This window comes from Lactuca serriola, chromosome 3 (genome assembly GCF_051521515.1).
Source record: "Lactuca serriola cultivar US96UC23 chromosome 3, Lser_US96UC23_V15, whole genome shotgun sequence".
NCBI classification, from domain to species: domain Eukaryota; kingdom Viridiplantae; phylum Streptophyta; class Magnoliopsida; order Asterales; family Asteraceae; genus Lactuca; species Lactuca serriola.
The window spans coordinates 5,821,941-5,894,029 of NC_136410.1; the positions used below are offsets into that span (position 1 = coordinate 5,821,941).

The following is a 72,089-nucleotide window of genomic DNA, read 5'->3' on the forward strand; positions in this document are numbered from 1 at the left end:
CTCAAGAACAAGATCGAGATTTACGAGATCCTCGCCTTCGTATTAGAACCGTAGTGACCCTCGACCGAGTGGTCAAGCAGACGTAGCAACATCGTCAGCCATTAGTGAAGGTTCGTTGGAATACCAACCAAGAACCCGATTTCACTTAGGAGCATGAGGAACAAATCGATTAGGAAGTTTCCACCTCATGACTCGATCATGCGTACCTACTTCCTTGCCTAAATTCTAATTTCGGGACGAAATTCCCTTTAACAGGGTGATGATGTGACAACCCGAAATTTCTAATTCTGAACAAACCATATCAAGCCAATACAAGTTAGAACAATTACAGAGAAATTCCAGACTTTGGGTATAAGTTTGAGTATTTCAGGTTTAACACATAAGGAGATATCAAGAGAGTGGATGCACTAGGATTTTGTGCAACACTGTTATTCCAATACTCTATGATATTAGAGTTCATTCCAGGAATAAAATATTTTCTGCCAAAAATCTCAGGACTATAAATAGAAATATGAGCCATATTCATTCATTAGTTACATTTCCAACTAGAGAAAAGCCATTTTCTCTCTCACGGAGCTTCGGGTTTTTATCCCAAATCGTGAGTACTTCAATCTGGTTGTATTAGATAGCTTAGATTGTGCTTAATAACATCAAAATCACGACAAAACAGCAAGATCTGTGAGTTTACCGCCCAAGAACATCTTGGGGAGTAAACTCCTTTTCAAGAGCCAAATGGTGTCTAGTCCTTCCTTAAGCCATGAAACCAGTTTGGACTTGTACACAAATGAGTTTAGGGACAGAAAACAACCTCAAAACACTAAGATCTGTGAGTTTACCGCCCAAGAACACCTTGGGGAGTAAACTCCTTTTTAAGGGCCAAAGTGTGTCCAACGTCCCTCCAAACCTTAGAAATGAACCTTGAGACTACCCATGACATGTTTAGACATCCAAAACAAATAGAATCAAGGGTTGAAAGTGAGTTCACGACCAAGGTAGTTCTTGGGCCGTGAACTCCATATTAGGGTGCCAAAATGCCCTAAAGACCTTCATTAATCCAAGAGACAAACATGGCACCTTACATTGATGTGTCTAGGACCCAAAACAATAAAAATATCAACACCCATGAGTGTTTACGGCCGAAACACATGACCAAATGGTCCATGGGCCGTGAACTCAAGTTAAGGGTGTTTTGATGCCACAAACACTTCCAAAGGCTTAGGCTTGAAATTAGAATGCTTCCTTATGACCTTTAGGACCCTCATAAACATAAATGGCCATGAGTTTATGGTAGTAAACTCATTTCGGCTGTGAACTCCTTAGAACTTCAAAGAAAGTGGGTTTTCTTCATCCTAAATTAGAGCTAATGTCCCTAAATCATTCCCTAGCCTTCAAACTTGCATTCCCACATGAGTAGCCATGATTTTACGGCCGTAAACTCCCTTGGGTCGTGAACTCATGGTAGTAAACTCATGTGAGTGCCTTTATACCTTCTTATGTTGAATCACATGTGATTCCAACACTTGGTCAAGGTGTTACCTAGTCCCGGAAGGTGTTTCCTTTCATATAGATGTTATAATCACTATATTCATGTCAATATGTGTCCTTATATGTCATTTAGGACTTATTTTGTCTCGGGACTTCATTTGTGGAACTTCTCATCCATACACGCGTACCCGCTAGAACCCTCACAACAGGTGAGTTCATACCCCTAAATCAATGTTTTAAATGATTTTAAATGCTTTAATGGGGGGGGGGGGGGAATACGAGTAGAAAACAACATGTTATTAAATCATTCATATGTACTTTATAACTGTGTTTTCATTCAGCAGATTTCACATACTACAAAATATGATGCATGAAATGGTTTTCTATCTTAAAAATACTTTGTTATCAAATGTATTACTTTTGAAATGTTTATTAAAATGACATCAAGTCATTGTTAATTATTGTTCAAAACTCTTAGATGTCTTACAAAACCATTTTTACCTTCTTGAACAAAACTATATTTATACACTTATGTTCTTACATATGTATTGATGTTATAGTTTTCATCCTTCATTCAGTATCCCACACTCTTGTGTTTTAAGGGTGTATAAACCTACTTGAACAACCAATTACCTTTCAGTTAATTATCATAGGGATAGTTAGAAGATACAAAACATTATTCCTATTACAAGGAATCACACAAGAGTCAGTTCATTCATTAGTCTATACCAGTACATTACATGATACATGAGTACACTTATATATGCTTACATGATACATGAGCACATTTACCTAGGCTTACATGATACATGAGTACGTTTACATAGATACATTTACCTGAATACGCTTACATGAATACCATACATGAGTTACGAGGAAGATTTATTAGTACCTTCTATGTAAATTTTCCTACCTATCCCAGTTCAACGGGATATCTAGGCGGGACTAACCATTCCGAATCCCAGCTGATTAGCACCAATGTTCGATGAACATCTACGGATACCTAAGGTTATTACTTATATTAGGAGTCAGCTACGGGACTAACCATTCCTCGAGCCTACTGTTCGCTACAGAGGTTGATGACCATCTACGGAGGTCTAAGGTTAATACTTATATTAGGATTCGTTTACGGGACTAACCCTTCCTCCACCCTGCTGCTGCTACAAAGGATAATTGGACAATCTTCAGATGTTCATTAGGTTATACATTTCGCTTTACGCGATGACGTGTTAGCCCTAGTACCTTGGGGTAACACTTACATTAGTACATTTTCCTATTTACTTTATTTTTTGATACATTCACATAAACGAAGAGTTCGACTAATTACTGTTTGTGATAGTCAAGAAGAAGGAAAAACTATCATTTTTATAATAGAACATTCAGGTCTTGGTAGAAGACGATCATATCTTTTTCCTATTTTACTTTATTTTTTGATACATTCACATAAACGATGAGTTAGACTAATTACTGTTTGTAATAGTCAAAAAGAAGGAAAAACTATCATTTTTATAACAGAACATTCAGGTCTTGGTAGAAGACTATCATATCTTTTTCCTATTTTACTTTATTTTGTGATACATTCACATAAACGATGAGTTAGACTAAGTACTGTTTGTAATAGTCAAAAAGAAGGAAAAACCATCATTTTCATAGCAAAACATTTGGGTCTTGGTAGAAGACTATCATATCTTTTTCCTATTTTACTTTATTTTGTGATACATTCACATAAACGATGAGTTAGACTAATTACTGTTTGTAATAGTCAAAAAGAAGGAAAAACTATCATTTTTACTTACAAAAACATTCGGGTCTTGGTAGAAGACTACATTTCATACTTATATCAACTGTTCCATTTAAAGATTTACATGACATTCATAACAACATTCCAAAACAGGACAATTACAATTAAATACTTATGAATTCACCAGGTTTAGGCTGATACTCGCTTTCAAAATAACTTGTATTCTCAGGTCATCAGTTAGACAGGTACGATGGCCAGGTTTTGAGAAGACGGAGCACAGACAAGACTCATCTTATTTTAATTATTCATTTTATTGTTGTACATTATGAAATAACACACATGTATTAAAACTTTACTTTTAATGCAATGGATGATGTTGTTGCTTGTTTACTACTTTACACTGTTATGATACTTCACATGACGTCCTCCACCTCGGAACGTTTTCGCCGTTCTTGGTTTTGGGGTGTGACATTTTAAAAGGAGGAATGGGAGGGGGATTACGTGTTTTTTGGAGATTTTAATGTTGTGAGGGAGGTGTCTGATAGAATAGGGTCGGTTTTTTGTTCTAGTTCGGCTTATGATTTTAATGATTTTATTGATGATATGGGTCTCATTGACGTGCCTATGATTGGTAAACAGTTTACTAGAATTGATGCTATTGGTTCCAAGTTAAGTAAGCTGGATAGGTTTCTGGTGGATGAAGCTTTTTATGATAGATTTGAAAATCTTCAAGTTTCGGTTCTTGATAGAAGGTGGTCTGATCATTGCCCTATTTTCTTACATGTGTCTTTGGTGGATTACGGTCCTTCATCTTTTAAATTCTTCAACTCTTTGTTAGAGCTTGATGTATTTAATGATATGGTGAAAGATGCTATCAAGGAGTTCGTGGTTGACATGTCTTGGAGTAAGTTTGTTTTGTTCAAAAATAAACTTAAATTCTTGAAAGACCAGATAAAAAATGGGTTGCGGGTTATAAAGAGGAATCTAGAGTTTCTAGTTACCATCTTTTATCTAGATTGGTTGATATTGATAAGATCTTCGATGATGGTGGCTCGAGTGATGATTTGGCTTGTGAGAGAAGGGTTATTCTCGGTGATGTGGCTTCCTTGGAAAAGTCTCGGTCTCTTGACTCAGACCAAAAAGCTTGATTTGAATGGGCTATCGAGGGGGACGAGAACTCAACTTTTTTTCATGCCATGTTGAAGCAGCAAAGATGTCAGAGACTTATTAGAGGCATATCTATTGACAGGGAGTGGGTTGCGGATCCCCCTCTTGTTAAAAAAGCCTTTTATGATTTTTACGCTTCTAAATTCCAAACGTTTAAGGGACTTCTGATGGGTCGTAAGAGTGATAGATTCAGATCTATTGATCCGGACACGGCTAATTCACTTGAGTCAGTGTTTTCTTCTGAAGAGATCAAGTGGGCGGTCTGGGATTATGGGTTGGACCTGGCGTCGGGTCCAAATGGATTCTCTTTCCGGTTTCTCAGACATTTTTGGGAGTTTTTGGGTGATGATGTGGTGGCTTTTGTGCAGGAATTTAGTGTCAATCCTAGGTTTCCCATTGAGAGTAATTCTTCTTTTATTACATTGCTTCCTAAGATTGACAATCATATTCGTATCAACGATTATCATCCTATTAGTCTCATTGGCTTGTATTTTAAGATTATTGCTAAATTGTTGGCTAATAGGTTAGCTCCGGTCTTGCATGATGTTATTGGGTTGGAGCAATCTGCTTTTCTCAAATCCAAGCAAATTCTTGATGGTCGTCTTCTTGTGAATGAAATGGTTCGGTGGTTCAAACACAAGAAGAAGAAATTGATGTTTTTAAAGTCGACTTTGAAAAAAAGTATGATTCAGTCAGTTGGGATTATATTGATAGGATTATGTTGTTTCTCGGTTTTGGGGAAAAATAGAGGGCTTGGATTAGGGGGATGTTTTCTAATGATTATTCCACGGTGCTTTTGAATGGTTGCCCTACGGATGAGTTTTAGTTGCTTAGAGGGTTGAGACAAGGTGACCCATTGTCGCCTTTTCTCTTCATTATTGCTATGGAGGGTCTTCATATTGATATGGAGGATGCGGTGTCGGAAGGTGTGTTTAGGGGGGCCCAACTTGAGCCACATGATTTAGCTATCTCTCATTTGTTTTATGTAGATGATGCTATTTTTCTTGGAGAATGGAATGAGAATAATGTCCACAATTTGATTCGGGTGTTGAGATGTTTTTATTTAGTCTCGGGTCTAAATCTCAATCTTTCTAAGTCTAGTCTATATGGTGTGGGGGTTAGTAGGTCTGAAATCTCCAACCTCGCTTCTTTTACAGGCTGCTCGGCTGGTTCTTTTCCATTTGTGTATCTTAGTGTTCCGGTTGGCGAATCTATGGTGTGTGTTAAAGGTTGGAAAATAATTGTAGATCGTTTCCAAAAAAGATTGGGATTTTGGAAAGCTAGATTGTTGTCTATTGGAGGTCGTTTAACTCTTGTTAAGTCAGTTCTGGGTAGCCTTGGTATTCATTACTTATCTATTTTTAGGCCTCCTGTTGCTGTCTTGTAGGCCTTGGAGAATATGAGGGCTCGTTTTTTTGGTATTTATTACCATCGAATGTGGTGCTTCTTCCAAATCAAAGACACTCTTTGGAATTAACTGTGCCCCAGAAACTGCACCCCACGCAACCAGAACTCATATTTAGAGAACTTCACATAGAATCTCTCCCTCCTCAAAGTCTCCAGTATGTCCCTTAAGTGGTCCTCATGTAGCTCTTGGGTCTTGGAAAAGACCAGTATGTCATCGATAAACACAATCATATACCGATCCAGCATCGACCAGCATATGCGGTTCATGAGGTCCATGAACGCGGCTAGAGAATTGGTGAGCCCAAAGGGCAAACTCGTAATGACCATAACGAGTCCATAAGGTCATCTTCTACACATCATCCTCTCTGAACCTCATCTAATGATAACTCGGACGTAGATCAATCTTAGAAAATCAAGATGCACCCTGAAGCTGGTTAAACAAATCATTAATCATCGGAAGCGGATCTCCCAAAACCGTAAACACCCCAAATGACGTGTAAAAGTCAATCACTTCGATTTATAGGTCAATTATATTATTACTTATTTTAGCAAAATTAAAGTTCTTTTGATTAATTTAATATTATTCTTTAAATGAACGGGTGAAAGAAAGTGCCGTATCGGGTTCTGAAATTTAAAAACCGCAAATACCTCGTGTCTTAGAAGTTCACGACCAAACTTTTATGTTTGGGTCGAAAAATCTTCCAAAAACTAGTCATTTCTGTTTACTCCCCATTTACCAAAAGAGTAAACTCCAAAAATCTTCTCAAGTATCATCCTAGAAATGATTCAAGATCTTCAATCTAGTAAGTGTTTCTAGCCCTTTCAATTTAGTATATCACTTAATCTAGTGATTGTACATCCTTTAATCCATCCATTTCTGTGCTTTGACTAGTTTTCCAAAAACACCAAGAACATACACTAGTGTTCTTGGACTTTAAGTTCATTTCAAGCTTCCACAATGTAAGTACTTCTATCCTAGAGTCATTTAAAGCTTGCTATACCTGTTTATATCAAAGAAAAGTCCCAAGAACACAAAGTTAAAGGTGTTCACGGTTTTGGGAGGTCCCAAAACCGTAAACACCAAGAATAGGGCCAAAGTGGTGTGTTAGGGTGCCTAGATACTTCACAATGCCTTAGGGACTTGTCTAGATTCATCCTTGATGAGGTTATCACACAAAAAGCACCAAAATCATACATTTTTATGTGTTTATGGTTTGAGGATCTCCCAAAACCGTAAACACCCCAAATGATGTGTAAAAGTCCCATAAATGTCCCACAGTTGTTCCTTATGTCTAAATCTAACCTAGACTATTGCCATGTTTGAGCTAAGGACTTGAAAACCGCCAAATACCAAACTTATGAGTTTAAGGTAGTAAAATCATGAGTTTAAGGTAGTAAACTCATGGAGAAATGGTCCTTAGACCGTAAACTCCATTTAGGAGTGTTTTGATCCCACACAACACTTCCTAAGGCTAAATCGTGAAGTAGGAATGCTTGGAATAGCTTAGAAGACTTCAAAACAACAAATGGTCAAAAGGTTAGGATTTTACGACCGTAAACTCAAGAGTTTACGACCGTAAACTCAAGGGGTGTTGGTCTTTAGGGAGTAAACTCATTTTAAGAGTGTTCCTTGAACCCCAATCATACTAGCCTTTCCCTACAACACTTAGATGCACTCTTGAACACTTATAACACTTATACAAAGTGTTTGTCATGTCCTAGAGTGTCTTGACTTGTTTATTAGTTGTTTAAAGACTAATTGTGTATATACATATGTCCTCATAAAACTCCTTATTAAACTGTACATTTTACTCTGTATATCTCATTTCAAACTCATTTATAATTGTGTTTCAAACAAATGTTTCTTGATACTTAAACTGTTTTATCAAACCCATGCCTTCAAACCGTTTTATAGATTGACATCAAGTCAATCTTTTCTTAGATAATAATTATGTTCAAAGGTTTTACAAAACTTATTTTATGCTTTTATATTATCAATTGCATGCCTATATATGTATAGTTATATAAGAAATGTTTAAAAGACTTAGGAAGGCTATCCACCCTATTTCCTTTTCGCGCTTGAGATGCGGTCTGGTGGGACAACGGGTATCCGTCCGAAGGTTGTTTAAATATTAGTTATATATATCATATGTGCATATATAGTCATAAAGGTCCTTCCAGTTCACCCAATGCCCTTGGGTAGCAAGGGTATACATCCATGTTCATACATACCAGTTAAATTACTAGTAAGCTACCATATGGGTAGTTTAGGAAGATACTAGAACTATTACTAGAACGCGATATCATACAATGAGTCAGTTCATTCATGAGTCAATACTTGCTAGATAGAGAGAACACACATTACAGCTAGCACACGTAGAACATTACAATACATTACTATACATGCTAGATAGAGAGAGAACACACATTACAGCTAGCACACGTAGAACATTACAATACATTACTATACTATTACATAAATATGTTTACATGATTACACTTACATGAGTACGTTTACATATACGATGATAGGACAAACATCACTAGGTGCTATAGCACAGAACGAGTTCAGGATCTAACTATACCGATGAATCGCAACGCATTGTGATAGTTATATCGGGTATACATGATCATAGTAATGTGGATGTTCACGGCATGCATATATGCATGGGCGTGTAAAGGTCTCAAAATCCCTTTGACAGAGGAGCATCTAGCCTGGGATCTAGCCATCACATTATACCTTATCCCTCAAATAAGGCAATAGGAGTATAAAAGTAGTTATTTATTACAAATACTACAGTACTTAGAATAATTACCCTAGACTTAAGGTAATTGGTACGGTTGTAGTTCGACACTACACCATAGTACTATTTCATTTTCCCATTACATTCACTTCGTTAACATTCACACGACGCACGGTAATGTAGAAACTATATTTTTGGTTAATGATAGTCAGACTTGGGAAAATACACACTCTTACAAGAGCCACACACACAAACACTAGATGCCTTGGTAGAAGGATACGATTAGTAGGAAACATAGGGCTTCATAGGATCATACAAAACATTTTAATACTTACAGTTCATATACATTTTCAATACTTACAATTCATATACATTTTCAATACTTACAGTTCATATACATACAAATACTTGCATACAAATTAAGACACTAAAATACTTATGATCTCACCAGCTTTAAAGCTGATACTCTCTTTCAAAATAACTTGTATCCTCAGGTCAACCATAGACAGGTACCGATGCAAGGTTTAGAGAAGATGAAGCTCGTTCAAGACTCATCTTTCATTTTGTTCATACTTTAGTGTCTATTATAATTTGACAGAACACTTGTATTAAAATTATATTATTAATGCAATGGATGATGTTGTTGCTTGTTTACTACTTTTCATTGTTGTGATACTGTACATGACGTCCTCCGCCCCAGAACGTTTCTGCCGTTCTTGGTTTTGGGGTGTGACAAACGCCTTCTCGTGGAACATAGCGGTGAACTCAGCCACTATATTAGTAATCTGGCGGAGATCGTGAAACTCTCGCACTAACTGCTGGACCTCAATCACAGGTGTGAACTCAGCCCGAAATCTCGTCACAAAATCCTCCCAAGTTATGGACTCAATCTCCTTGCCTCCCAAGGCATGTCCTACCTCCTCCCACCAGTATCGAGCTCTGTCTTTCAGAAGACAGGAAGCAAGTTTGACCTTTACCCCACCAGGACAACTGCTAGTGCGGAAGGCATTTGCGACACCCGCTAATCAACGTCTGCTTGCGATCGGTTCTTTCTTCCCGAAGAACTTTGGGCCCCACATGCCCAGAACTCACGAAAAGTCAAAGTGAGAGATCCTATAATCACTACCATCTCATAATGGAATGAGCCCAAGCGCTCCTCTAAAAAATCCGTAATACCCTCCTTGATCATACCAAAGATCACAAGAGTCTGCTCGAGTATGTTGCGGGTAATCTCTAATGAAATGAACTCCCGCAAATGATCATGCAACTAACTAGCTCCAAAACCCAAGCCTAAACCCTCACCAGCACCATAACCACTACCAGGTCTTCCTCAAGTGACCACCATACTAAAAATAGAGCATTCAAACCATCAGAACACATATATAAACATTGAGAGATTCCGTACTCTACATGCTTCTTGGTATCATCACAGATTTCCTTGACTCGAGTACAAATCCTTTGCTTTTAGTAGTACAGGCCCATACTACCTTCCACATCTATCCGTACTTTCATCAAGGATCACTTTGAATCCTCCAAGTCACTCCCTTATCCATACATGTAATCCTCAACTAGACAAGGCTCCTAGCACTAAATCTCTTCCTAGGTTTTCCTATGGCAACCACCACACTACTCCCCGCCATCAGTTGCAGAAGGAACTCCCCCTAACACCCTCTAAGTACCTCACAAATACAATTACATATCATCGACACCAACTAATTCTTCAAATGAAAGGTCTTACACTACAACGGTTGGACTCAAACAAAAGTTGCACAATAGAGTTAAAACCTAACCTTCTAAAATTATTTAATCTCAATAATATGTAACTTGGCATATTCGCTTACTAGTTAGCTGAAGTTAATAGGAACTCCTAAAAGCATAAAGCATGCAACATTCAAGCATCGAGTAATCGGAGCAAGCATAACCTAACTAGGACATCCTATCACTGACTAATTAGTACTAGCATTCAAGTCTACAAGCTCATACAGTAGGCATACAAAGGCATCTCTCCTATCATTCTATCATACAAACCCTAAGCAGATCCTTAACCCTAAACTAGCATGTATTATAGATTCACAAATCAAAGCTTATCATAAAACATGTATGGGTATTTTGGGAAAACTTACTTGAGCTCGGTCAATTGCATGCACCACACCCCTTTTCTTTTATTAGAAAACTCTTTTATAAAACATTTCCTTTTTTTAAAATCTACCAAACCCTCAGTTTGAGTTCAGACACACCGAGAGTATGCATGAATCCTTCAAACGAAGACTCTGATACCAACTTGTAACTAATGGGTTTTGAGCATTCTAGCACTCCTATGGTGTACATGCAACCCTATAAACCTTGGATCTATGTTTTCTCTAATATACATGCAAATAATCAATATTCCAAGGTTTTACCCTAACTAGCATAATATGAAGCAACTATACTACAAAAGCCTAGTTAGATAACATACCTTTTGATGAAGCTTGAAGTCTTGAACTTTAAGAGCTTAGCCCCAATAGTGTGGAAGCCTCAAGCGGAATAACAAATCACCAAAACACCTTGGAAAACTTGATAGAGTAGTAAGCACACTAGAAATTGGCCCGCTCTTGTTTACTCACACACTAGTGTCATTTCATGTGCCAAAGACCTCTTTATATTGTATGGAGTATTAGGGTTACATTCATGTAAACCCTAATACCCATGACCTTTCATTTTCATAGGATCCATGGGTTAAAAACCCCATGGACTATCCATGCAAGCTTAGCCCAACCTAAAAGAACTTGGCCCATGTTATATATATAAGAGTCCATATTTAATTAGTTCCTTTTGATCACTAAATTAATTATAAATTAATTCTTGATCAATACTAATTAAATAATACGATTCCATATTAATATATTAGAACTTATAATATATTAATATAAATCATAAACTTACTATTCTTAAAAGACTATCCATATAAATTCTTCCGGTGAAGTGCAACCCAAATGGACCATGCTACTCTCGGGTCGAATACATACAAATAATAGTTATGGGCTTAGACATCTAATATAATAGTCTCCCACATAAGTCTAAAACTATTATTGCATATGACTCCAAGATCCTGACTAGCAATCGTAGCTCTTAAAGCTGTTGTAGAACTCTTACCTGGTCAATGACTTGTCCATTAGATAAGGGATCATATATTCCTCCATTCTAGATATCATATGGACTGAGACATGGATTATAATCATTCTCTCTGTCCATTTGTTGTTTCCCGATTGCCGATTTATGACGACCGACTAATTGAACAAATCACATCAGTCCAGGCTTGGCCAAGCACTTCGGGGTGTCATCACTAAATCATCGAGGGGCCCACAGATATCGATTTTATCCCTTCAAGGGTAAAAGGAATGGATAAACTTCGACTCATATGCTTGTTCTACTACTTGTTGAATCATACACAAAGGCACTTTTTATAACATCAAGTTACCAATGCGTTTTCGTGCAATCAATGTATGACCAACTCATAGTCAACTAAACCATCATCAATGTCATCCAGTGTTAATCAATCATCAATATTCGTAGCTGGGAGGTTCGTCGTTCAAGACAAATTCGCAACCCAAATTTATCAATGTCATCGATTTGTTAAAGTTCGGAACTGGAATTTCCCAGATTCGCAAACGAAATCAGTTGGAATCGGAATTTCTTCGTTGTTCATGAAATTGGAATCAGAGTTCTTGACTCGCAGTCACGGTCGACATTGAAGGACTCATAATCGGTACTCACAGGTTCCCAATCGGATTTTCGAAAATCAAAATCAAAATAAGAAATCGATTAGACATAGGTGTCGCGTCTGAAGTCGAAATCGGAAGTATATGATGATTTGGAATTGATAACTTGATGTTTTTAACATTTTTAAAATAGTTAACTTGTATGCACTCCAACTGTTTGATGAAATGCATAAACTAAATTACCACGTTATATTCATATATGAATATGTTTTCTCACTTGAATAAGTATATGATTATTAAAACAAAAAAATGAATATGAAAGTTTGTATGTTATTCATATGTGAATAGCATATAAAAATTATATATATTTGTGAAAACACATTGTAATATTCATATGTGAATATACTGTATAATATTCATAAGTGAATATATTATCTAATATTCACAAGTGAATATACTATGTATTATTCACATGTGATATACAATGTAATACTGTGTAATATTCAGTTATAAAAATATTATCTAATATTCATAAATGAATATACCATCTAATATTCATAAGTGAATATACTATGTGATATTCACAAGTGAATGAATCGTCTAATATTTAAATATGAATATACTATGTTTAGTATATGCTATATCCATATATGAATGATACTTAAAATGTAAAAAAAATTAATCATAGTTTTTATTCATAAGTGAATAACGAATGTACTGTAGAAAAAACTTGATTCATTTTTATTCACTTATGAATAACGATAGCTGAAAATATAAAAAAAAATTATTTTATTTTAAAACTATATCAATATGGATGTCTATTTGTAGAGAATAAAAAATCATGAATTTTGGTATATTTAAAATAAATTTTCGATAAAAATAGCTCAAAATTAAAAAAAAAATGAGAAGGACTATGTTTTTGTATATATTAAGTAATTTTTAGCATAGTTTAAGGAAATATGTTTTGTTGGAAAACACATGTTTATTCTTTTTCCCATTTTCGCTACTACGACGGAGGCTTTTGCGGCAAAAATAAATAAGTGGCTGAGAATGATTCCCCCATTCTCAACTTTTTTTTTCTCAATTGAACTCTCCCATATATATATATATATATATATATATATATATATATATATATATATATATATATATATATATATATATATATATATTATTTTATTTTAAAAACTATATCAATATGGATGTCTATTTGTGAGACCAAATCTAAAAATAATTTTAAAATGCAAAATAAATGGAAAAATCCAAAAATTCTTTTTTTAAATATTATTTTCGGAACTTGAATTAACTAAAAAAATAAAAAATAAATAAAAAAAATTAAAAAAAATTAAAAAAGTTCTGTTTTTTTTTTGAAAAATACGTGAAATATTCTAATAGAATATTACACTGACATATTCTAAAAAATAATTTTAAAATGCAGAATAAATAGAAAAATCTAAAAAAAAATTTTAAATATTATTTTCGGAACTTGAATTAACTAAAAAAAATAAAAAAAATAAAAACAAATAAATTCCATTTTTTTTGAAAAATACGTGAAATATTCTAATAGAATATTACATTGACATATTCTAAAAAATAATTTTAAAATGCAGAATAAATGGAAAAATCTAAAAATTCTTTTTTTAAATATTATTTTCAGAACTTGAATTAACTAAAAAAAAATAAAAATAAAATAAAAAAATAAAAATAAATTCTATTTTTTTTTTGAAAAATACGTGAAACATTCTAATAGAATATTACACTGTACATATTCTAAAAAATAATTTTAAAATGCAAAAATCCAAAAATTCTTTTTCTAAATATTATTTTTGGAACTTGAATTAACTAAAAAAATTAAAAAAAATGCGTCTCACGGTCTCACAAAATATAGGTGGTCTCAAATGAACCTAACCCTATATATATATATATATATATATATATATATATATATATATATATATATATATATATATATATATATATATATATTTGTTAGACAAATTTACGAAAATATTATTTTCTCGATAAAAAGGTTCTTATAGAATTTGTGAAAAAAAATATACTGAACAATCATCGAAAATCGATTCCTTAAACAATGGGAAAATTATTATTTTGTTTTATGCACTTTCCTTTTTTGGTCATCTTTATCTTTATGATTACCTAAAAATTATTGTTTTGTTTACTTGCTTTAATATATTTACGACTTCAATGTGAGCTCCCCTTTAAGGTTATTGTTATCTATCCTAATAAATGAAGATTATTTTGCCAAATGTCATCTTTTCATTAAATTTGCCATATATAATTTTGTAAATTTTTGATTAAATTTAAATCCAAATGTCATTTTGTGGTTTTTTTGAATTAAATCAATTAATATGCCACGTAATACTAAATTTATATATGTAAAGTATTAAATATATTTTAATGTGAAAATAAATGCAAAGAATCTTAAAAAATATATAAGATATATTAAAATACATTGAATATGATAATAAATTTAATGAATATGACAAAACAATCATTAATATTATGGATGATATTCTTAATAGTGATTCTATTTATTCATTAGTTGAATATGTTTATTTATTTTGAAATTTTATTTTAAAAAATTCTTAATATTTAAACTTTGATATATTTTTTTTAATCAACCCGTGTAATACACGGGTTTCACACTTAATTTGAAATAAATAAAACATATAGATTTATTTTGTTTTTGCTTTTAATTACATGATATTTTTTAAATGCTTATTTTATTTTTGTGCTTTGCATATTTAATATATTTCTAATTCGAAATTATTTTCATTTTAATTACCTAATTTATTTCAATTTCAAATTTAAATTATCTTGGGATGAATTATGAGTTTTTATGTGTTGTGGGATGGAATTAGATGAAAATAAAAAATTTAAATTAAAAAAAAAAAAAAAAAAAAAAAAAAAAAAAGTCTAATATGACAGTAATACCATAAATAGATTGAAAGGGATAAAAATGGTGGGTTCGTTCTATCCTTAGAGGCTTACACCGAGAAGTTGTTTGACGCCTTTATTCTTTGTGGTTGTGAACAACTTTGACTTTTGGTTTTCTTTTACAATCTTCAACCATGTCTTGTGAGTTGTGACTGTATTATTTTGTTATCTTTGTGTGGGGAGTCCCACATACTCTTTGTACATAAGGCCTTTTATTAATTACAAACTTTGTCCAAAGGTTGTGTCCTTCTTTCTGAAAAAATATTCAAAATCATCTTATTAAAAAAATATATTATTGTAATAATATAATTTTTCATATTCATATTTAATATATTAACTATTTATAAAACTCATATAAAATCACACATAACAACGTTACTAAGCCAATTCAATTCAACTTGACCTGTTTTGATCCACTGTGCATCCAGCTAACCGTTTTTTTATATTTCGTTCATGAAAAATTATAAGATTTGAATTTGTATTTTATTCAAAAAAAAAAAATTATCTTTGTAAAAATGTAATATCTTCTTTGTGGGGCTTGGTGACATGGTTGAGAGAGAGACTGGTCAGGCCCATTGGGAACCCCCCCTGCTTATAGGACCCAAGGGCAACATGCCTTTAAATTTACGAACTTTGTTCATAGTATAATTAATTATATATTTAACATACGTGAATGAAGAAATTACATGTCCATTTTCGAGTATGTGATTATAAGTGGAATACTTTTATAGTTTGATATCAATATTATATATAATTTCGAATAAATGTATATTTTTTTTTTGCTCATCTTGGTCGGGACATATTGCAATTTTGTGGAGGAAGTGTTTGTACGTGGATTTGTCCTTTTTGATGAATATAGGGATAATCACTTGAAAGATAATGTATTTTTTGATTTGTACATATTTTGTCACTAAGTTTTTTTCATCCATATTTATCCCTTTAACTTGTTATACTGTATACATTCAATCTTTATGACCGGCTACTTTAGGTTAGCCGGTAAAAATAACTTAATATGGTAATATATTTCTCACTTTATACACATTTAGTACTTAATATTTTTGTACACATTTAGTCCTTAATATTTTTTTGTTGCAAAATAAGTAATTTTTGTTTGTGTACTCATTCAGTACTTATGAATAATTTCTTTAAGTTTTTCTCACGACATCTTATGTGGGACAATCATTAATGAGGTGTTTGCGGCTTTTGATGCTTATGTCTATCGCGATATCAACTACTTGGTTGCTTAGATCATGTATTGTGGACATCATAACTTCTTCATACGATCTCGGATTTTAATGATCTTTATATTCATGCGTTCATATTTTAGTCTACTACAACTTTCTTTTAGATTACTTATGTTAAAAACTAATATATTTTTATTTACGATCTTTATATCCATACGTTTTTTTATGAATGCATGTATGGATGTTGTTTTTAATAAATTCGTAAGTAAAAATATATTACATTATAACAGGAGTAATCGTTAAAATTTGATATCGTATGAAGAAGTTACGACGTTCAGAACACAAGACCTAGGCCAAACCACACGACCTACACAACTAAATAGTCGAAATCGTGATGAACATAAGTATCAACAGTCTAAAGAAATCATTTATAACTATTGAATGAGTACAAAAACAAAAAGACTTATTTTGAAACAAAAAATATCAATGACTAAATGTGTACAAAAATATTAATGACTAAAGGTGTACAAAGTGAGAAATATATTACCCTATTAAGTCATTTTTCTCGATTAACCTGGAGTATCCAGTCATAAAGATTGAATGTATACAGTTTAACAAGGTGAATGGGTAAATATTGACGAAAAAAACCTCAGTGACCAAATGTATACAAATCGAAAAATATATTACCATTTTAAGTCATTATCTAACCTAATAAATGAAAATCATTTTTGCCAAATGTTATGTTTTTATTGAATTTGACACATGTTATTTTTTAGGATTTTTTGAATTTTTTTTTTCCACTTGTCATTTTTTTATATTTTTCATTTTTCTTAAATTTAAAATCCAAATTTTAGTATAATTATATATGTAAGGTAGATCATTATATTAAATATCAGAATAAATGTTTTTTAAGTGTTTCTTTTCTTCTTGTTTCAAATCTTTTAGAATATTTATTAAATTAATTACTTTATTTATTATATCGTTTGTATTTTATAAAACTATTGCTTTAAAAATTACATAATGCTTATAATCTTATATTAAACTTTTATTTTTAATAAACTCGTATATCATACGGGTCTTACATCTAGTCGGGTCTTACATCTAGTCGCATGAATATATATGACAACAAATCAAACTGGCCTTTTAGAATTATGTCTAGACTCTAGAATTAACATTGAATACAAAAATAATTTGTTTGATAATTATTATAATTATATATTTTAAACGATAACTATTATAAATTTATAAAATACTTAACAAAAAGTATTTAATATAGATTTTTGAATGATACAAGAAAGTTTAAATTTATAAAATAATAAATAATATTTGATATATTTAACTAGTTATATTCTTAAGATTTGATATAAATAATAAGCAAGCATTTGCTATGAATAACTATAGAGCATTATATATACTATTAATCGTTAAAACAAATTTTCAACTTACTTCTGGGTAACAAGATTGTAATATAATTAAAAATATATATATATATATATATATATATATATATTATATGCAGACGAGGACAATATGACATTTGCAAAGGACTAGAACTCGTTATAATTTTTTCCCAATTCTTAGAAAGGTAAATTGTGTGTTCCAATTTTTAATCAGCTTTACTCTTTCACTCATCATTTCTAAATATTAATGAAACTTTATATATGGGTATTTCCGTACTTTACCGGTTTTTACTTTTGCAGCCTCCATACTCCTTTTTTAAGATCATTGGAGAAAAAGATGCAAACTCACTCATTTATGAAGCTATACAGAAGTTGACATAAGATTTGTATGACTCAAATGACAATGCTGCCCTTGCCCCTTCACCTCTGCCTCCCTTACGACTTTCAACAATCGGGATCTCTGGTAACTTGTGTAACTATTATCTATTATTGACGGTTGTGTAATTGGTTTATGGTTGCCAAATATATAATGTATATGATTATTTAAGTAATTTTATTTTTTTAATTAGTTATTCTTACAATTGTTTCTTAGGTAAATTTTCGGTAATAGCAATGTAGTTTACCATGAGCTTCATACTTCTTAAGCATAAATAGCAACTTTTGGACAAAATTTAGTAAAAAAATGAATTTTGTTACTCAATTGTGATCATGTTTCATAGTAATTGTGTGTCACTTTGTTTTCATTAATATAATACTATGTTCTCCTAATTGGTAGAGCTTCAAATAAGGGGAAAAAAACAAACACAGTGCATGATTCCCCTCTAGTTTGCTATGAATAACTATAAATGATGAATTATGCGCTTAAATTCATAATAGAAAAAAGAAAAAGTAAAAGTAAAAATTGAACTGAAAAACCATTATTGTCTTTATTTGCTATTAATACATTTTTTGTTGAGTTAAAAAGTAACATTTTTATATACCATTGTTATATTTTAGGGTTAGGAACTTAGTAAGCTTTGTGTTTACGGTTTATATTTTAAATGTTTTCAGGTACTTCTAATTCCAAAAGGAAAGACATGACTTGATCGCACTACATCTCCTGAAGATTTATTTCGCATCCACTGTGTATGATTTTACTCTGATGTTATGCGAATACTTTGACTCTGATTGTCTTTTGAAACAAACAAATTAATGGTTTTGGTTGATCTAAAAAGATTTTTTTTACTTAGTACTTTTGGGACATTACATATGGATGTAACTTCCTATTTCTATAGATATGAAGATTTTTTTTTTTAATTCCTCAAAATAATATAAATATCATTTAACATTATTTTTCTCAAAAAAATATTTTCGTTTATTTTTATTTTAATTATATCAATCAAATAATAAAGGCTTTGAATAAATTTAATTTTATTACAATATTTGTAATCATATGAAATCATATATGAATAAACCATACTGTATATAAATAATTTGATTATACGAATGTTGTTGTAATCATGATCTAATAAAACACAATGTAGAGATGTAAACAAATAAAATTCGGTTATAATTATTAAGGAATAAAACCTAATCTATATAAAAAAATCAGTACATCTGTAATCTTATATGAAGACATAATTCTAATCCTAAATGAATAAATCACAAGGTTGAGATATAAAATCCTATTATATTGTAATCACAAATAAATAAAAGACATTTCAACTCCTTTTAATAGAGATATTACCAAACTTCATATATTAGTTCAAAACAACATTTGTGAATTTTAATCGTTAATGAATATAATACTAGTTGTAAAACCTGTATATTATACGGGTTAATTAAAACATAATGTTAAATAGGAGCGATTAAATGAAAATTTTATTTGAATTTGAAATATGAAATAAGTGAAAATTATGAAAAAAAAAGCATGCAAAAAATAAATAAATTAAAATTATATGTTTAATTGTTAGACCCGTGTACTAAACGAGTTTTTATAATAAAATGTTAAATACAAAGGTTTAAAGTGTAAATTTATTTGAAATTAATAGTTATTATAGTATGTTTAATTTATGGAAACTAAATTAATGATATAATGAAAATGAATATGAATAATGAAGTAATTGACAAGTAGAAAATAAATATATTTCAAAATTTAGACAAAATGACATGTGGCCAATTAATGAGAGAATGACAAGTGACAATACCATTTTTATTTATTAGGGTAGATTTGTTGGATATAATTTCAAAATTCATATTGATGATATAATTAGTTCTAACTATAATCATATTCACATAAAAATTTCAGAAAAAAATACTTGGTATTATTCCAAAATATAACCATATTTACATATAATTTTTCAGAAAATATCCACTTCAAAACATATTACGAAACAAAATTCCAAAAAATAGGATATAATACTAGTCTAAAATTGTATAGCAGTAAATAATGAAAACAAAAAACTTTAACCTTATAGATTTTTAAATTATAGAATTAAATAATCTAGAAAATAATTAAAAGCATTATGAAGTTTTAAATTAAAGAAAAGGAAGAAACTAGATCTAAGCTTATGGACTCATAAAGCAATGAACTTGAAACTCACAAAAGGTCTAGAAGGTGTGAGAATGCTTGATGGAGAGACTTGAATGCATAAATGATGGACTAGATGCTCTTCCTCTTCTTCTCCTTGTATAGAATAACCATAAATAAGCTCAAGATCAAATATAGATGCTAGGGTTTCAAAGGGGAGTGCAAGGAGATGATGGATGCTGAGGGTGGGCTAACCCTGTCCCTCAATCTCTTTAAATACGAAGTAAAAAATCCCCAAAATCAGGGTTTCCTATCAGACTGGTCCTACGTCGTGAGCCATATGTGCTCACATCGTGAGCCTAAAGTTGGTGCGCGATTGCACTAACCTCTTCAAGAGGTGACATACATAACTCACGTCGCGAGTAAGGTTAAAACCTTTGAATTTTAAACTTGACAATTGCTCACCGGAACTGAATGTTACAATAATTAAGATTAAGACTTGATAATATCATAAATTTGTATCATGTGTCACATTTTAGGAAAATGCCATGTGAATAGCTACTTCATGTAATACAAAGTCACTCAAACGAATACAATTTGCCACTGCTTTCACTCACAACATTTCAATACTTGCAACACAAATATAAAGTCCACCTTATATATATATATATATATATATATATATATATATATATATATATATATATATATATATATAGTCCTCCAAAACCCGTTTAGGTTTTACGATGTTCACACAAACCATGCAAGAGGTGCAACCTCTTAGGCCTCATCAATCATTATATTCAATATCAAATTATAGGCCATATGAATGTTAATTTATGCCTCTTTGTGCATTTTGGCATGACCTAATTCTTTGTTGGCATCGATATAACTTTCAATTAATTAAAATACTTAATAACATTAAAATCACCGATATATCAATTCTCGCATGTAGCAAGTTCTATATATTTTTTGGTTTGTCTTATTAAAAAAAGTATTTATTAGTAAGCAACACATGTCTTCCAATGGGAAAACCCTAAAAAAACCCAACATATTATCCTCTAATGCTCGAAAAAACCATTATGTTATTTTTGTGTACGATAACACCATTTTATTTGTTGATCATGCCTAAAATATTGTATCCGACAAACCCTTGAAAGTCAGTAACCTATCATTTGTAACATCATAAAAACCAGCCTATTATCCTCTAATACGCGAAAAAACTATTATGTTGTTTTTTTATACGTAAAAACCATTTTATTTTTTCTGATTTAATACAATAAAACCCTTTTATGTTTTGATTTTGTTTTTTGTATAATAAAACCTTTATTCCCCCTTTATGTCCCATATTTTTTCTCTCAAAAAATTATAATTGACAAATATCTCATTTATCGTTACAGTTAACCACTATCTAATAAAAGAAGTTTAAGATAAGGGAAATACAGTTTGGTTCCTTGATTCTTAAGTTTGTATATTTATAACTTCTACTTCATATATGGAATCAATGATAAATTTACCAATTATCATGGTATTATGGGTTTCCTATGTAATCCATTTCCTAAAAATATATCCCTTCAATCATTAGTCATTTTTTTCTCTCCCCCTATCTCTCTTTCTCCCTCCCCCTCCCTCTATCTTCTTATAAGTCTTTTTGTTATCGTCTACCTTTTCCACCACTATGAGTTTTCCATGATTGGCCATCATTAGGTACGCTTTCATTCTATGATACACATCTTGTGTTTATAAAAGGTACCCTTGATCTTGGGCTCCAACTTTATATATCCTCCTCGACAAGTCTCATTACTTATTTTGATGTCAGATGATGGGTTGCTTAGTGACTTATCGTTCCACATTTAGTAACTTTATATTTCTGGGTGACAACCATAACTCTTGTTCATCTAAGTGCCAGTGTGTTATTTCTCTCTCTATTTTCAAAGTCGAATACTCTAGTGTGGTAAATACAACCGTCACGGTTTGCAATCTCCTTTTCTAACACCATTGCCCTAATATCAAGTACATCATTCTATAGTGTTACAACTCAAATGGTGTATACTTAAACTCGATTGAAGTGCAACATCAACAAATGAAGCATATAAAGATTGATATTCACTTTGTTCGGGCTCAAGTAGCTTTGGGGTTAGTTTGTACTCCTACCGTCCCAAAATTATAGTCCATCTTTCCTTTTTGGTTTGTCCCAAAATAATAGTCTACTTCTAAAAATAACTAGTATTTTTACCAAAATATCTTTTAATTATCACTTAAACAACTAAGCATTTAATGGAAAATGCAAAGTAAGGACAAAACTGTTATTTTATTGTATAAAGTTAGTGATAATTAATGCTTCCTTAATTTGTGTGTTTTTTTGTCGGTGGACAATAATATTGGAACTGAGAGAGTATTATTTAGAACATCTAATTCATTTATGAAATTAATGAAAAGTTTAGTAATTATCTTTTTTCTCAAGAGAAAAATATGTGGTATAAAATGAAAGATAATTAATTATTGTACAAAATTATAACATAAAAGGGTATTATTGTACAAAATCATAAAATAAAATGGTTTTATTGTACAAAAGAATAAAATAATGGTTTTTTCGTGTATAAGAGGATAATATGTTGGCGTTTTTCTGAAATCAGAAATGCTAGGCAATTGACTTTCAAGCAGGGGCAGACTTATGTGGTATTGGGGGTCCCAAGATATTTTTTAGGTGTAACTTTTTAAAATATGAGTGTCAATACTATTTTAGATTTGTTCGAATTTTTTTGGTGTCACCATTGCATCTGGAGTTGGTGTTCTTAAGATTTTTTTTAGGTGCAACTTCTTGAAATATGAGTGTTACTACTATTTTAGATTTGTTCGATTTTTTTTGGTACCACCACTACGTAGTTGTTATGAGTCCGCCACTGCTTTCAAGGGTTTGTTAGATACGAAATATTATTTTAGATATGATCAACAAATAAATTGGTTTAATTATATACAAAAATAATATAATATTTTTTTTATGAGTATCCGAAGATAATAGGTAGTGTTTGTGTAGGGTTTCCGTTTTTTTTTTTTAAATTAAAAATCTCCCTATTCTAATAAAAGAATAGGTTTATTTTCATTTTAACATGTATATTCTATTAGGCCACATAATTGATGTCATGCTACTTGTCAACTATTGATTTTCCATTTCAAATTTCAAAATTTTTCACTTTAATTACATTAAATTAATAACATTATAATAAAAATTAAAATAACATTAATACAAATTATAAGGTAACGTATTTATTTAAATCAACGATTATAATTTTATATAACTAAAAAATTATTTCTGAATTAACAATTTATTTAAAATAACTGATTAATATTTTGAATTTTATTTTACTATAAAAATTTAACTAGTTTTATCACCGTGGTTCACACAAGTTATAAACTAGTAATTATATATTCTTTTCTCCTTGGATTGAAGTACCAACACCTCCTATTAGTTGATAGTCTATAACATCCAAATGGATAATGACTTAAAAGGGTAATATATTATTTGATTTGTACACATTTAGTCAATAGCTTTTTTTCTTCGTCCACATTTACCCATTCAACTTGTTAAACCGTACACATTTAGTCCTTACGACCGGCTACTCCAGGTTAGCCGGTAAAAAAGACTTAATAGGGTAATATATTTCTCACTTTGTACACATTTAGTCCTTAATATTTTTGTACACATTTAGTCCTTAATTTTTTTGTTGCAAAATAAGTCATTTTTTGTTTTTGTACTCATTAAGTACTTATGAATGATTTCTTTAGATTTTTCTCGCGACATCTTACGTGGGATAGTTATATGGTGGTGGGATAGGTTGAGGTAGTCCTGCTATATGTTGTAGGACAAGATACCTGGTGTGGGTCGGCTGTAAGTCATAACCACGGAGGCTCGAGAAGTGGTTGGGTTAAGGCGACATGCCGACAAACCCTAGTGATTCTAATCTGATGATTGATTGAATCTGTTGCATGTTGGCATTCCAGTCCGATGACTGATTAGGCCAATGTATTCTAATCTGACGAGTGTGGGTCTGTTATGCATGATAATGCGTTTTTTGTATCGAGTATTTTGGGGGAAACTCACTAATCTCTATGCTTACCTAGTTGTTTATGTTTTCAGGTTCTATCGTTGATCGTGGGAAGGCGAAGACATAACTGTACACACTCATCAATAGTGTTCAGGATTCCGTGTTTCTTATTACTCTGATTTTCAATAAATGTATTTTGGAATAAACATTTTTTTCTTAATAATAGATTTATAATTATGGACTTTCGCCTTATTTAAAAATGAAAAATTTTTGTTGTGAAAATGAGACGTTACACATAAACATCAACAGCCCCACACACTTCATCAATGATTGTCCCGCATTTATAAGTACTAAATGAGTACAAAAACAAAAATGACTTATTTTGAAACAAAAAAATATTAAGGACTAAATGTGTACAAAATGAGAAATATATTACCCTATTAAGTCATTTTACCCGGCTAATCTGGAATAATCGGTCATAAGGACTGAATGTGTACAGCTTAACAAGTTGAAAGGATAAATATAAATGAAAAAAACCTCAATAACTGTACAAATCAAAAAAATATATTACACTTTTAAATCATTATCCCACTTCCAAATTAGCCCTTCCAAATTAGCCCAACTTAGCAAGTTGTGGTTTCCGCTTCTAATTGCAGAAAAGTGAACGGGAATATTGACTTATTCTAAAACAAATCAATTACGTCCTGAAGTAAGCCTTCTAAACCATCGCCCGACCCGATCCACAATCTTTAAAGTCGGATAAACACATCATTACAGATATTCGGGTACGGGTCATTTCAACGCGGGTTACCACCAAGTCAACCCATATTCATTCTTACACCCCTTTAATTTACATTTCAGGTCTCTCTCTTTCTCTCTCCCCCATCTTCAAACCACCATAGAACTGATTGCTGCGATCTGTGTTTCCTGTTGAACTTTGAGGTTTTCTTCGATCGATTCACGCACTGATTTTTGTAGTAATTAGCTTCTTGAATCAAATATGTCGATGTCGGATTCGGATACTTCGTCTCAAGGAGGCGGCGAATATAAAAACTTCAGACAAATTACTCGTGATCGTGAGTTTCTTTCCCTATATGTACGATATATACGATTTTAATTGTGCACTTGTGTTTTTCAAGTTTAGTTGTGGTTGTGATCAAGTTGAATAAGTCGTGCAAAAGCTGCTGTGTATGATTTTTGTTTGAATTGATCATATATGGAACTTACGAAGTTGTGGTTTGAGTTTTCTTTCAACTCTTGAGTGGTAAAAAAATCTGTAGGGATGTAGGTTCACATAGAGGAAAACGTTCATGCTTATAATTCCTCCACAATGTTTCCTGTCGAGACTTGAAAATTAAGGAAATCGTTTGTAAATCTGACGTGTTTTAAAATTAATTGAATTCACTTTATCACTAGACTTATAGAGGCCGAGTTCAGATGGTTATATTGGGAATTGGGAAAAGTAATGCTTGTTTTATGAGTTTTTACAGAACACCATTATATGAAATTATGGTTCATCGTTTATTTCCCTCTTTCATTTCATTTAATCAGTCAGAAACTCTTTTAGATTTTAACCAGATGAGGCTTGAAACCTGACAATTCCATTTTGAGGTATTAATGGTGAAAACTGACATCAAGAATCAAGATTGTGGTGTTACCCTTATTTGCACTTCTAACACTATATAACAATTCTGGTAATTTTATTAGGCTAACAAAATTGTTACAACCTTGTGCCTTTGCAAATGGACACTAACTAATGAGCTAATACTAATACCATGTGTGTATCTTAAGTTCAGTAGTCTTCATCAGTTTAACAAAGTCTACTACTGCATCTCTAGTATTTTATCTTTGTTTTGATTGGTGGATGAGGTTTAGTAACATTGTAATTGTTGGTTTATTGTGGTGATATAAGATGCTTTTAAGGCTACAAATTCAAATCGAGAGAGTGCCAATTCACAAATTCATTCCACCACTATATATAAGGGTATTTTACTAAAACGTCAAATCAAAACAAAACAAAGTGAGATTATTTATAATTTCAACACTTGAATCAATTTTTAAATCAAGTTAATATATTCTAATAAGTAATAGAATTTATATTTCACTGGAGATATCAACTTCCGAGTGACAATATTGGAAGAAGATGATATTTATTGCATGCATTTTTACAAAGCACCTTTTAAACAACAATTGGTTAGGATAATTATGAGAAGGAATGCAACAAGAGGATATAAGTGTAGTTGAGTTTTTGGAAGCATAATGAATAAGTTACAGAAGAGAACCGTAATAAGCTGTATGGAAAGGTAAAGTTCAGTTCCCTCAATTTTTGTTTAATTAACAAAATAGAAAAGTTGTCTTGATTAGGGTGAAGGAAGCTTATTTTAATGATCCTAATATATGAAACAATTGGTTCTGTATTTCTTTTGATCTTGTTTTATAATTTGTCTAATCAAACAGCAAGTTTTAGTGAAGTTGAATCGAACAAGGATTGAAACCTGACCTGCCCATTTTAACATATTTTGATGGCAACCGAGACTTTAGCTTTTAGATGCTTAGAAGTTCATGTTATGAGTTTTTGCTATGTTGTAACGACCTTCTGAATCGAGCACCACACATGCATATCATCACATGTCCCTTTCGCTTATATATTGCTAATTTTTTCCTCTCTTTAAAGTTGAATTTGTTGAAGACCTTCTTCCTTTATTCATGGAATAACTAGATTAAACCAAAGAATGAACATTCTTTCCCAAACTAGTTGTGATAGGCTAAAGCCTTAAGATAATAGTTTGCCTTTTCAATATGTTCAACCAAGAGTTGTTAAGAGAGAAAATCGGTAATATAGCAGTCTAACATAAAAATGAACACAGTTAACCTTGTTAAAAGACTTGCGACTCATGTGATAGATTTTATCATTGTTTGATATATATATATATATATATATATATATATATATATATATATATATATAGGAATGAGTTCTATGGAAAACAAATAAGTAGGGCAACATCTACCGGAACCAATAATCAAATGACACGTGTCCATTTCTTTCTTCACAAGTAATGTATTGTGGAAGTTATTGTGGAAGTGATGTGTTGTCATGTTTTCATTGGTTCAAATATATGTTGCCCTAATCATTCATTTTCCATATAACTCTTCCCTATATATATATATATATATATATATATATATATATATATATATATATATATATATATATAACAATCAGATTCACCGGCTTTGTTGATATCAGAGGCAAAAAGTGACTGATTTGTAAATCTGTTTACAAGGCAATCATTTGATTCAATCATTATTATGTGCAGGATTATTGTATGAAATGCTGAGAACAGCAAGAAGACCAGATTCAAAATCAAATTGGAAGGTATTATTTACAACCTTGTAGTCTAATGATTGACACTGGTCTGAAAAATGTATGGCTTATTGATAGCTATTGGTCTCTGACACTTGTTTGGTTAGGTACTGATCATGGATAAAGTGACTGTTAAAATAATGTCATGCTCATGCAAGATGGCAGACATCACAGATGAAGGAGTTTCATGTAAGACGTAAAAGGCCTGCCTCAGAAAGTTTGAATTCTTCATTCTTCATCTTCACTATATTTTGACTATCTTAAAAACAAGAAATGATGTTGATTATCTTCACATCAATCATGTGACACTGTTTAAATTTTCTTTCTTCAGTGGTGGAAGACATAAACAAGAGAAGACAACCACTACCCACTATGGATGCAGTGTACTACATACAGCCAACAAAAGAGAAGTATTATCAAAATCTTCTACTTACTTCCTTCTCCCTGTTTCCCTGTCTTTTCTTACTCCTATTCTTATACAACAAACATATAATTTTAACTCTTAGATTCGCAATGCCTAACTTGCTTCTTTTTTTCTTGTTCTTCTCTATCCTCACATGCTTCTGTTAAAATGCAGCGTCGTTATGCTCCTGTCTGACATGTCTGGAAAAACACCTCTTTATAGAGAGTACGTGAAAAGATCATATTCCCTCTTTTTCATGTTTCGTTATTTTCATCTCATAAAAAACACAGTATTCAGATTTTCTTATGGTTCCTTAATATTTGCTTCCTTTTCCTTCCAGTGCCTATGTGTTCTTCAGTTCATCAGTTCCAAAGGAATTGGTTAATTACATAAAAAAAGAACAAAGTATAAAATCTCGTTTACGTGCTATGAAAGAGGTTTAAGCTCATCTTGGATCTTTTTTCTTTTTGTAATATAATTAGATTTTATACTTGTATTTACTTTGGAGACGGATTTGCAGATGAACTTGGAGTACTTTGCCATTGATAGCCAGGTACATGATAAACTAAATTGCATTCTAATCAATTAAAGTAATATTTTATTTTCTTTGAAGTATATATATGCTATCTTTTTGGTGTTGACTAGTCAATTTCTATTACTCTACAGTGTTTTATCACCGATAACACAATGGTTTTGGAAGAGCTTTATGGGAATGAGGTAATGACCCGAAAAGGAGATGAATGTTTGAATGTGATGGCCAACCGAATTGCAACTGTATTTGCTTCATTATTGGTATGCAATTTTGCTTCTTTTAATTTAAAAAAATAAAATAAAATGTATTTTTTTTTATCAAGCTATATAAACTCTTTTCAGGAGTTCCCATTTGTACGTTATCGTGCTGCCAAATCCCTTGACCCTACCACAATGACAACAATTCGTGATTTGATCCCCACAAAGCTTGCTGCAGCCATTTGGAATTGTCTTATCAAGTATAAAGCTCTCAAAAACTTCAACTTTCCTCAAACAGAAACCTGCGAGTTGCTCATTCTAGATAGATCAATCGATCAGGTTCATAGTTTCTACATTCTTATATTCTTATTGCAATCTCTTGTTTTTAATTTTTCTTATTATTATTTTTTTTCTAGATTGCTCCTGTTATTCACGAATGGACATATGATGCCATGTGCCATGATTTACTTAACATGGATGGGAATAAATATGTTCATGAGGTTAGTCTCTGTTTCTAGGCATGGATTGTTCATTGAGTTCTTTTTTTTACCTTTATTTTGCTATTATAAATCAAGTAAGTATACTACTTAGGTTGCAAGCAAAACAGGTGGCCTTCCAGAAAAGAAAGAGGTCCTTCTAGAAGATCATGATCCTGTATGGCTAGAGCTCCGCCATTCACATATAGCAGATGTATGACTCATGGGCTTCTTTCTTTTAGTTCTTACCAGATGCATTCTGATGTTTTTTTTAAAAAAAATAAAAATAAATCATGCATTGTCAGGCTAGTGTACGGTTGCATGACAAGATGACAAGCTTTGTGTCCAAGAATAAAGCTGCACAGATGCATGGCTCAAGGTCTGTTTACATATGATTTATTGGTGTAAATTAAAAAAAAAACTTAATACCTGATTTAAAATATTTTGTTTTTGTGCGTAGAGGTGGTGGTGAGCTATCTACTCGAGACTTGCAAAAGATGGTTCAAGCATTGCCACAATATAGTGAACAGATCGACAAACTATCCCTCCATGTTGATGTAAGTTGGCAGAAGAGTGCTTATATTCTTATCATAAATATTACAAGATGCTGTTGTAATTGTGTAAGGATTTGAATGATGCAGATTGCTGATAAGATTAACAAAATAATTAGGGATTTGGGGCTTAAAGAAGTGGGACAACTAGAACAGGACCTTGTATTTGGAGATGCAGGAACTAAAGAGGTCATCAACTTCCTGAGAACACATCCGGTGAGTAAACTAAAACCTTATCTATCTACAAAAACCATTTCTGTATCTACAAAATTTTCTACCTCTTCATGCAGGATGCTGCCCGTGAAAATAAACTGCGGTTATTAATGATATATGCTGCAACTCACCCAGAGAAGTTTGAGAGTGACAAACTTGCAAAGTTGATGGAGGCAAGCCTTTAAAATTCATGAAATATGGATATTTACTTATTTTGGCATCTGTTGGAGCTTATAATATCTTTTTTCCTATATGTTTTCCAGTTAGCAAGACTTCCCCAAGATGATATGAGTGCTGTATACAACATGAGATTTCTCGAGGGATCATCAGATTCCAAAAAGAACTCACTCGCTGCCTTTTCTTTAAAATTTGATGTTCACAAGGTATAATTAATTGTCTATGAAGTCTCACAACTTTTATTGTAACTTATGTTTTTCTAAATGTCATCTCTTTTTTTTTTTTTTTTTTTTTTCAGAAGAAACATGGGTTAAGAAAAGACCGTACGGATGAAGAAGCAGCTTGGCAGTTATCACGGTTTTATCCTATGATCGAGGTATGGTTATGATAGTAGTGTTTTTCTTTTTCATGAATTGATGATTTATCATGTTTTTCAGGAGCTTATTGAAAAACTTAGCAAAAATGAACTACCAAAAAGTGATTACCCGTGTATGAATGATCCAAGTCCCACTTTTCATGGGAGGACACAGTCTGAGCCAGCAAAAGCGGTTGAACCTCATGCTGCTGCTCATTCAATGAGATCCAGACGAACAGCAACATGGGCCAGACCTCGAGATTCTGAAGATGGCTATTCAAGGTACTCTTGTCATTTTTATTATGATTCCCCCTTAAAATACATTTTATTTATTTTTCCCTTTGTTGCAGTGATTCCATTTTGAGGCATGCGTCTAGCGACTTCAAGAAGATGGGGAGACGTATTTTTGTGTTTATCGTTGGTGGAGCAACTAGATCAGAGGTAAACATTTTGTAATTTTTAGGAATCAGTTGTTTTTTACTTTTATGATGATATAACTGACACACAGATTCTTACATCTATCTGATTTCTCTCTCAGCTGCGGGTTTGCCACAAGTTGACTACTAAATTGAAGAGAGAAGTGGTTCTAGGTTCATCTAGTCTTGATGACCCTCCACAATTTATCACGGTCAGTAACCTGTCTCTTTTTCTTCAGCTTTTTTAAAAAGCCAAACTTTCAATCTGAAATTTGACTTGGTAGTTGTTATGTCAGCTGATTATTTTTAAGTATATGAACTGAAAGGAGACAAATTACTAAACAATCTTAAATAGAGCAGTCATTGACTGCCCCTAATGCCGACTCTGCTGCTTGGTATGCCAATTTCCATCCCATGTTTTCTTTTGCCTTTGCTCTATACTTAATAGGAAACAATGAAGACTATGAAAAAGGAGAAATCAGATTATTAGGGAGTGGGAAATAAATCAATTGCAGAGGATTTTTGAGGTTGGGTTGAACCCTGAAGGAAGGTTTTGAGGTAAATGAATGATATTAAGGATTCCATTGCCAAAATTCAAGAAACGGTAAAAACAAAAATGAAGGTAAAAGTTTATGATTGCAAACAAGTGTAATTAGCCGGTTGTTTTTTGTCTTTTTGACAATTTAAATTGATACGACTTGGGTTTTTAGTTTGTTGCATGAATCATGTAATCCCAGATGGATACAAGAGTGAAAGAGTTTATGTGGGGGAGTTATTTATATAAGTCATTCCATTCCAGATGGAGAAGTTTTAGCACTAAGTTGGGCTACCAATAAGTTTCATCCATCATTGTTATGAATCAAGAGATGACTGGGCTAGTCAACCTCTTGAGGTGTGGAGAGTTGGACCTAACTAATAAGACATTGATTGTAGGTGTGTTGTGTGGGGAAGTCAACCCACATGAACATGAATAGAATCAAAGCAAGCAGGGGAGTTTATAACAAAACCCGTCTGTCTCATATGATTATGATTATGAATAAAGAAGTAGGAAGTATGAATGCTAAATGCTTTATGAGGCCTTAAATTAAATTGTGGGTTACGAATAACTTTCATCATATTCATGGTAGACATTTTGGCTAGCACTGAGGCATAAAAAGGGAACAACAGTAGCACCTATTTGAGGTATCCAAGTTCCATAGGGTAAAGGGAGGTAAGATGTAGACAACCAAGCCTCTACCACCCAAGGTCAAGGTCGGGAGACTACTTACTTGTATTGATAATGATGACCTCTACATATAACATATGAAGCATCAAACATGATGGAATAGAGAATAAACTCGGGGGCTTTGTGAATAAAGAAACATGTAGATAATAGCAATACAACTGAAAGTAAAGATGGGGAAAACTAACGAAAAGCAGATACAATGAAGATGAAACTAGTAACCAGAATAGATTGCTTGTATACTACGACACTATCATGATTTAAGCCTCCTATCCTTGGTAAAGGCCAATTTCTTCAAATCTAACCTTCCTATTTCATTCTCCCTCATATCATTGATCTTGAACATCTCTACCCTCCCTCCTAACCGCAATTGTTAGTTGCCTCCTTTCAATATGACCAAACCATCATGATCTTTTAAAATAAAAAAAAAAAAATCTCTGTGCAATATTATATTGGTGCTAATGCTGTTGAGTTTTTATATATATATATATATATATATATATATATATATATATATATATATATATATATATATATATATATGTATATATATAAGTTTTTTAAAAGGTTGGCTTTGTTGTGATATGTGGTTGGTTAATACTTAATTTAATATGAATTTGCAGAAACTCAAGTTGCTGACTGCAAACGACGACCTCTCTTTGGATGATCTTGAAATTTAGGCCTAGGGATATATATATGCTTTTCTTCATTCACTCTTCCATTATTTCAAAAGTAGTACTCTACAGTACTACTCACCAACACCTTGTAATTGTATGTGTCTGTCTGTGTGTGTGTGTATGTCAACTTTTGATGTTTCTCTAACTAAAATTGCTCATGCTCGTGGTGTCTTTTTTATTCAGTTTAAAAGATGATGCTTTCAGTCACAGTCAGGTCATCAAAAGTCAAAACTGGTATATATATAATATATCCTTTATTTTTTTTACTACTTTCTTCCAAATTAAGGGAATGGTATCCGATTGATTTACCCAAAAATAAATGGATTCTCTTAGAATGTGAAAACGCAAATATTTGGACCAATTCAATGCTTTGTTCATCAGATCAACACATTTACTGCCTCCCAAGTTTTAATCTTGTTTGTAAAACATGCTTAATAAATGGATGACCACAAACTTTTACGAACTTAAACTTTTTTTTCCCCCCACCGCATTCTGAAGAAGTGGCAAAAAAGACCACCTAGTATCTCTGTATTTGCTTTGCCCCGGTTTACATGACACTAGGTATTGCTTTTTAGCTTCATTGGTTGAAATTAATTTACGATTTTCGTTATAATAAGGAACCAAATCTAAAATTAAAATATCACATCATCCGTTCCTTTTTTCTGTAAGAATCGGATGGGCTCCTCTCATTTCATTGTGGCTTCCAACCTATTATGATGATGTAATTTTACTTTACAAACTACAAACTAACATTTCTTTTATATACCCTTATGCGCTTTTATATATATATATATATATATATATATATATATATATATATATATATATATATATATATATATATATATATATATATATATATATATGGATTGTTGTAGCCCAAAACATCTTGCACTTGTTAGTTGTTACCCATCCATCTCATCACTCATCATAGCTATTACCCTATTGCATGAGATGTGAATCATGGACATTATTGGATTTGTCCATGTATCTATCTGACTCAGGTTGCTATGATGTGGTTGGTTCAGGATAAGTATTTTTTTCAACCACATCACTTACTTGAACTTCAAGCGTACTTTTTTTTTCTCACTATTTTAACTTTAATGGTGCTTCCATTTTATATATTTAATTTGTTAAACTTAAATGTGACAACCTAAGATACTTAGGTAATGTTTTGGTATGTAGTAACGAGAAAATAAGTCATATTTGTTTGGAGCATTTTTTATGAAATATTATTCTTCCACCTGAACTAATTTTGATTCCGTATGGGAGGAGTCTTATTATTATTATTATTATTATTATTATTATTATTATTATTATTATTATTTATAATTTCAAAATTCCATATGGGAGGAGTCTTATTTTATTTATTTATTTTATTTACTTTTATAATTTTAAAGAACGAAATGATATATATTATAATTATAATTTATTTATATTCAAGTAATTTTCAATAATTGTTACCGTTTTTAAAAAATTTAAAACTTCAATTAACTTTTTTTTTTTTCAAAAAAAAAAAAAACTACTAAAATATTTATTATTGTACCTTGTATTCAATAATTCATGATATCTAACTTTTTCAATTTTTGCAAATCTTTTTAATGATATATAATTCGTTTAACTATTTGATATATGTGTAATATGTTAACATGTACTTTAAAAGATATAAAGTATGTTTATATGCATTTTATTTGGTGACATACCTTTATTTAGTTAAAGTTTACTTTTCATATAATAATATTTTTCCTTATTCAACAATTTAGTTTTATTAAATATTTTATTTATACATAACAAACATGTTTGGATGATTAATTCACTTCGTTCGATCCAATCAAATACAAAAATGGAATGTAATGATCTGTTTAGTTATCTTATTCATTTTGTTATGTTGTTTATTTCGTTCCCTCGTGATTTCATTCCATCATCTCATATCTTTAGTTCGTTAATGTGAATATAAAAACTTAAATCAAAATGCCAAAACAAAGAAACTAAACAATGTCGTAAGATTTGTTTAAATACAACCGAACAAATTTAAATATGGCGCTCAATGTAAAACCCAATAATTGAAATGTCAAATAAACTAAAAACTATTAAAATACTTTTTTTAAACACAAAAGAACAAAGTAGCACAAGAAGACGGGATGATGAAGAAGGATGTTACAAATCCAGACAACCTTAGTAACAAAATTAGTAGCTTCTAAGTATTTGGCTTCGGTAAGGCTGTACAGAGTGACAAGAAGAAGCATTCGACAAGGGTGAGGTGGAGGTGACATGGAACTCGACAATGAGGGGAACACCGACCCCTCACCTTGGCATGTCGAGGTTTTCCGAGGAACTCGACAGAAATTCACTAGGTCTTTCTCCTGTTGGCAAACTTTGACTGATGTGGATTGGGGTTTGGAAGGAGGTGGTGCTAAGCAATGCCGACACCACTCCTTGTAGCCTAATAGGAAGAGTCACACCATGATATCTTTTAGATAACCAAGAGACAAGGTTACCACAAAAAAAATGCAAAACCACCAGAGGTTGACCAATGGTTTAGGCTATCTTGAACTTCTTTTATGGAATTCGTCATCGACCAGTAGACTCCCATCGTAGGGGCACGTGTACGAATTTCACGCAAAGGTATTTGGGATATAATGAAAACATAAAATGAAGGTTGAGGCAACAATCTTAGGAAAATATATAGAAAATTATAGTGAAAGATTCATTAAAAACCTAATAAATTTCTTCCCATAACACATCCAAAAGAACCACGCAAATGTACATATGGTAAGTGTCAAAGAAAGTTATGAAGTCTACTAGAGATTTAATATAAACAAGACATTCGAAATACATAGATGTTAGGGATAAATTATTAAATAAAAAATAATATGAGCTCAAAAGCAATAGTAAGAAGCTAACAATGAAAAAATTTGTCTTTTTTAATCAAAATGAAGTCAATTTTGATGGTTCTATACCTAATATTATATACATCATAGCTACATATTCACTTTTTCGATATATATATATATATATATATATATATATATATATATATATATATATATATATATATATATATATATAGGCTAAATAAAAAAAATATGTATTTATACATGAAGATATGTTTTTAATGTAAAAATATGTATGTTTACATTAAAATACGTATTTATTAAAAAAATATATTTATTTATATATATATGCTTTATTTATATGTAGATACATAACTTACATAAATATTTATGCATATGTAATAACAAATATTTATATTATATGAGATTAATGATAAAATATTTACAAAAGAAAAGAGGTTAGTCATTAAATATGTTACGAGAACAAAATAGTGATTAAATGTGTAAAAAAAGATTAGTAACTAAATGTGTACAAAAAAACTTAAAACGGTTATAGTTATATACTTTGAGCAAAGCGAAAAAAAATAATGGTAAGACATACAAAAAGAAAAAAAACGGTGGTGACTAAATATATAAAAAAAATACGAAGTCTGTTATCTTTCGTTAACCTGTAAAGTATTGATTTGGCTAAATATTGTGTGGGATTTAAAAGGTTTGGTTGGAAGTTTATTGAAAGTTTTTAGTCAATATATACAAGCTTATAAAAGTCAACATGAAGCCCACACAAGGAATAAGATATGTGGTCTAATTCTATTAGGTGTGCATACATATATACCTTGAAAGTATTTTTCTTGTAGTGCCCTATACCTATAATCTAAAAGGTTAGAAATTAATACAAGGTTTTTCACATGACGTATTGACGTATTGTAACATGAGTATTTATTTAGGAGTTGAAGGATTCCAAATTATAAGAAGAGGAAAAAAATATTTCCAAAAGAAAACCATTCCTAAAAGCATGAAAATAGACCATCAAAGGAGGAGACAATATTAGCTGGATGGCTTGGAATAGAATAGCAACCAAACCAAACCAAACCAAACCATAAGTAAGTAAAGAAAGAAAGAAAGAAACCCACTACAACTATAACTACAAAGCACCATGTCAAGTAGCATTATTTTGATTCCAAATACATCACATTTCCATCTTTTATTATTGGTGGTGGCCCATTCATCCCGTACATTTTTTTTGTGGACCAATTTTACGTAAAGATCGACTACTCAACCATTCTTGCTTTATTTCCTTTCTTTTTGTATTTGCCATTTTCAAATTTTCCAATTTCTTTTTTTCTTTCTTTCTAGTAAATAGTAGTACTACACTACTACTAGTTCATGGGTGATTTCAATGGAGTTGGGGCCACTACAAAAATAGTACCAAATTTGTACCACCAACGTATTCTTGACTTTTTCAATATATGAAATTTCATCATTCATTGTAATCGTACCACACCAAAAGGTTTGGGCCAATTAAGGTTGAGTACATTGACCATACGACCATTCCATACATAACTTTTATCATATTTTCCATACCCTTTTTCTCGAAACATCATTTCAATTCGTGGTTCATATCTTCTTCAATATTATGTGTACAATAGCATCAAAACAATTCATGTGTTTGATGAGATTTATGTTGGTTGATGGAGTATATATAAACATTCGTAGGTCTATTTACAAAACATTGTTCTAAACTACATTTACTTGTTGTATAGAACTGATAATTACAAAGCTTTCTCCTATAAAGATAGATGAGGTTTTGTAGTCTTTTAATTGAATACACAGGGGACAGTGAAATATGTTAAGATATAAAGACGACCACCCTAAAAGGAAATCATCGGCTAATGCTACCAAACAACTTTGGAAATCTAGTTCTAAAGTCGCACCCTTAACCTTTATTATCAACATTACTCTACTTATATGTTCTTTTTCTATTATTAACGCTTGCCATCAAAGAGTTCCTTTATATTAGCTGTAGTATGATCATACACTAAACTATTTCTTTATGGCTATATTAGGTGTGGTATGTGCACACACTGATACAGACTTTCAAAAAATATATATTTTCGACCCTATAAACGTGGATTACATAAAATTATTCATCTTCATATAACAAAGAGACAATGCTAGGTGCATAAAATGCACTTTTTGCATATACTCCTTTCAGAGGTGGACGCAAGAATACATAGTAGGTGTTGCCGATACATGAAAAATAGGTAAAAAAATTAAAAAATCGAATTTTTTTCCACTGCGGACATAAAAAGTAGGGGTTGCCGGTGCCACACCGGAAACCCCCTAAAACCGCCCTTAACTCCTTTCATGTTTATTTCAAGTATTGCATGATATTTTGTAACATTCCATTTTCACAAACAAAATTTTCATTTTTAGTTAAGGTAAAACACCGTTTTCATAAAAAAACCAAGTTAAGAAAACTCACTTGTTCCAAATACAGTTGTTGAAAATCAGAGTAATATAATAAATGCAGAATCTCCAATGCTGTTGATGAGTGTGTACAATCATGTTTTTCCCTTCCCACGATCACTAATGGTACTTGAAAAACATTTAATCCACAACTTTAAGCAGAAACTTAGTGACCTCCCCCCACCACCACCAAAAAAATCACGTACAACACAATATAATAATAAAGTATGGGTTATCAACAACCCTGAGACTATCAGTAGTCATAAATATCACATACAACACAACCATATAAACAAGTATGGTTTATCAGCAACCTTGGGGCTATCAACAGTCATATGGGCTCACATCAGCCTTATAGGTTATCAGCAACCCTGTGGGCTATTAGTAGTCATGGAGTTATCAACAACTTAATAAATATATATAACAACAATCAACAAATAAGACTTAACTAGTCTAGCATGCACACTACTATGACAGGTAATATAGTAAGAAGACTCACTGCCTCATACATGGCCTCAAACAACACACTATGCTATAACTGGCATATCGCCAATGAATGCATAACTATATATAATAAGAGGTGAGATAGATAGTCGAACATGTGATCTCACTCTAGAGCCACAACCAAACAAGGAATAGGGAATAAAGCCTAGATTAAGAGTTTTCAGACTATCCTACATGACTACATACAACCCCTAAGGCACTCAACTAGACGATCATTGACCTCCTGGTACTCTAACTAATATATGCTACTCATATATCATATCATACAAGGATATACACTATAACACATAGAATAGTAAGGAAACTCACCTGAATCGAAGACCCAAGGAAATACAACAACACCCTCACTCCTTGCACTAATTAATCTTGCGAACCAACTAGCACCAAACAAAGATATATCCTTAATCAATAACTTAAGTTCTTCAAGTTTGACCCAAAGTCAACGGTCAACCAGGTCAATGCTCACCACGCCGTGGAGACCTCTTGGCCACGTCTTCAGCATGTCAGGACAAAACAATCGACATGCAAGACCTTGCCATGCCGTGTAAATCCCTTCTCCATGTCGTTGTTCGTGGCAGAAGGCCATACTCTTCATTAAGTGCTTAATCATAACAGATCTAAATCCATAACTTCAGATCTGGTCTATTTCAATGACTTAATGGATAAAGTTTCCAACTTTTTCCATTAGGAATCCATCACAAGGCAAGATCTATAATTCTAAGTCCAATAAGTCCTTAATGTGACCTAAACTTGTGCATGGACACAAGATGACTCAAAACATGGCTCTTTTCTCAATCATCAGAAACTTAGAGGTTATAAGAGGACCATAATAAGCTATGGAGTTCCTCAAATTCCAAGAGTATCCATGAAGGGGACCAAAACTACCCAAAATGATCCCAAACTTGAATCTAGAAGATGAAATGTCAAGGTATGAACTTTATACCTCAAATAGCTCAAAAATTAGAAAAGAATGATGGATCCAAATCAACTCCTTGCTTCCTTGCACCAATGTCAACTTTCTTCTTCCTTAAGCTTCACCAACATCCAAAGAATAAGTTCTAAATCAAGAAATTAGACTCTCAAATATAACACCCGCGGATTCAGGCTTGTCAATTAAGATATTATAAGCGTTAATAATGAATTTTCATTAAAAGATTATTTAGGATAAATAATCTTAATCAAAGTTATATTATGTGTGACAAGGATTCCGCACATATAAAAAATGTTGAAATCCGACTTTGTATGAGGAAGTTATGCTTCTTTGAAGTTTCGCAATTAAACCGACACGATTCTACGTATCATAAAAGTGAATTTTTGATAGATTACTTATTAGCCCAATTGATCTAAATGAAATTTGTAGAAGCCATGAAACCGAGGGCATGCATATAAAGAACGCCTAAATCTGACTTCATAAGAGGAAGTTATGATTTTTTTTCTAATATTTCAGCGTAGTAATATACAGCTTAGAAACCGAAATTGAAATCAGTCAATTGTTAAGAAAAACAATCTAAACGAGAGTTGAAGATCTCTTCAATACCTATACGTCAATTTAAAGATAATCAAGAACGGACGTCGGATGAGAGAGTTATAAATTTTTAACGGACTTTAACAGTCTAAACCTTTTAATAATATAAGTTGAAAAATAAATTCATAATTAGCCGGCAGAGTCTAAATGAAAGTTATATATCTCGTCGATAGCTACGTGCGGATATAAAACCTGTCGAAGGCAGAGCTTGTATCAAGAAGTTGTGAATTATTAAAGAAAACAGAAAAATATGCGCACAACCGCGCGCACAGACAAGATATGTGGCGTGCACTGACACTCCACCAGATGATTGACATGTGAAACCCCATAGAGAATGACACTTTAACACCCCGACTATTTGCTTGCGCCCCGACAGAGTGTGCGACGCACATATTTTTTTCAGCTAGAAATACCCACCTCCATATAAGCTTCTCATATCTCACCCATACAAGTTTTCTCTCTCAATATTCTTCGACTTATAGCCATTTACCTTAGTTCTTAGTATTCCGGCAAAGCCCTGTGACCTAGAGGTCCCGACAAGTAGTAGCCTTCGAGAAGAATCTCCGTCAGCACAATTTCCGGACTTTTATCTATGGAATCTCTGTAAGTTAAATTACACTCTATATTATTTTACTGTAATTTATAGTCATTGTTATGAATTTATAAATAAGATTTGTTAGTAAATCCAACGTCATATTACTGATTGATCTACTTAGGGGGAAGATATCTAGGCCAGATTTAGTGAGGTGTTTAAAGTGAGATTTCCAAACAGTATACTCTGTATACCAAATAGACCCTACCTCCGATATGATCCTACCTGGTTGTCCCTTATCAACTATAGATCAGTAGACATTGGGATTATTGAGGAATCTATATTATCATTAGTCATAAGGAATATTAGACTAAGACTTAGTGGTAATTATACTAGGTTACATGAAAGGAAAAATCTAAGTGTTATAGCGAAGCGCTATCCGAATTTCGAGTCATCACATATCAAGTGAGTGCGTAGTCCCTTTCATGAACATTATTTTAATACAAGTATTAATTAAAGTATTCAATATCTGTCAAGGAGTATACATGTGAACTAAATGCGTAATGCCTGAAATATGTGTTACGAATGTATTTAATATGCGAACAAGATATAGTACTATATGTGTTAATATATATATATATATATATATATATATATATATATATATATATATAATTTCATGATAATAATAATGAAAGTATTAGGAGTTGAGCATCATAGTCTTACCTAGATATAAAGGGAAAACTTGAATAAAGTCCCTACATATTGGCCTCATAATCGATTTAGTCTTTATATGTTTTTTTATTCAATTAAATCCTAAATACCGGTAATTGTATTCAATTTAACCCTTTGACTCGGTCAACAATTACATTTTTGGGCCAGATTTCAAAATTTATTACAAATTTGGTCCAAAATTTACACATGTGGCCCAAATTTTAAATTTTGTTACAAATTTGGTCCAAACTTTACTCTTTTTGCCCAAATTTTAGAATTTTATTATGAATTCTTCCCAAATTTAGTTTTTTTACAACTTTTTTTCTCAAAAAATTGTTTCTATTATGTTTTTTCTTTATAAAATCATATTTATATAAAAAAAACGTATTTTCACATAAAAATCTTATATTTTCTATATAATTTTTTAAAATTTTTTTTTTGTATATGAAATATCTAGTTATAAAAATATGTATTTATTAAGTATATAAATATATACAAATCTGTTTTTATAAAAAATATATACAAAAACATATTTTTTAAAAAGTTATATACAAAAACCTATCACCTTTATCTATCTCTCTCTCTCTCTCTCTCTCTATATATATATATATATATATATATATATATATATATATATATATGCACTGAAATAGGTGTGTATCTATATTTTTTTATAAAAACGTGTTTGAAGAATTTTTTATATAATACTTGTTTGTATATATTTTATAAAATCACGTTTGTATACATTTTATAAAAACGTGTTTGAATAATTTTTTATATAACACATGTTTGTATATATTTTATAAAATCGTGTTTGTATATATTTTATAAAATGTATACAAACACGTATTTTATAAAAAACTATTCAAACATGTTTTTATAAAAAGCATGTAAATAAACACGATTTTATAAAAAAAATATATAAATAAAATAGGTGTTTGTATACATTTTTTTGTAAAATACGTTTTTGTATACTTTTTTTTTTATAAAAACAGATTTGTATATATTTATATACTTAATAAATACCTATTTTTATAACTAGATATTTCATATACAAAAAAAAAATTTAAAAAAAGTTTATATAGAAAATATACGATTTTTATGTGAAAATACGTTTTTTTGTATAAATATGATTTTATAAAGATAAAACATATTAGAAACAATTCTTTGAGAAACAAAAGTTGTAAAAAAAACTAAACTTAGGATGAATTCATAATAAAATTCTAAAATTTGGGCAAAAAGGGTAAAGTTTGGACCAAATTTGTAACAAAATTTAAAATCTTAGCCAAAAGTGTAAATTTTGGACCAAATTTGTAATAAAACTTGAAATCTGGGCCAAAAATGTAATTTTTGAAAGTTGGATGACCTGTTGACCGGGTCAAAGGTTTAAATTGAATATGATTACCAGTATTTAGGACTTAATTGAATAAAAAAAATATATAGGGACTAAATCGATTATGAGGCCAATATGTAGTGACTTTATTGCAGTTTTCCCTAGAGATAAATAAGACTTACAAAGGAGGCCTAAGTTTAATTAAGATAGATATTGGGTAGTATCTCCTTAAGAATACGTGTGAGATATACATCTCTAACAATTGTCCCTAGTCCGAGAGTAGGGATTAGGTGTGGACATCTACCATTGGTCCGAGAGTATGGATTAGGCACACTCATTTGTCCCTGATCCGAGAGTATGGATTAGAATCAGTTATTCATTCCTTATATGAGAGTATGTATTAGATATAGTCATATATTCTTGATCTGGTAGTATTATTAGGTAAAGTCATTCATTTCCAAATCCGAGAGTATGGATTATGTCGTTGTATAGGATTGAAATGCGAGGATCGACGAGATGAAGTAGATAGCTTATATGAGGTTTCTTTGCATATCGCAGGTTTTAAGATATATATATATATATATATATATATATATATATATATATATTATAACATTGTGAGATTGAAATCATTATGTACTTACTAGGTTTCCCAACCTGACCCACCCAGTTTCTTTATATCACATGTATTGATACGAAGGTACTTGATGTTTGGATCTGATGAGAGATTAAAGGAAGTATAGGCCATTAGATGTTGTAAGGCCTACAATATTTTTGTTATGCTTATATTTCTGTATTGACGATGACATGCCGAAATTATTAATGAAACATGTTTCTTCGGAAATGCTTGGCAATAATATGATCACATTATTAAGATCAAATTCTACATTATAAATCTTTAAAAAGGATACTCTAAAATGAAATTGTAACATCCATAAAAATCATGCCAAATTTAAACTTTTTCAAACATTTTCAAAACCAAAATTATTATAAAATATGTTTCCAAAATAGTATAATGTCAGAGTATCCATGAATCAAATCATAAAAAACATGAAATACGAGGAGCTGTACTGTAACACCGTGAATTTCAAAATAATTTTTCGCATAATATAAAAACATTTTCATTTAAATTTTCATAAAACATCCAGTTTAAAACTCCAATCCATATCATACAAAATCCCAAGATCACATATCATAAAAAATCCCATGCGTGTGTACAGATCAAGCCGGCACCTTCCCACGGTCTTCACTAATACCTGAAACAAACAACACTAACACTGTAAGCACAAAGCTTAGTGAGTTCCCCAATATACCACACATAACACATATTAGCCACTCGAGGCTATAACTCTGTGGGTCTGTAGACCCTACTCTGTGAACCCACTGGTTCTAACTCTGGGAACCTTCCGGTTCCAACTCTATAAACATGCACAACATAAATCACATAGAGATAATGCAGTACAACACATAACATACATATAGCATACAAATACTCAGTCACATAACTCTGATTACCTACTCAAGGTAAAGTATAGTGAGAAGACTCACCTCGTATATCTCGATAACTCGCGAATCCTGGAAATCACTCGTGCTCGATCCTCCGAGCTATAATCCTCCTATAACATCATATATCTCTAATTAACACTTTTACCACTAAGGTTGACTACCCCTATCAAGTCAACACTGGTCAACAGTCAACGGTCAACTTTGACCGGACTCGGCGAGTGCACTAGGGCGACTCGGCGAGTCTATACGTGTTCACTGACTCCCTAGCATCCTCTCCTGACACGTCGAGTACACCCCCAACTCGACGAGTCCCACCTGGCATGAATCGCGGGGCCACCACGACTCAACTCGCCGAGTCTCAAGAACAACTCGGCGAGTTCCAGCTCGACTCAGTCCACCTGTCAACCCTCTGTAACTCTCCCTGACTCACTGAGTCAACCCTTAACCCGGCAAGACCACTCGTTGAGTGGTTAAGGACAATCTTCATGCTACTCGCCGAGTCTGTTCTTCGGACTCGGCGAGTCCATGCCATGCATCAACTCAATCTTGCTTCTGAGGTCAGATCCGCTCCATCAACTCATAGATCTGGCCCTCCCAAGCTCATTCATCACGTAAAGTCACAGTCTTGGCTACCATGCAACACCTACAAGGCTCCTTTTGAAGAAATGACCTCTAAGATGGCAACCTAAGTCTCCAACCCAAAAGGAAGGACATAAAGCATGGAATTTGGGACTCTCTGGACCTACTAAGGTCCAGATCTAGGTACCATATCCCCATGGGACCTCTCACACTCCAAATACAAGGCAAACAAGGCATGAAGAAACCCTAGATTTGACCATAACAACAAAATACGAGAATAAGCTCTGAATGATACCTCAAGAAGCTTCCTCTGACGAAATGGAAGTAGATCCAAGCTCCCCAACTCTCCTAGCTTGATTTTCCCCTTCCTTTCTTGCAAATACACACAAAATTGGTGAATAATGGCCTCTTATCTCACTCACAAGAACCCTCAGCTGTTTAGGTGCTCTTAAGGTCAAGGTAGCCGCAATGAAGGGCCATAAGGTCCTTTAAATAGGGCTTAGGACCGGGAAATTAGGGTTTCATTAAACAGCGCGGACTCGCCGAGTTCATTCCTTGGACTCGCCGAGTCCAGGCGCGAATCCGCGTCCAGAACCGCGATCCTACTCGACGAGTTTGAGCTCCAACTCGCCGAGTCCCCTCACAAAACACCAAAAATATATGAATAAAAGATACCTGGAATTCCGGGCTGTTACATGTACGATCACGCCTTCGCCTTTCCACGATCATCAGAAGTATCTGAAACATTAATCGATAAATGTAAGCTCGAAGGCTTAGTGAGTTACCCCCAAAATACCAACGCCATACAGATATAACACTATCATATAAACATATAAGCAAACAACATGCATAATGAGCATTCAGCCTGACTGGACTGCCTCGTAGGCCTTCAGCCTATCTAGACCGCTCTACGAGCCTTCAACACTTCTGGACCACCTCGCAGGGCCTACAGCATATCCGGACCGCTCGCTGGGCCTTCGGCCTAACTGAACCCCTTTGCAGGGCCTTCAGTTTATCCGGACCCCTTGGGTATGTTGGCCTTCAGTACAAAGCATGACCGCCTCAACCCAACCCCCAATCAACAAACATGTGCACATAAATGTCATACGCTAGCATATATATAATAGTCAAACCGATGTAATAGATCATTAATCATAACAACATCCTATTACCAGGATACAGACCTAACCGGTCACTAACATATCATCATCCTATATACCAGGATACCGACCTAACCATGTCACCATCCTAACTACCAAGATGTAAATCAATGAGCATATCATGCAATAAACCCGGATACAAATCCGATAAGGGCCGACATTGGTGCCTTAGACCCAGTTGATATAGTGAGGAGAACTCACCTCACAATTGTCGAACTGAAGTGGTAAGCTCAAAATCTCAAATCACCGTCATGGACTCCACCATCTTTATTTAACATAGGACCATTTCCATAAATTTCCAATTTACTAAAATACCCCCAGAAGTCAGTTGGATAACCCTTGGTCCAAGTCAAAGTCAACGGTCAAATTCAACAGTCAAAGTCAACAGTCCATGTTGACTCAACTCGTTGAGTGCAGCTAGCAACTCGCCGAGTTCCTTAAGAGTTCAGAAGTTCATAAAAACCTCACCGAATCTCTGAGTTTCCGACCAACTCGTCGATTCTATGCGTATCCAGAAGTCGAGGAAAACCCTAATTGACTCGTCGAGTCCTCTGACAACTCGTCGAGTCCATGTTGAAACCAAACAACGGGAAAACCATTTCCAACTCGTCGAGTTCCTTATCCGACTCATCGAGTTCATAGATGATTTTGAGCCATTCCAAGCCTCCAAATGGTAGATCTAGCTTCCGAAGGAATGCTTATCACATAAATTTGCAAACTTTATGTGCATGCAAGGATCTAAAGGCTTAGAATACCAAATCCAAGCTTAAAATGGGGTTTAAATCAAAGGGAATAACTCATACTTGCTAAAGATGGAAACTTTATAGTTATAGAGGCCAAGATAAGTTCAGATATGAAGTTACAACTTCAAACCCTAGCCCATACCTGAAAAATGGCTATCATACATGCTAGAAAAGCCCTAATCTTATCCATGAAGAGATCTAGAAGGAGGAAAGTCAAGGTAACAACTTGTTACCTTCAAGTGATGCTAAACTAGAGTAGAACTCAGATCGAAAACCGTTCCTTGCCTAAAGCTTCTTGATCTTCAAGCTCCTTTCACCAAGATCCACCTTCCAAGCTTAAAACACACAAATATGGAGAGAGAACACGTTTTAGGGTTTCTGGACTTAAAGGGGGATGTAAGGGAGGCTAAGGGGGGATAATGACCCTTTAAATAGGGTGCAAAACCCCGTAAATTAGGGTTTCATCCTCCAGCTCTAACTTGTCGAGTCATGCCTCCGACTCGGTGAGTTGGTCACATAAGCATGTGGCCAAAAAACTTTCCTACTCGACGAGTCAGGGCATCCAACTCGTCGAGTAGACCTTTCAATATGAAAATAAAGCTATAAAATTAATACCCGAGAGTCGAGGTGTTACAAAAATAAGCATAATTAAATTGGTCTTTTCTAGCCATGAAAATGGGGATGTCATAGTTGGTATCAGATCATTTGTTTAAGTGAACTAGGAATTTTATAGGATTTATAGACTTAAACTTAGAATGCTAAGCGATGATCGTGATGTGTGTGTCTATATCATCTTAAGTAATATACCTAAATTGAGACTAACACTAGCTTACTTTAGGATAAGATGCCTAAATTTGTTTGTATTACAACATGCTTTAGGTTTCCTAAATTTCTATTAACTAAAAAGTCTATTGCCAACCATAACTAGAATAAAGAAATTTTATGTGTTCAGACTTCTAAACATTTACTTACGGTATTAGAACTGACATATAACTTTTCAGGAATGATAAGGAGGATCGTACGTCTAAGAACATATCTAAAGTTCTTCTTTATCGTAACATATTCGCGATTTCGTTACCCTGAATTATTGTTCTGGTGTATAGAATGTAAAGGTGAGAACTCATAGCGGATTAGGGAACGGTAATGACAATCAAAAACCTGAGCCCCCTATAATCGAGCGTGGACCTAGAGCAATGCCAATAGCCGAACCTGCTACAACAGAGATGATTAGGGCTCTATTAGCATAACAAAGGGAAGAAATGAGACAACTCATTCAAGAAAATGGAAGTGAGACTATTGTACCTGTCATGTAGCCTAAGCTTAACGAGGAGCAATCTGAGGAAGGAAATTATAGTAGGACATTGAGTCTAGGGGTGAGCAACGGAACAAGGTACCCGCTTTCAGAACCGAAACTGCCTTGAAATTGGTGGTTCCGAAACCGGAACCGCCTTAAGCGGTTCCGGTTCCGATTCTCATTTTCTCGGAACCGCTAATCGTTGGGTAACCGTCGAAACCGATATATATATATATATATATATATATATATATATATATATATATATATATATATATATATATATAAGAATCTTGTAACCGTTTTCGTAGATAACGCAATTCGTAAATTATTTTATATGTTGAGTTTCTTTGTGGTTTTCTTTTATGGTAACTTAGTGAATTGTGAGATAGTTATTGGAACGAGTATAAGTAGGTGTGAAAGGTAGTAGAGGCATATACTACCGGAAGCATAAGACTCACACTTCGATCAGAGAAAGTCACAAGGTTACTAAGTCTTTAAGTGATTGATTTATTTTATTCATTTCCATCATTACCTTTGTTTCGGTGATGACTACGAAGATGGATATTCTAACTTTAGTGGCTATATCAAATCAAGTTTGACTAAGTTCAACATAGCATCCAACTTTAGATTGAAGGAAAAGACAATCAAAGAGATCAATAGAAGTATCGCGATTGTCGTTAAAATTAAGAAGCCTATAGCTATAAGTGTTACATGCTAGAATGTGATTATATCACACTAGAAAATAGAGGAAGGTATCATCCATGCTGGAGTCTGACTCAAATAGACATGAGTATAGCTATTGCATCATGCGATGGAAGATCATTAGAGCATGACCGTTCGGTATGTTATGTTAGTTGAAGTAAAGACCTTATCTTAGGTTAATTCTATTCTTGAAGGAGTAGGAGTCTCTAATTAAGATCGAATTTAGAATGAAGAAAAGGTGCAAGATTGAGCACTGTCATCAGTCAATAAGTCCAAAGAGTTACAATTTTTACCTAGGATGGAAAGGTGACATGTAGAGTTATTATACAAGCCTTGTTTTGTTGATAATTCCGGGACGTAATTATCCTAACGGGGAGATAATTGTAACACCCGTAGATTCGTGCTAGTCAATTAAGATATTATAAGCCTTAAAAATGACTTTTTGATAAAAGCTTATTTAGGATAAATAATCATAACCAAATTTATAGTATGTGTGAAAAGGATTCCGTACATATAAATAACGCTGAAATTCGACTTCGTATGAAGAAGTTAGGATTTTTCGAAGTTTCGTAATTAAACCGGCACAACTCTACATATCGTAAAAAGTGAATTTCTGATAGATTACTTATCAACCCAAGTGATCTAAACAAAAGTCGTAAAATCCATGAAACCGAGAGCATGCACATAAATAACGCCTAAATCTGACTTCATGAAAGGAAGTTATGATTTTTTTTTAATATTTTACGGTAGCAATATATGACTCAGAAACCGAAATTAAAATCGCTCAATTTTTAGGAAAAAGAATCTAAATGAGAGTTGAAGATCTTGTCAATACCTATCTGTTGATATAAAGGAAATCTAAAACGGACGTCAGACAAGAGAGTTATAAATTTTTAACGGACTTTAACAGTCTAATCTTGTTAAAATATAACTTGACAAATGAAGTCAAAGTTATCCGATAAACTCTAAATAAAAGTTATAGATCTTGTTGATAGCTAGGCGTGGATATAAAATCCGTCGAAAACGGAGCTCGTATGAAGAAGTTATGGATTATTTAAGAAAACTGAAAAATCTGCGCGCAGCCACGCACACAGACAAGATGCACATCGCACACTGACATTCCACCAGACGCTTGACATGTGGCACCTCTCAGAGAACAATACGTCTGCACCCGACCATTTGCGCGACACACCCCAACAGAGTGCACGACGCACATATATTTTTCGGTTATAAATACCCGCCTCCGTATATGCTTCTCATATCTCACCCATACAAGCTTTATCTCTCGATATTCTTTGAATTATAACCATTTTACCTTAGTTCTTAGTATTCCGACGAAGCCCTGCGACCCCGAGTGCCCAACAAGTAGTAGCCTTCGAGAAGAAGCTCTGTCAGTGCAATTTCCAGACTTTTGTCTAGGGAATCTTTGTAAGTTAAATTACACTCTATATATCGGTAGACATTGGGATTATTGAGGAATCTATACTATCATTAGTCATAAGGAATATTAGACTAAGACTTAGTGATAATTATACTAGGTAACATCAAAGGAAAAGCTAAATGTTATAACGAAACGTTGTCCGAATTTCGAGTAATCACTTTATCAAGTGAGTTTATAGTCCCGATATGATTTTAATACAAGTATTAATTAAAGTATTAAATATCTATAATGGAGTATGTGAACTAAATTCTTAATGCCTAGAATATGTGTTAGGAATGTATTTAATATGTGAACCAAATATAGTTTTATATGTGTTAATATATATATATATATATATATATATATATATATATATATATATATATATATATATATATATATATTATTTCATGATAATAATAATGAAAGTATTAGAAGTTAAGCATCATAGTCTTACCTAGAGATAAAATAAGGCTTTCAGAGGAGGCCTAAGTTTAATTAAGATATATATTGGGTAGTATCTCGTTAAGAATACGTGTGAGATATATGCAAAGGCTAGAACTCTGACAATTGTCCCTGGTCCGAGAGTAGGGATTAGGTATAGACATCTGTCATTGGTTCGAGAGTATGGATTAGACTTAGTTATTCATTCCTGATTTGAGAGTATGGATTAGATATAGTCAACTATATCTAACCTGAGAGTGTGGATTAGGTAAAGTAATTCATTTCCAAATCCAAGAGTATGATTATGTCATTGTGAGATTGAAATACTTATATACTGTTCAGGTTTCCCAACCTGACCCACTCAGTTTCTTTGTATCAGTGGAATTGATACAAATGTATTTGATGTTTGGATCTAAGGAGAGATTAAAGGACATATAAACCATTAGATGTTGTAAGGCCTGTAATATTTTCGTATGCTTATGTTTTTGTATTGATGATGACATCGCGAAATTATTAATGAAACACATTTCTTCGGAAATGCTTGGTAATAACATTATCACATTATTGAGAACAAAATCTGCATTATAATTCTTTAAAAATGATACTCTGAAATGAAATAAGCATAATTAAATTGGTATTTTTTGGTTGTGAAAATAGGGATATCACATCAAAGATGCATGGGGGCTAGGTTTTCGTGTTTAAGGGTTGGAGGCTAAAGAGGATGCCAAAATCCTTGAGTTTAGGTGCTTAAATATGGAAGAAACCCTAATAATGGGCTTGGGGTGCAATACCTTCCACATTGTGGCATTCCTCTTGCCACGTCATGACGGACATCAGATGTGCGTTTCAAGCAACTGACACTCCACTTCGTGGTGCTCCATTCACCATGTCGTGACACAAACCCTTTCTTTGATCCCTCTAAGTCCTCAACTGGTCCATCTTGGAAAATGGGCGTTACACATTTTTAGTATAATTTTACATGCATTTTACATTTTAGGGATAATTTTGAGGTTTCATCTGCTTTTCATGTTTTTTTTTGGATATTTGAGGGGCGTTTGAAAGTTGGGACATGCTTAGGATAGTTAAAGAAAGCCCTCCGTAAAGTTTTGGAATTTTTGGAGCAGGAATGAAGAAATCGAGATTTCAGAAGATAGACTATTCACAAAAGATTCCACAGTCGTGGAATGGTTACACATGTCATCCTACGGTCATGTTTTGAACATTCCAACAGCACAAGAGGTGATTCCTCGCTCATGTTTTCTCAAGGAAAAATCATTATGCAATTGTTTTTTTCATGGAGCACTCAAATTTGGGTAACGTACTTTTCTCATTCTACAGTTGTGTTTTCTCCAAGCCAAACATTGCACGACTATGGAATATGATTTTAAGAGCTTTTCTCTTTTTCCATCATCAGATAAAATAACATAAGGCCTACATTTAGAACACAACTTCGACCAAAGACAGAGGAACGACGATATTGGAAGACCCTATCATCAATTGGTACTTTGGAAACATTTTATGTTTGATTTTGTAAGTTAATTTAAGATTTAAACTTTGTGAATTTATGTTTCAAGTTATTCATGTGTGGCTAATTTTTCTTCATTTCCAATTCCTTAATTCTAAGATATTTGTTGTTTGGATTGTTATGTTAAGTTGATTTATGTTTTATCTAGTGATCTTTGATTTGGTCTTTATTTTATGTTTAATTTATACTCTCTTTTCCATTCCCTTGATCAATAAAGTTTGGGTTTAGCTTAATCTTGTGAATCAAATTATGAGATTCCTATATGTTTTGTAATTTGGAAATAGTAAAAAATATTATTTAATTTTGAATGAATCAAAATATTGTAGTTAAAGATCAACTACTTTTACATTCCCAAGCTTATGAAGAATATTGAGTGTTATTGGTAATAGTCGCATGAATTATAAAGCCATCTAGTAATCTAGTTTAGGAACTTGTTTAGATTGGATTAATTAGATGAGATTTTACTTAAAGATCACATAAAATTACTTTTGGCAATTATAAAATAATAGAGTTTATTAGTATTTTAGTTACCAATGTAGATGAAATGTGAATTGATGGTATATCACATCCAACGACACAATATTTAAATGAAATTTGGAATCAGAAATCTCTTTTAATTTCCAAATTTTAGTCATTATCTTGTTTATTATGAAGTTTCAATTGAAGTTAACAAAATCCCCATTTTAACAATTGGCCGTGTTGTGAACGTATGGTCAAATAATCAACCTGTTTACTTTATACTATTTCTTCGTATATTGTAGCAGTGATTTTTATGTTATTTATATCACTTTTTATTTGTTGGTTTGACACCCAATTTGTCACACCCCCAAACCAGAACGGCGGAAACGTTCGGGGGCGGATGACTTCATGTGACAGCATAACAAATGAATACATAGTAAACAAAGCAATACAACCATCATATATATAATTGAAAGTTTACATTGTTAAAAAGTACATGTTCAAAACCAATTACAATATGATGCCAAAATATGAATTTAAACTGAAGACGCAGCGTCCCTTCTTCAAAAGCTGTTTTGATACCTGTAATTACTGAATCCCTGGGACATACAAGTAGTTTTGAAAGAGTAGATCAGCATTTAAGCTGGTAAGTTTCATAAGTATTAAATGACAATGTTTGTATGAAATGAAATGTTTTGTTTTTGTTTGTTTGTTTCTAGAAAATGTATGTACGTGTAAAATATCCAATATGTTTGAAAAACCTCGTAAATCAATGTATTTTTAATACCCCATGTGAGTTTTATAACCATACTATTGACTCGGATTGCCTATACACAACGTTCTTTAGGCGTTGGAATGTTATGACGTTTGTCACCCCAAACGGTGGACTGTAGCTAACAGTCAGGGCGCGGGTTGTCAAGCCCGTATAGATCTATACACAAACACCATGCTCCCCCTCTAAGGGATTCTGGTATATAATACAGGACTTGAAATGTGTACTCGAACATACGTGAAGTAAATGTCTCACAAATCTTAGTATAAAAACAGATTTACGTGTTAAAATGTTCGTTTGTTCTTGTATATGAAAGTGACTTCTTGAAAATTGTGTTTCTAGTATGTAAAAGTTAGTAATATTCTCGTAAAACTATACCTATTATAGCTTTCTAAAAGTGTGTCTCGTTTGTTTAGAAATACCTAGAAAATGAATCACTTGTTATGAAAGTATAGATTTTTATAGTGTCTAAGATAGACACGTATACATGTAATTTAAGCAAAATGTTTAATTTATACATATATGAAAACATTTTACATTTCAAAAGATATAATGTTATCGTAATATATTTTATATACGAAAGTTCCCTATAAAGTTTATAAATCACATATGATTCGGTTGAATAAAAGTGTATAATAAATCTTTATATAACACACGATAATAATTGTGTGTTTTACTTGTATTCCCCCCTTGAAAGCATATAAAAGCATTTAGAATATTTAAAAAGGGTTAATTAAGGGGTATGAACTCACTTGAAAGATCGAAGAAAGGTGAGATGAAAACCGGGCAAAATTTCTTCTCGGGAAAACGGATTTTCTTGGGATTCTCGGGAATCTCGGGAGCACAAACGACCTTCGGGACTTGAGCAAAGTGACCGGGGCTTCGGGTTAGCACGGGCACGAAAAACGAGGCAACAACACAAGAGAAATGAGAGAGAATGACACTTTTCTTCGGAACCCTCGCATCCCTTTTATAGGGGTGGGAACCGCCTTGGTACGCTGGGCGTACGTGTGCGTCACGCATGACCGGATCCTCGACTGCCTCGGAGTTCGGATGGGACGGACTGCTAGCTTCGCATAGGGCGAGACGTGGACGATCTGAAGCCTAGCCCTTGAGTACGCTGGGCGTACGCCTGTACGCTGGGCGTAACTCGGATAGACTAGCTGACTCTTCCTTCGGATAATACCAATGTTTAATAATAAAATTTATATTTTATTTATTTAATAAACTTCTAAAATTCATATCTTCTTCATACGAACTCCGTTTTCGATGTTCTTTATATCCACGCATAGGTGAGACTATGCTCTACAACTTTCGTTTAGATTCCGTCGGCAAATTTTGAAACTATTTTTATTATTTATTTTTTTAAAAGGTCGCGTTAAGGAATTTCCGTTAGAAATTCATAACTTCTTTATCTGACGTCCGTTTTTGCCAGACTTTTTACCACTGAAATACCATTGTCGAGACCTTCGATTCTCGTTTAGGTCATTCCGGTCAAAAGTCGCTCGATCTCCGATTCGAGTTTTTAGTTGTCTGTCGCTAAGCCGAACTTGGAAAAATCATAACTTCAATTTACGAAGTCGGATTTGGGCGTTCTTTTTACGTACGATCACGGTTTAATGACATCAAACATAGTAGATAATTAAATAGAAACTTTTTGGACATTTTATTTTCGAAGTTAATTTCATTATTACAAAAGTGGTTACAATACTTGACTTTTTAGGTCATTACATAGAATTGAAATATCGGGTTGTCACACAATTAGACAAACACACAATACATGTTCATTCTACGTTTTACGGGACAATGAGCTCACAAGAAAACGATAATGGGAAAATGATGTGCAATACTGAAATCTTATATGCATATTGATTCGACAGTTAATTTTGATTGAAATTGGCTGAAGAGGCCCTGACCCTTGGAACCACACATGAATGTTGCCTCCGGACCCACATACGCTTGAGATCAAATAAGCTTATGTGAGTGTATACTCTGCTACTTCCAAGCTTAGAATGTAGTTGAACTTGAGCTCAACTTGTCTGGAGTAATTTCTTGTCATACTGTAACGCCCGTAGATCAGGGCTAGTCAATTTAGAGACGATAGACATCAAAAATGAATTTTTGATGAAAGATTATTTAGAATGAATAATCTTAACTAAGTTATAGTATATGTTACAAGGTTTTCGTGCATATAAAGAACGCCGAAATCCGAGTTATAACGAAGAAGTTATGACCTGTCGAAGTTTCGCGACAGAACCAGCACGACACAGCGCGACGTAAAAAGTGAATTTATGTTAGAGCGATATTTAGCCTTAGTGATCTAAACGAAAGTTGTAGAGTTTGTTAAACCGTGAGTGTGCATAAAAAGAACGTCCAAATCTGACTTCGTATGAGGAAGTTATGATTTTTCTAAGTTTCATCTTAGCAGTATGCAGCCCGAATACTCGATTTGAGATCGAGCGGTTTTTAGCCGAAACAATCTAAACGAGAATCGAAGATCTCGTCAATTGTAGTGAAACGATAAAAAGATAGGCGAAAACGGACGTCGGATAAAGAAGCTATGAATTTATAACGGAGTTTTTCAGTCCCGGCCTACTAAAAATAATATAATAAAAATAAAGTCAAAATTAGCCAACGGAGTCTAAACGAAAGTTGTAGAGCGTAGTCTCACCTACGCGTGGATATAAACAACGTCGAAAACGAAGCTCGTATGCGAAAGTTACGCAATTTAGAAGTTCGACGAGTCAAATTACGCCCAGCGTAATTTGAGTATGCCCAGCGTACTCAAAGGGGTGCAAATTGTCTGACCAATACTCGAGTGCCACCAGTCGACGCACGCAATGACGTCAAAGTACGCCCTGTATAACTCGAGTACGCCCCGCGTAATTTGAGATTGCGCCCCGTGTAATCCCAGACCCTCAGCCTATAAATAGAACTCGAAATCAACCATTTTCTCTTGTTCAAACTCTTTCTTCTCTCTAGTTTTTGCCTCGTTTTGCGTGCCGTTTATACCCCGAAGCCTCGGTAATATTTCCGATCCCCGAAGCAAGATCCGAAGCCCCGAGGATCCCGAAGAGCGTTATTCCCGAGCCGAAGCGCTGCCCGCGAGGAGCCGGTTTTTGTGAAGATCTTCCAGATCTACGAAGAAACACTACTTCTGCAAGCCGTAGTGCTGCCCGATCATCTTCTGATCAAGTGAGTGTATAGTCACTTTCATCTTACACATAAATATGAAGTATTTTATAAAATACGTGCTATGTGTTATATATTAATTATCTATTTGAGATGGATTTGGAATTAATGTTTTTATACGGGTGTTAAATGATTTAAATTGTGTTTGTATTTATATCTACAAAACTGTTGGGTAGAACATGGGTAGATGGAATTGTTGGTGACGATGCGACTTCGTGCCTATTGAGTAAGCCTTGGTGACGATGCGACTTCGTGCCTATTTGATAAACCTTGGTGACGATGTGACTTCGTGCCTTTTGTGTAAACCCAGGTGACTATGAGACGTAGTGCCTATTGTGTAAACCCTGGTGACTATGAGACGTAGTGCCAATTATAAGAACCCTGATGACTATGCGACGTAGTGCCTGTTGTATAAACCGTGGTAGCAAATGGACTGTGTGCCAGTTCCTTAGGTAAATCCTTAGGAATGAATGAAGAAAGTATAATCGATTCTTAGGGTAAAACCTTAATAAATAAGGAAGATAATGGGGATGGGTATTTGGGTTGATTGTTGATAATTGAATATAATAAATGTATTATTGTGGGTTGAAAACCCTATATGCTCACCAGTCTCCCAAGCCTGACCCACTCAGTTTTCTTTGTATCACATGTATCAATACGAAGACATATTTCACTGAGAGAATAAAGGAGATGTAAATCATTAGTGTAAATAAATGTAAGTTCTGTTTATGCTTATGTGTCTGTATCGGAACATGACATCCCGAGATTTTGTTATATAATGAAAATACTTTTCTTTAAGAAATGCTTTGATAAATTCTTATCATATTTTTTATTTATTTTGGGGACAAATTCTGCAACAATTTTCTTTAAACGATTACTCTGATTTAAAAAACAAAGGATAAGCAAATCGGTCTTTTCTGGCCATAAAATTGGGGATGTGACAGTTGGTATCAGAGCATTAGTTTAAGGGAACTAGGAATTTGTAGGAAATTTCTAGACTTAAACTTAGAATGCTAAGTAATGATTGTGAGGAGTGTGTCTAAAATATGTTAGGTAGTACACCTAAATTGACACAAGCACTAGTTTATTTTAGGAATGATGCCTAAAATGCTTTTATGTGCAAAATGTTTTGTGTGATAGCTATATTGATGCTATTATTTGTTCGGATCTATGGTCTATTGCCGACCGGATTTGGAAACCTTATGTGTTTATGATTCTAAGCCTATGGCTACGATATTAGAACTAGCATATAAACGTTTCGGAGTGATAAGGACGATTTGAATATCTATCGTGAATGAGGATCTAATTTCACCTTATTCGGTGTGTAGATCAAAAATGGTGAGAACAAGAAGTGGAGTTGGAAATGCTGATGAAAACAGGAATCAACCACCCGTGATTGAGCAAATACTTGTCGTAGCAGCAGCACCTGAGCCGATAACAATGGTTGGTGTACAATTGATGATTCAAACGATGTTGGATCGTCAAATGGAGGAGACTAGGCGGTTGCTTCAACAGAATCGTGAAGAACTGTCAATTCATGTGGAAGAGCCTGAATTAAATGAAGGACACTCGGAAGGTGGAAACTTCAGTGGGTCTGTTGGTCAAGCCAACCCACCAATAGTTAGGCAACACAACCATGATGGAAGGAATGATGGAATGGGGTGCAAGTACAAGGAATTTCTAACTTGCAAACCATCGACCTTCAATGGAAAGGAGGATCCAATTGGAGTTATGGATTGGATCTCAGAAATGGAGTTAGCCTTCATGACTTGTGGCTGTAGAGGCAAGTTGCAGACTATGTATGTAGTGCGTCAGTTCCGAGGTGGAGCCGTTCGATGGTGGAACACTCTAGGGAAGATCCTAAGCCCTAATGAGCCACTGCAACTGACCTGGGCAGAGTTCTTGGTGCAATTCAAGCGCAAGTTCTGCTCGGCCCAAAACCTGCTAGAGTTGGAGAACAAATTTCTGATATTGAAGAAAGGCAGCATGTCAGTGGATGAATACACTAATGCCTTCACAGACAAGATGGAGTTTGCTTTGCGTATCGTCCCAGACGAACTGACAAAAGTCGACCGATACGCAAAGGGAATCCCTTGGGAGTATGCGGTGCCAGTGCATTAGGCACCTACTCTAGAGGCAGCTATTTGGGCTGCCAAGTCTGTTGAGAATATGATCAAGGGGAGGACTGACAGTAAGGTTGAAGCTGGCGAGAAGAGAAAGTTAGAAGGAACTTCAGGTTCTAATGAGAAAAGAAAATTCTCGAAGACTGGAGGAGGAGGAAGGGATGAGGCAAGGTGGTGCGATAAGTGCAAGAAGAAGCACTCAGGAAAATGTGGCGTGGAGGTGACATGTTTTAAGTGTGGAAAGCATGGGCATTACGCCGATGAATGTATTTTCAATAAAAAGGTGTGTTATGAATGTAACGAAGAGGGGCACTTCAAGCAAGACTGCCCAAGGAAAAATCAAGCAGCAAGGCTAGAGGCGCCGCCAAAGCTAAAGGCAAGAGCATTTCAAATGATCCTTGATGAAGCAGATGGCAATGCAAGGAATCAGGAATAAGGATCTTATATCTAAAGATCAAGTTACGAAGTAGCGATATGAAAAGTATCATGTATGTAGCCTATTAGAGGCATAGTATAGGGTGAACTTGAACTTTTGTGTAATCGTTTCAAGGAATTAATATAAACCCTAGTTTTGCTAACTGATGTGTTGAATGATTGTCTGACTTTCTTGTATGGTGACTTGGTCGACTACGGGACAATACTTGGGACGAGTATGAGTAGGTGTGAAAGGTAGTAGATGCATATACTATCGGAAGCACATGACTCACACTTGGATCAGGGAAAGTCACAAGGTTACCAAGAAGCTAGTGATTGATTCCATTTTATTCTGGTATGTCATTACCATTGTTTTGGTAATGAATAGTAAGATGGTTCTTGTTCCGACCCTAGTGGTCATGTTTAAATTTGAGTTCGACTACGAGGAGTATGTTACGTGGTCTAGAGGACCAAGTTAGATGTAACATCTGACTTAAGTTAGAAGGTTGAAGTTAATGCGATTGATAGTGTCGCGCTCGTTGTTAAAAGAAGTTTGTAGGCAGAAATGCTACATGCTGAAATGTGATTATATCACATTAGAATATGAAGGAAGGTATATTCCATTTTGGAATTTAACTCTAAGAGACCTGAGTCTAAGCATTACATCATTCGATGAGAGGTCAGTAGAGCACGACCCATCGGTTTGTTACAATAGATAAAGGAAAGTATTTATCCTGAGAAGAAGAAGGAGTCCATAATAACGACTTATTTGGTAACTCGAAGGTTGCGATTGAATGTACAACATAGTACGATAAGCAGAGGCAAGATTGAGCATCGTCTGCGATCAAGAAATCCATAGAGTTAAATACTCTTTCGAGGAAACATAGAATTTACGGTTATTAGCTAGGATGAAGAGATAGTGTATGGAATCAATATACAAGTTCTATTTTCATTGATGATTCCGGGACGTAATCATCCTAAGGGGGAGATAATTATAACGCCCGTAGATCAGGGCTAGTCAATTTAGAGACAATAGGCGTCAAAAATGAATTTTTGATGAAAGATTATTTAGAATGAATAATCTTAACTACGTTTTAGTATATGTTACAAGGTTTTCGTGCATATAAAGAACGCCGAAATCCGAGTTATAACGAAGAAGTTATGACCTGTCGAAGTTTCGCGACAGAAACAGCACGACACAGCGCGACGTAAAAAGTGAATTTATGTTAGAGCGATATTTAGCCTTAGTGATCTAAGCGAAAGTTGTAGAGTTCGTTAAACCGTGAGCGTGCATAAAAAGAACGTCCAAATCTGACTTCGTATGAGGAAGTTATGATTTTTCTAAGTTTCAGCTTAGCAGTATGCAGCCCGAATACTCGATTTGAGATCGAGCGGTTTTTAGCCGAAACAATCTAAACGAGAATCGAAGATCTCGTCAATTGTAGTGAAACGATAAAAAGATAGGCAAAAACGGACGTCGGATAAAGAAGCTATGAATTTATAACGGAGTTTTTCAGTCCCGGCCTACTAAAAATAATATAATAAAAATAAAGTCAAAATTAGCCAACGGAGTCTAAACGAAAGTTGTAGAGCGTAGTCTCACCTACGCGTGGGTATAAAGAACGTCGAAAACGGAGTTCGTATGCGAAAGTTACGCAATTTAGAAGTTCGACGAGTCAAATTACGCCCAGCGTACTCAAAGGGGTGCAAATTGTCTGACCAATACTCGAGTGCCACCAGTCGACGCACGCAATGACGTCAAAGTACGCCCTGCGTAACTCGAGTACGCCCCGTGTAATTTGAGATTACGCCCCGCGTAATCCCAGACCCTCAGCCTATAAATAGAACTCGAAATCAGCCATTTTCTCTTGTTCAAACTCTTTCTTCTCTCTAGTTTTTGCCTCGTTTTGCGTGCCGTTTATACCCCGAAGCCTCGGTAATATTTCCGAGCCCCGAAGCAAGATCCGAAGCCCCGAGGATCCCGAAGAGCGTTATTCCCGAGCCGAAGCGCTGCCCGCGAGGAGCCGGTTTTTGTGAAGATCTTCCAGATCTACGAAGAAACACTACTTCTGCAAGCCGTAGTGCTGCCCGATCATCTTCTGATCAAGTGAGTGTATAGTCACTTTCATCTTACACATAAATATGAAGTATTTTATAAAATACGTGCTATGTGTTATATATTAATTATCTATTTGAGATGGATTTGGAATTAATGTTTTTATACGGGTGTTAAATGATTTAAATTGTGTTTGTATTTATATCTACAAAACTGTTGGGTAGAACATGGGTAGATGGAATTGTTGGTGACGATGCGACTTCGTGCCTATTGAGTAAGCCTTGGTGACGATGCGACTTCGTGCTTATTTGATAAACCTTGGTGACGATGTGACTTCGTGCCTTTTGTGTAAACCCAGGTGACTATGAGACGTAGTGCCTATTGTGTAAACCCTGGTGACTATGAGAGGTAGTGCCAATTGTAAGAACCCTGATGACTATGCGACGTAGTGCCTGTTGTATAAACCGTGGTAGCAAATGGACTGTGTGCCAGTTCCTTAGGTAAACCCTTAGGAATGAATGAAGAAAGTATAATCGATTCTTAGGGTAAAACCTTAATAAATAAAGAAGATAATGGGGATGAGTATTTGGGTTGATTGTTGATAATTGAATATAATAAATGTATTATTGTGGGTTGAAAACCCTATATGCTCACCAGGCTCCCAAGCCTGACCCACTCAGTTTTCTTTGTATCACAGGTATCAATACGAAGACATATTTCACTGAGAGAATAAAGGAGATGTAAATCATTAGTGTAAATAAATGTAAGTTCTGTTTATGCTTATGTGTCTGTATCGGAACATGACATCCCGAGATTTTGTTATATAATGAAAATACTTTTCTTTAAGAAATGCTTTGATAAATTCTTATCATATTTTTTTTATTTTGGGGACAAATTCCGCAACAATTTTCTTTAAACGATTACTCTGATTTTAAAAACAAAGTATAAACAAATCGGTCTTTTCTGGCAATGAAATTGGGGATGTCACACATACTAAACAACTTGATTACATTAAAATCACCAATATCTTATATATTTTAATATATTGACATCTTCTTGAAAATCATAAACTTTATAATTAGATTCATTGTGTAAGTTGATTTTGGTCTCCTTGTCTGATTTTCTTGTTTTCTTTTTCCTTTAGAGTTTATAATTCTTATGAATCTCGTGCCCTTCCACTTTAAAACCATTAGCAGGATTCAATCAATGTGTGGTCTTGTTAAGTTATAAAGAATTACAATTTGAACTATTAATTTGATTAGCTTGGTTGGTGATGCACTTAAGCCATCAAGTATGTTCACATTGTAGTTACGAGTGAAAATGATTCCACATCATCATCGTCATGCCTTTTTCATAGTATATTAACTATTGTTTGAGGATGGTGTTCACTAGTGAACAAGAGAGAGAAGCCAATGAGAGTTTGGAGCTAGCCAATCACAATCCCCGTAAACATCCGTGAAGCTAGCTACTCGCCTACTCCACACCACCACTACACCCATTGGGGGTGATGTTCACGTGTGAACATCCCCTCCACGTAGATCCTTATGCACTCAAACCCTATACCCAATGGCTTAAAGATGATCCCAATGATAGTTAGGGATCATTTATATATTTACTAGTTAAGTGGTTTAAGCCGTTCAAAATCCTAAAACTAGTTCTACGAGAGGCGTAGACACAATTAGCCATTTGAAATTTAGGATAGAATAGTAAGTTTTCTATTGAAAGTTTGAGAAAAACATGTAATGATAAGTGAGATATTACTGTATATCTATGCCAAATTTTGCAATAATTATTATACCCACTTTAACTTTAACCAAAAAGAAAAATAAGAATAAATCATTGGTTAAACTCTTAAATCACTTTTTAAGAGACATAATATTCTAAATAAATTTGATAAATAAAGTTCGGTGAGCAGTCAATTTTATTAAAGCAACTACTGGCTATAATTAACTCGCAGGTAAATACTTAGTCTTTTCATAGCAAAACGAAATACACAAATTAATAAATATATTTCATAAATAATAAAAATGTAAAGCTATATAAGTTTTCTCCTATAGATTCAACACCCATAAATAGGTTTATAATTTCAATATATAAATTATTCTAACACGTAACTAATACAAAAAATATGATTAAGTAATTATTGGTAGTATTTTTAGATTTTTTTTCTTCCTATCTACCACTGTCATGTAAATGATTTAACAACATTTAAATAATAAATTTTGAATTACAATTATATTAATATATTTTAGTTAATTTTACTACATCAATACCAATATAATTATTAAACCTTTTATTTGTGTCGTACAACGTGTATATATTTTTTTACATCAATACATTAACATTAACTATGTTATAATATATATATATATATATATATATATATATAGGTTCAAATGTTTCTAACAAATATTGTGTGTATGAATACACCATTATGAATTTAAGAAAAAATAAATAATTAAATAAATCATTTAAGAGTATTATAGTAATCTTTGCATAGTTAATTATGGTAGATAATTATTATTCTTGATATCACGCAAGAAGCAAAAAATGATGTGAAAATCACCATGATAGCCTTAAATCCATTTTGTTGCACATTGATTTTTATTGTTCTTTGTAAATGTTCTTATCGAGGTATGCTAACTATCGATTTACTATTTTTTCTCAAAAGTTTCATTTGAAAAGTTATTTAGATCTAATTATCTTATTATGTTATTTCGAAGTATTGTTAATTGTGTATGGTTTATGATTTATTGTGATTTGAATGAAATTACCCAGGCACGTTAAAGACCAATTAATTAATTTATATAAAACAATTTGTTAGTATTTCAACCATCAACCATCTTATTTAATCCATGTACGTCATCTGTGGATTAAGTCTAATGGTTTACTTGCTTTTTAACACAGGTTATAATCAAGTTTACACTATTTTAATTTAAAATTCAATTATCAAAAATTATGTTGTGATTGTTTTTTTTATTCTAATTTGAGTTTTATTTATTATGTTTTACCGATTGATTGCGTTTGAACTTCATTTTATTAGTTTGTTTGTGACTATATTATATGTTAAACAAGTTGTATCAATAACATTAACATTTCATTTTTCTACATATCGTTAACTCAATTTCACTAGTATATCCACTGTGCTCTCATTCTTCTTAAATGTTAAATATCCATCATTCAAGTTGATTTTGTAATTTAGAATCTGACTTAAATAATGATAGATTGTTCTCGATTTTTCATTTGTTCTTGATACTTGATTGTTCTAAATCTATCTTTGATGAAAAGGGTTAAGCTGACATTTTATCAGAATTTGCATGAAAAAGGTTAAGTTGGGGATTTTTTTTTTCATATCGGAATGCAAACACATGTTCATTTTATGAGAATATAAATATTACATAAAACATATGTTGCTAGTAATTCTGACAGAATACATTTATACATGCTTTAGAATGTTTATGCATATAGAAGAAAAGACTATGATTTAAGTGTATTCTGCAATGTATTCTGTTAGAATTTCTTTATATAAATGCATTATGTTATAATGTCTTTAAGAATGTTTGTTAAGAACAAGTATATTTGTTTAACGGGTAATACTAATGAGTAACGTATCTTATTCTTTGGAATGTATTCTATGTATTCTGTCGTAATGTATTCTTTCAGAATAAAATCTATGTATTCTGCCAAAATGTATTCTATGTATTCTACCAGAATATATAAAGTGATAGTTAATTGCAAGTAATATGTTTTCAACCATTATTAGTTTTTGTTTTATTTGTGATAGGAATGGCTGGAAGAATGCGTTGACGACCTAATAGGAATAACTTGAAGAATGAATAAAGTTTGACCATACACACAATTTAAGAATGTTGTTATTTTTTAAGAATTTTATTCATTTTTGTTGATATTCTTTTAGAATATGTATAATTATATTAAAATGTATAAGACTTTTTGTCTGTAAGAATATATATGAATTTGTATATAAGTTCGGATGTAAAAAAATATATTAAAATGTTATTTTTTAACATCAAATTCAATAATTTTGTTATTCTTCAATAATATTCTAATAAAATAAAATTCTAAAAGAACATCATTTTAACAAAAAAATATTCTGAGAGAACAAAAATAGGTTATGTTTACAAATTTTGTTAGAATTAAAATTGAATTAATTAAAAAAATTCAGATTTTTAAAATTAGAAAAATTAATTATCCCTAAAAATCCGAAAATTTCATTTTATAAAATTTGTGTGATTATATGGTAGATGTTATCCCATTGTAATATCATACACTCTCAAATCATGTCCATTGATTAATTTCATCCGTTGGTCCATATCTGTACATTCTGGCACATAATAGTTAGTAAAAACAAAATAAACTAAGCTTATATATATATATATATATATATATATATATATATATATATATATATATATTCAAATGAGAACATTTTTTAGTCTATTTGTTCAAAAAACACGTGTGTACTCCATTTTAATTAAGTCAGGGGTATTGAAGTCATTGTACATGACTTAAATGAATTTTCAGTATCAATCCCTTATTTTCCTTTATTATCATTCTTTTTGTTCTATTTGATTTCTTTCGGTTTCTATTGATTTCGTTCCTAAATTTGATTTTTTCATCTTATTATCGTCATTGATTTGTATATATCATGTAAAAATACTGCATTGATTCTTAAATCACATCTATTTTCGGAGTTTAGAGGATATATCGTCAATTGTGAGGAATCAAAATTGAAATTTTCTTCATCAAAAGGTAAAAACGTTTTTATTTTCAGCTTTTTAGAAAACGACATTAAACACTTGTATTTGAATCATTTGTTTTACAAATCGAAACATTTGTTGAACGATTTGAACTGAATAATGCACAAATTTTCAGTGTTTTTTAGCTGTGTTTGATTTTTTTTTTTTTTTTTTTTTTTTTTTTTTTTTTAAGGTCTAAAACTCAGACTCTAATAAATGCAAATGTTGAATGATTTGTGTATAATAATGCATGATTTTTCGGTGTTCTTTAGGTGTTTATGATTTTTTTTTATTTTGCTTTTTTAGGTCTAAAACTCAATCGTAAATGCATTTGTTATTATGTACTCACAATGACTCTAATAATCGTAAATGTTGAATGATTTGAGTTTAATAATGCACGATTTTTCAGTGTTCTTTAGGTGTTTTTGATTTTGAGTGGTTTTTTTAGTGTTTTTAGGTGTAAAACTCAATCGTAAATATATTAGTATATGTTTATAGATGTTGTATTTGAATCACGTGTGATTAGAACCAGTTATTAACATTATATGTCCAATTATTATAGATATAGATCACTGATACAAATCACTGATAAAATCATATGTGATTATTATATTTTTTATATGATTAATATTTGTTGTAATACTAAATGTTTATGTTGTTAATTGTAGGTTCTTTTTTACAATTTATTTTACAATCCATAATGTGAATTTCTTTAGAAATGAAGATCAAGTTGTTACTTTTGCTGAGAGTACTGAAGATGTTGAACATTCAAGCCATCAAAACCAAAACTATAGTGTTTCAGGTAAATTTTATTTTAAATACTTATTAAATAAGTTATGATTATATAAGTAATTCATTGTTTTTTCAATTATTGATGTATTTAGAATTGAAATCTGTTTTGTTAATCTTATGTGATTATTCATTAGTTTTTTAATAAGTTTGTTTAATATAATGTCAATCATATGTGATTATCTATAGACCTGACAATTTCAGACACGAATACACGAATCTATGAGAGACACGACATGACACGAATACATCTAAAAATTTGAGCTAAAGATTATTTCTCATCATGTAATTGTATCGTGTCAAATTCGTGGCTGACACGTTTTCATGACACGAATACACGAATTGCCGGGTCTAATTATCTATTTTTTAATGTTTAAATAACTATTGACACATGTTTTGTTTATGTATGTTCAATTCTATCTTGTAATCACATATGATTATATAAGAAATTTATTATTAATCATATGTTATTGTTTGATTATACATGTTAATATTCTACTTCTTCCAATGATACACATTCAAGCAGTAGGATGAGTACAAGTTGTGTATCCGATTTTTACATGTCAGAGGTTCTATATGATATCAAACCAGATGTTCCTGAAGAGTTTAAACCAACTAAGTCAATGAGGTTGAAAGACGTTCTTGAGGGAGTTAATTTTTACAAAAGATATGTAGAGAAGGCTGGTTTTGATGTTCGTATGAACACATTTAGGAAAGATATTGATATAATAAAACACAAATACATGGTTTGTAACAAGATGGGTAAACCAAAAATGAATCCAACGGAACATAATACAATCTACAAGGTCAAAAACTATAAAGCTAAAATTATTGTGAAACGTGTCAAAGAAACAGGTGAGTATAGGTTTGACAAGTTTCAAGAAATGCACAACCACGAGCTTGAAGATACATTTCACTTGAAAATTTCAAGGAGTCTTTCATATTATGCCAAGGAGCTCATTGTTCGGGCTTCTACAATGAAAATGGGTGCTACAAAATCTTACAAACTCAAATCAACCTTGAAAGGTGGTTTTGAGCATTTAAGGGGCAAGGATATAGACTACAGAAATTTCAAGAGGAATATCGACTCTATTATTGGATTTAGAGATGCTCAACTTATTGTGAACACGATGACTAATCGGAAAAAGAATTATCTGAATTATTCTTTTTACTTTAGATGCAATGAGAATCAAGTCTTAAATGCAATGTTTTGGGCTGATGAAACAGATAAAGCATACTACAAGTCTGGTGATGAAATTATTTCTTTTATATTTATGTTTCTAATCATATGTGATTGATTAATGCTAAACAAGTCTGGTGATGAAATTATTTTTCTAATGCTCAACAAGTATACTAAGGTGATTATGATTGTAATCAAATGTGATTACAATCAACAAGCATACTGATTTGATTTTGTGTTTAATCACATGTGATTAATATCATTATTTTGAATTTATTGTTAAATTCTAAGTATTTTAATTGTATTTTGATTATTTTGTTATATATGAAACATGTATGTATTGGTTTTTGTTCCATTCACCGTCATTGATCATCATAAATCATTTGTTAATGTCAAAGCTAGATTGTTAAGAACAAAGGATGTAGATTCGTATAAGTGGCTACTTAAACAATTTTTGAAGGCTCATTCAAATAAACAACCATTACTGGTTTTAACAGATCAAGATGCAGCAGTAAAGCAAGCTGTTGAGTATGTTTTTTATCAATCAAGCACAAATTGTGCATGTGGTATATCATGAAGAAGATGCCAAAAAAAGTTTTTTTTTTGTCTAGTTTTGCTTTTGTTTACTCAAATGTGTATAATCAAACATGGTTTTACACAAACTGTTTAAGTTAATCATAAAATCAAATATGATTAAACCAAGTCTGTTTTTATTGTATGTTTATGTTGGATTAGTGTCTAAGTCCATAACTATTTTGGTATGTACTTAACCCGATTATGAGCATGGTCCTTTTGGGTTGCCTTCACCATAGCAATATGTAGGATGAATTAAGGAGAGAGAGGTTTAAATATGATTTATTAATATATTATGAGAATAATATATTAAAGGAGAAATCATATTGTTTAATTAATATTAGTCAAGAATTAATTAAGAATTAATTTTGTGGCAAAAAGAGATTAATTAAATTTAGGGGGCTGGACTGCAATTATTGGATAATTGAGTTATTGGGCTAAGGAATGCTAAAGGAACAAGGGGTGAACGAAATTATGATGGGAGCCTATCATATTTTCGTCCATGGCCTTATCCAGAAGGTTCCATGGGCTGCTTAGAGTTTAAGCTGTCCATTAGGGTTTTGACTGAAACCCTAGCAGCCCACACAAGTATATAAAGGACCCCTTAGGCCCCAAAAACGTGGAAAACTGATTCTCTAGGTTTCTAGTCGTTTTTGGGCAGCCTCTTTTCTTCTCCTCTTCATCCAAGTTGCATAAGGTGTTTGTGACTCCATTAGAGGTGCAGCACTTGAGGCACTAAGCTTTCTAAGGCCAATCCAAGCAAGGAATTGATTGTTATTGCTATATAACAATCAAAGGTAATTCTCTAAACCCTAATTCAGTTTATAATATGTTAGATCTAAGTTTATTAGTCTTGGATTCAAAGCATGTACAATAGTGAAACCTAGATCCAAGCATTAGGGTTTGTATGAGCACATAGGATTGTTCTTATGCCTTAAACCCATCAGTGGTATCAGAGCCTTGATTGGTTTCAGTTGTATGTGATGCTTATTTGTTTTGTTTGCTAAAAATCGAGTTTTTAACCTCTGCCCGGATCAACTCGGCGAGTCAGTATCTGGACTCGGCGAGTTGGCCCTACTCGGCGAGTCCAGGAATGACTCGGCGAGTTTGTGCGCCAGGCAGAGGGTATTTCGGGATTTAGCTGCTGTTTTGACTTGGATTTAATGCCTAATTCGTTTTTTGATGTTAAAATCTGATTTTTATCTTAAATTAGTGATTATCCTTGCCAAAACTATAGATAATTTCAAATCTTTTAAATATTGGTTGTTTATATGATAAATATGGATTATTTCAAATTATTTGGTAATTATCTAGTGACTAAAATAAGATTAGGTCAAATATAGATAATTATGAAATTAATTGTTTGATTTGAACTATTTGTTATTTGATCCCTAATGTTTTGAAATGTTTCAAAACTTGCCCTCAAGTTTTGGAATTTAAAAGTTGATTATAAGTTTAATTTTGAAATGTTAAATTCTAAAACAATAGTAATTTGAAAAGTTCGAATCACACCCTTATGGTTTTATTAATTAATTAAAGTGTATAATTAAAAGTGATTTAATAAATCTATAAAGTTTTGGTTTACATTTAAATTAAAAGGTATAATTTACTAAATTAAACCACCTAGTATTTTAAAAGTGTAAAATACACCATATACTATATATAACATTAAAAGTCTAATATTATGTATCTATGAGTAAACAATCAGTCTTACCGTTAGTAGGCCTCATTCACGAAGCTGGTCTATAAGGGGTGTTTAAGGAAATTGCCTATAAAATGGCGATTGAATGAGTATCCACTCTTATCCACCGCACTCTTGGCTAATGGAGGGTCGTTAGCAGAACGGGTAGGATAGGACAGAAACTTTCCATTATAAGTATAATGAAGTACAAAGTAACTAAATGCTTATACAAATTCCCAAATCATAGTTACTTTAGGCAAAATATGAAATTGTATGCTAACCCACGGAATTACACTTCGTACCCTTGTCAAACGTTAGTGGAGCGCGTGTGGTTAACCGGCACACTAATTTGGGGATGACATTGGTGGCGAAGGGTGGCTCGATGCTTATCATAGATCAATGGAGCGTGTGTGGCTAACCGGCACATTGATTAGGTGATAGTAGCATTGGGTGCACCACGTGATTCATATGGTTATTCACACCTTGTTTGTGATCCTCGACATCCCAGTCACAAATAGTAGGGCATAATCAAGATTAAACATGCCATTGAAAAGTTCAATGAATCTCAAAAGATCTAGGAGTTTCAATTCATTTAAAACTTAAACTTCCTTTTCGTTTTTCATGGTGGAAATTGGAAAATCGTCATTTACCTACCTTCAAATATTCTGCAACTAGATTACAACATCCATCTTCTAGGTTGTAGAGTATTGTGTTGGATCCTAGCCTTAATAACTCATTTGGGTGTTTTATTAAGGACTCAATCAACTTAACTTGAATTTTCTCCCGTTTTGTAGATGTCTGACTCTGACCGTGGTATTCCCGAATCCCAAGGAAAAGGTGTTCCTAATGAAAATGGAAGCTTGATTCAAAGTGAAGGATCAATGTGGACTAGCTTGATTTCACTTCCTCCTCTTCCTCCCGTTGTTCTCCCTAACCCTCTAGATCGAAGGTTTGAAAGGTTCAAGATCACCGAATCCCTATTGGCAATGGAACATCAAGATGGTAAACCTGTGTGTGCTCACATCCTAGGGATGAAATCACACATTGATAGGTTGATTATGTTGGGTGCGTCTATCTCCAATAAGTTGGCTGTGGACTGGGTTCTCCAGTCACTCCCTGAATCATATGATAAGTTTATAAGAGAGTGTTATATGATGAAACTTGACGCAACCCTCATTGGCTTGACTTACATGCTTATTGCTGCTGAATCAGAAATGATTTGGCGAAGTAATGGAGCATATTTGTCTGATAACTCAACCAACCATGCTTCCGTGGACACTCTAGGAGAACCCACCTGTTCCTGCTGCCAAGAGAAGGGGCAATAGATACAAAGCTTCCCGAAGGACCTGAAGAGTCTAAGAGATGGGAGAGTCGATAAGTATGGCTTTACTTCAGGTATAAAATCCACTATCTAACTCCATTTAGTTTCCTATTCTTTATTCATAATGTGATAAGATTACATTTGCATGTTTTGCAGGATTAGAGAAAAGAGAGGAAGTTTGATGGAAGAGCAAGATGAGTCTGATCACGAAGAAATGGATTTCGATCGCATGGATTCGAAGATCAGATTTTGAGCTTAGGAAGTTATGATAGATTTGTTAGGAGTATATGATTACATAGTTTTTCATTCGGATTTTGCATTTTAGGGACATGTTTTTCCGCTGTTTTTATGAATAAAATAAATTTTGTTTTTATCTTATTTGTTTATCCTTACAATGACATGTATGAAAAATTGATGTTTGTGTACTTCTATTAGCAAAATGGATTTGATTCTTAATGACGTTATTTGTGGAAATGTCAGAAGTTTACCAAATAGGGAGAGTTTCTCGTCGCCCAAAGTTTTAATTGGACAGAAACTTGGAATCATGCAATGTGTATTGT

General features: G+C 32.9%; 3 protein-coding genes across 4 annotated transcripts; all 3 read left to right on the forward strand.

Moving 5' to 3' along the window:
- Positions 1-5,276: 5,276 nt before the first annotated feature.
- Positions 5,277-5,780, forward strand: LOC145094984 (uncharacterized). The gene has a single exon (XM_079032934.1). It carries the CDS (start codon positions 5,277-5,279, stop codon positions 5,778-5,780), a length of 504 nt encoding a protein of 167 aa, XP_078889060.1.
- A 19,415-nt stretch (positions 5,781-25,195) lies between these two features.
- LOC145091368 (SNARE-interacting protein KEULE-like) lies at positions 25,196-33,191 on the forward strand. 2 transcript variants are annotated; one of them, XM_079029065.1, is made up of 21 exons: positions 25,196-25,415; positions 27,660-27,718; positions 27,814-27,895; positions 28,038-28,116; positions 28,284-28,334; positions 28,450-28,546; positions 28,630-28,662; positions 28,776-28,901; positions 28,983-29,177; positions 29,255-29,338; positions 29,430-29,528; positions 29,620-29,693; positions 29,775-29,871; positions 29,956-30,081; positions 30,156-30,251; positions 30,342-30,461; positions 30,554-30,631; positions 30,693-30,892; positions 30,961-31,051; positions 31,149-31,238; positions 32,872-33,191. In XM_079029065.1, the coding sequence occupies exons 1-21, from the start codon at positions 25,340-25,342 to the stop codon at positions 32,926-32,928; spliced, it is 2,010 nt and encodes a 669-aa protein (XP_078885191.1). In that variant the 5' UTR covers positions 25,196-25,339; the 3' UTR covers positions 32,929-33,191. The 2 variants fall into 2 exon arrangements, with proteins under 2 accessions (XP_078885191.1, XP_078885192.1); XM_079029066.1 differs by having other exon boundaries at positions 25,338-25,415; positions 27,814-27,923.
- A 34,143-nt stretch (positions 33,192-67,334) lies between these two features.
- On the forward strand, positions 67,335-68,072 carry LOC145094985 (protein FAR-RED IMPAIRED RESPONSE 1-like). Its single transcript, XM_079032935.1, has one exon. It carries the CDS (start codon positions 67,335-67,337, stop codon positions 68,070-68,072), a length of 738 nt encoding a protein of 245 aa, XP_078889061.1.
- Positions 68,073-72,089: the final 4,017 nt, after the last annotated feature.

Bases quoted from the DNA above. Each gene is read 5' to 3' on its own strand.
- LOC145091368 (XM_079029065.1), top strand. From the start codon at position 25,340: ATGTCGATGTCGGATTCGGATACTTCGTCTCAAGGAGGCGGCGAATAT. The intron at 29,178-29,254 runs GTTCATAGTTTC...TTTTTTTTCTAG, and splicing joins TAGATAGATCAATCGATCAG to ATTGCTCCTGTTATTCACGA. The intron at 30,462-30,553 runs GTATAATTAATT...TTTTTTTTTCAG, and splicing joins TAAAATTTGATGTTCACAAG to AAGAAACATGGGTTAAGAAA.
- LOC145094984 (XM_079032934.1), top strand. From the start codon at position 5,277: ATGGAGGGTCTTCATATTGATATGGAGGATGCGGTGTCGGAAGGTGTG.
- LOC145094985 (XM_079032935.1), top strand. From the start codon at position 67,335: ATGTCAGAGGTTCTATATGATATCAAACCAGATGTTCCTGAAGAGTTT.